Source organism: Nycticebus coucang, chromosome 6, assembly GCF_027406575.1.
Source record: "Nycticebus coucang isolate mNycCou1 chromosome 6, mNycCou1.pri, whole genome shotgun sequence".
NCBI classification, from domain to species: Eukaryota; Metazoa; Chordata; class Mammalia; order Primates; family Lorisidae; genus Nycticebus; species Nycticebus coucang.
The window spans coordinates 61,890,847-61,962,935 of NC_069785.1; the positions used below are offsets into that span (position 1 = coordinate 61,890,847).

General features: G+C 37.9%; 1 protein-coding gene and 1 pseudogene across 3 annotated transcripts; one reads left to right on the forward strand and one right to left on the reverse strand.

Annotated features, from left to right (window-relative positions):
• Nucleotides 1-2,532: 2,532 nt before the first annotated feature.
• BNIP2 (BCL2 interacting protein 2) lies at nucleotides 2,533-24,962 on the reverse strand. 3 transcript variants are annotated; one of them, XM_053593405.1, is made up of 11 exons: nucleotides 24,685-24,962; nucleotides 17,761-17,867; nucleotides 16,604-16,671; nucleotides 15,990-16,166; nucleotides 14,159-14,335; nucleotides 10,192-10,294; nucleotides 9,418-9,549; nucleotides 8,021-8,107; nucleotides 7,585-7,683; nucleotides 6,845-6,880; nucleotides 2,533-3,763 (listed from the first exon to the last, which is right to left on the reverse strand). In XM_053593405.1, exons 2-11 carry the CDS (start codon nucleotides 17,808-17,810, stop codon nucleotides 3,712-3,714), a joined length of 981 nt encoding a protein of 326 aa, XP_053449380.1. In that variant the 5' UTR covers nucleotides 17,811-17,867; nucleotides 24,685-24,962; the 3' UTR covers nucleotides 2,533-3,711. The 3 variants fall into 3 exon arrangements, with proteins under 3 accessions (XP_053449380.1, XP_053449381.1, XP_053449383.1); XM_053593406.1 differs by lacking the exon at nucleotides 6,845-6,880; XM_053593408.1 differs by lacking the exons at nucleotides 6,845-6,880; nucleotides 24,685-24,962 and adding an exon at nucleotides 24,287-24,306.
• Nucleotides 24,963-29,935: 4,973 nt separating this feature from the next.
• Nucleotides 29,936-48,971, forward strand: LOC128588697 (smad nuclear-interacting protein 1-like; annotated as a pseudogene).
• Nucleotides 48,972-72,089: the final 23,118 nt, after the last annotated feature.

Genomic DNA, 72,089 nt, shown 5'->3' on the forward strand with positions numbered 1-72,089 from the left:
GCTTGATTAAGTGCTTTATGTGAATTTTTTCATAGCATATTTTATTTCTCAAAACAGGAAATTAAGTAGAAGATCTATTATAAACAGTTGCAACTGTTTAATCCAAATTTTAGTGTCACTCGGACTGATCAAAATACTATACTGTATTTTCAATTACCATTTAGAACTTTTTTAAGAGAAAGTTACATTACTGGGTCTCACCATTGATCTGATTCTAAAGTCATCAGAATCTCAGAAGCAGGGGAGGGAGACTAAGAGCTTATAATGTAATTCTTTTGCATCAGAATATTAGATAGATAACAGCACACTTCCCTTACCAGTCAGCCTTTCCTCATAAGTCTAAGTTCTTTCTCCCAGCTAGTTCACTACACAATTCCTACTGCCTATGCAAGATCAACTAAGTACATTTATTCCTCTTTTACTCCATCTCTGTGATATTAATCTTTCATGCATTTCTCAAATATTGTTACAGGATAGGGGAAAAATGGGTACAAAGACAAAATAGAATGGTATATCAATCTATTTTCAGCCTATCTCTTTTTTCCACCTGATTGAGCAATGCTAACAATTTTCCTCATACAAAAGGTGAAAAGGATGAAGCTACTGTGGTCTTCTGTACAACCCTACTAACCTCATCAGGAAACTGGCCTGTTTTGCCTGATATATAATACTAACTTGTCAACTAATTGAAATCTAAAAAGCCACTTCTGTATTAAATCACTTTTCCAAATTCCCTGAGCATTCACATAAACAGCCAAATAGAAATGTCTAAATTCATTTCAAGTCTCTAAGAGCGGATCCCTTACCTTTTTAAATTCTGGAACTGCACTTGAAGAAATTCTACCATAAATATGTACTTGTCAATCAGCCGATTTCAGTGTTCAGTGGTTACTAAATAGAGTGATGACCATTTTGGAAGACTATATTAATGTTTACCAACTGTGAAATATGAAATAACCCAATCCTACACTTCAATCTAAGCAGTATTATTATTAATCCTCTCTGTTCAAACTTGCTTCTGTACGAAGAGACAAAGAAAGCAAAGTAGGAATATGTAACTATCAGCCGTTTCCCCTTTGATCCATGGTTGCCTTATTCATATTTTGTGTGTAGCCTGTGGAGTTCCCTCTTGGATCTGAGAAATGGTGCCACCAGCTGCCACATACAGTACTTCCCTTAAGAGGGACACATTCCTTGGTACTTACGTAACAATGAAGTCTTTATCCTTTTCAAAGGTTTTCTTTCTCTTCCTAGTTTTATCTTTCCAACTACCCTGTTGGAACTAGTACCCTACTTAGACTGATATTTCTTCATACCTATCCCTCTGAGTTAAAGACTATCAAGCTTAAAGTGTGTGGGATCAATATATGTCTTCCTTTTTCTTTGCTTAGAAATATGATCAAGCAGAATACAGAATCACATACTTTATATGAAAAACTCCGAGTAAAAAGGGGCACTCAGAGTCTATATGTAACAAAAAATAATGACAGAAGCATCAAATTAAACCAGTTTAGTCAGATCCATGACCCCAGCAGGAAGATAAAACAGTACAACTGTATGTAGCTTCACCTCAATCAGTAATGGAAAATTAAAGTTGAATAATATGGGAAAATGTTGCACAGCTACAAATTACAAATAAACCTAAGTGCTTTTCCTCTAACCTACTGGTTATGACCTTAACTGTCACAGTTACAAAACATTTATTGTTGGGCACATGCCCATACCACATTCCACTAAGCTGTAGGTTAAAGCAGATATGCTTTTAATCTAGATTCACAGCACATCCCAAGTGTTATCACCGTTCCTCTGAATTTTAATGTTTAAAAGAATACAGACTACTTCTATCTAAAAAAGATATTATAAAAATATCACTTTTGCAACAAGTTGTATTTATAATTAGGAACAATAACAAAACCAATAAACACACACAAAAAGCTGAAATTATTCTTTGTATTTTTCAAACTGAAGAACCAAGCATATGGTAGAAAACTACCTATTAAAAAAATCCTCATATAGTAAATTCAGAAAGAATGCCTAAATTGTTATCATTAGTTTGTTTCTTTGACACAAAGTGTTTCTAAGATGTGAATAAGCAATTATGGATTTGGCTTACTTCATACTAAAGACATTAGTGCAGGATCTGCCTAGAGTTGCTGGAATCCAGGTCAAGTTAGGAGGCTGCTGAGGAATGTCTCATTCTCAGAAACCTTCAGCATCTTCCATAATTGGAGTTAGCACACTGAGTTTATGAGCGAGGATAAAAGTCAAGGAAAATTCTCTTTTGCAACAGAAACCTACTAAAAAATGGCAATGGTAAAAGCCATGTGTGTTTTTAGCTTATGATAGGAAAAATTTTTATAAGGTTAGCTCGCATCTACTTTAATTTTGCTACTCTTTCGTAAAATGCCTTGCAGAAAGGATTGTAGTGTGACACTCAAATTTGAAGGGCATTAAGTTTAATAAATGTATAAAAATCTCTCACGTATGTAACGCGATATTACACCAATCTGTTGTTTTAGAATGATTTTGTGGGGACACACAAATATAATTTATTTAAATGTAAAGGTATCCAACAAATGAAACAAAGAGTTTATATGTTTATATCATGTGTCATCCAAAACGGCACAATATAATGATGTAAAGACTTACAAAATTAACCTAATTTGAAGTATTGTGAAACAGGATTCAATAGAAACCTGAAAACATACCATATCTGAATAGATCAAACAACTATTAAGTCAAAATAACAAACATGGAAGTATTTTGGTAAAGTGCCCATAGTGAGAACAGTTTATGAAGCAGCCCCTGTTTGCTACAAAGTTGTGACAGTAAAGAACTCATCACATTCTCTGCAATACTATATAGCACTTGCATTCAGAGGAGCAATACCCTGGACACACAGCTTATTTCACATTAGTGAACAAACTCAAGATTTTTATACAAGCTCTGACTTTGGGCCAGAAGATAAAATGTCCCATATATACATATATATAACCCCTAATTTCTACCCTCTTAAATTCTCTAGTTCTAAAAATGGCTTTTTGACTTATCTTTAAGTTTAAAAAGGAAAAAGCGTACAATGCAGTTCTGAGTTAATACATAAGTGAGAAAGAAGCTTGTGACAGAACTAATCTACTTAGATTATATACATGATCTTTGGGTATTTATGGGAATCAGTTTAACTGTCCCTCGCTTTACGAGCAACTTAATTTTCTAAGTTACCCAGGAAATGTATTTAACCATTTACAAAAACAAAAATTCTAAAACACATCTTTACAAAATCATGGTCTGATTTACCTGCACATTTTTCCACAGACAGGTACACATTAAAAAATATTGCTCAAAACCATAAAAATATATTATTTCTTCCCTTTCCCATTTATGTGTATAAATATTTTTACTGAAGATGATGCATCATTTAATAAACAAATGAAAAACTGCTTTATATAAAGTGTGGTTCTCTGCTATTTAGCAATATAAAATATAAAATGATACAATGTCGTTAGCTATTAAAGAACTAAATTCAAGATAACTTGCAAACCAATAATATAGCAGTGAACAGTCCCTTGTACAAAAGTCCATTAAGGAGAAGTTAAGTCAATTTTGTAACAGATTACATAAAAAATATGGGGCAATAAATGCATTATAAATGCAAAAAAAGCCTTGCTTCATCAGCACATTCTTCAGTCTGGTTTGGACTAGATGCCAAACTTACTGTTCACTTTTTGGTTCATCTTGTTTTCCATTAAGCTCTTGATCAACTCTGTTTAAAGAAAAATATACCATAATAAGACACAAGCAAATGAACAATTTTCTTTCTAAAAATAATGTCTACTTTTAGCACAGAATATTATTCTGTTAAAAACAAAGCTTTGCAAAGAAGCAGACATAGTAAAAAAGGTACCCAACATTATTTCCCCAACCAGAAAAGAGAATTTTAAAAGGCAAAAGATACGGGCAAGAAACAGTGGCTGTTGTTTCTTACTTTATATACAAATGCACGTAAACTTTCTTAGAAGTTCAAATTACAAAGGCATATTAAAGTGGTGACTTGTAGCTTGGCTGAGGCAAGGACACAACACCGGCAGGAAAAACAACTCCCTCAAAAATGATATTGCTAACTAAAACGGGAAAGTGACACTAATACCATCAATTGAACAGTATTTTAAAATTCACTGAAAAATGCATGTTTATAGAATCCACAATTATTCTGTGAATGCCTTTTATTTATTTTGATAGTAAAAAGCCATAGAAATTAGTATTTCAGAAATATCTAAAAGTAGATTTAAAATCTCATTCAATTGTGGAGTGCTGGACCAAGTTCATTTCAAAATTTAGGCATGTGGGGATTAGAATTACATTATTACCACAGAATAATTATAGATAACTCTTCAAAGATATTACATGACAGTCTATTACAGTATTATCTTTATAGTAGTTTGGATAACTGATGTTTTGATCTTTGAAACAGTCTGGTATGATACAGGAAGATACTTTTCACATTTGTTACCATTACACCTGAGCATTAATGAATCAGACCTAAAAGCCCTGGTTTGTGGTAAAGCCAGATTAACATTTTAAAATGTTTTTAATATTGGCATCAAAAATTTGAAAGGTACATATTCTTGACAAGGCAGGAAAGCAAAGCATAACCAATCTTTTCAACATTGGAAATATCCTTAAGCACATAGCTTCTGTTTTGTGACTATCCAAAAATGCAAAACAACAACAACAAATGGGAAAAAAAGGAAAGAAAGAAAAAAATAATAAAAGAAATAAAATATCCTTAAGAACTAACTTCAGAATTATTTTAAAATTCCATTGCAACATTTTAACAATCTTTATCTGCCTGGCTACACCTACACTGAGTTGTCTAAAAGACACATCTGAAACATTTAAAACTGCTATATTTTCCCTACAATTGTGAGGCTGGGTAGATCCTGACATAGCTTAAGATGTCAGATCTTACCTCCCTCAGCATTTCTCTGACACTCCTTCTCATCTGCCCCCCCCCCATTTGCTGTAATTCAACACTCATAGTTTTGTACTCTCCTCAGCAACACTATTTACCATGGAGATGACACCTTAGAAAGTTTCCTTGCATGTATCTTCCCCTAAGACTTGGTGTTTTCTCTTTTTTTGAGAGTCTCATTGTGTTGCCCGTGGAAGAGTGCCATAGTGTCATAGCTCACAGCAACCTCCAACTCTTGGCCACAGCAATCTTCTTGTCTCAGCCTCTCAAGTAGCTGGGATTACAGGCACTCATCACAACACATGGCTAATTTTTAGAGGTGGGGGTCTTGCTATTGCTCAGGCTAGTCCTGCGCTCAGGCAATACACCTCCCACAGTGCTAGGATTACAGGCATGAGCAACCACTTCCAGCCTAAGGTTTGGTTTTAAAAATATGCCTCTCTTGGCTTGGCACCTGTAGCTCAGTGTCTAGGGCACCAGCTACATATATATGCCAGAGCTGGCGGGTTTGAACCCAGCTTGGGCCTGCCAAACAACAATGACAGCTACAACCAAAAAATAGCTGGGTGTTGTGGTGGGCGCCTGCAGTCCCAGCTACTTGGGAGGCGGAGGCAAGAGAATCACTTAAGCCCAAGAGTTTGAGGTTGCTGTGAGCTGTGATGTCACAGCACTCTACCGAGAGGTGACATAATGAGACTCTGTCTCAAAAAGAAAAAAAAAAAAAAAAAGGTCTTCAAATCAACCTGATCTGTAAAGTCCCTTTTGCCCTATAATCTAATATTCAGAGAACAGGATGTGGCTATTTGGGTGGCCATTACTCAACTTAAAAAAAAAAAATAGAAAGAAAGAAGAAATGAGCATGATCTAAAGTCACTGTCTACCTCTCTATGTTAAAGTGTTGGTTAAACTGTAAAGCATTATACAGAAATACAAAGCTATGATTCTGTCACATGGCTTGCTGGATTCTCACTCATCAACAGAACCAAAATCTGCTCAAAGTTAAGAATGCTGTAGTACCAGCTAGTTATAGCTGGTTCCTTGGAATGGTGAAATGATAACTATATGTAAACCTCTTACCTTAATTCTTAAGAAAGATTGTACTAAACTATGCTTTGCTAACTTAATTATCAGTATTTAAAAAATTGAACAAATTCGATCCAAATTCTACATTTTTCTACATTACTCTATAAAACCACAGCTATTTTACCTAACCCTTGCCTTTCATCTTTTATGCCAAGATATTAATAGGTAATAGTTTGTTATGCTCAAAGCAAAAGTGTTCAAAATTAAATTTAAAATAGAAAGCAGAGTGCTTAACTGTTAAATGGTACATTGAACCTTTAGGTATTTTATCACATGTAGAATTTGACTGGTTAGAAAGCCATTTAATTTAAGCATAAAAGGAGATCAACGTTGGTTAGCCAAAGAATATATGCATTGTAAATATAGTCATCAACCCCAGGGAAATAAATTGATTCCTTTAAAAAGTCTGCCTAAGTATTTCAAAAACACGAGTTAGAGATTTAAACAAAATGGTGAAACAGATAAAGTCTTAAAAGGATGGATGATCCAAATAGCATTCTTTATAATAGCTTCACCATTACTATTCAGATTTTAGACCAAAAAGGGGTCTAAAGGGCCTGTGGGCTTTAGTTCCTAATTGGCATTATATATGTTATTAAAACAAAGTGAATCCAAGTCACATTCAGCATTAGAAACTCTGGTTTCACCCTACAGTTGGAAGTTGGGGCATATTTATATTTACAAATGCTATTATCTTTGCCTATAAGCTAACCAACCAATAAGGAAGAGTTAGTCTGTGCAACGCAAATGGACTAGTCTAGATGCAACCCATTCAAGGTGTGCATATACCTTTTTTGTTTCTTTTTTAACTTTTCTTCTTCATACCTTGGTAGGGAAGAGTTATTTCAGTAAATATACATGTTAGGAAGAGGAACACAAATTTGAAAAAAAAAAGGCACTAAAAACAAACTCATTTAAGTTTGCTGGCAAATCAAAAATATTTAATACATGATGTAGAAAGTAACAACTGACTTAATAAATCTGGCTTTGACACATTAAACAGATTAAAACCATAGGTTAACAGAACAAATAAACTTTTTACATGCATTGTAATGCTCAGGTATTTATGTTAACAGCCTTCTATCAAGTTCTTTCAGAAGTATGTGAATTTGATAAACAGAACAAATTCCAGTTACTAGAAAATATTAAGGTTATGCTGATTTAAGTAGTATTTATTTCCTTAGCAATCTGGTTATACAATGTCCTAAGTTACTTGAATTTCGAAAGTACCATGTTTAATTTTGGAGAATATTCCTTAGTATTGACCAATCAGAAAAATCATCTCAGATGTAAGCAGTAGTCTATGTAAATATAACATGAATCACAACTAGAAATCATTTCTTCTAGTTCTTCAATTTGATAGGCTGATGAAAATGGCGATTTAAGGAGATAAACGTGGGAAAGTAACTCCTTCCTCTTTTTGTTACCAAAAAAAGAAAGCGGTTACAAAATAAGCACTGAAAAGTATTACCTCTTGCATAACAAAATGTAAAGATCCAATACAATTAAAAAAATAAAACAAAACATACTGTTTTATGCATTCTGGTATGCCAACGTATTCCATGGGGACCAGTTCCGCTAGTTCTGCCAAGTTAAAGACGTATCTAATTTTTTGGCTGAATTTTGAGCTATGAAAGAAAATAAAAAAATAATTACCTCATTATTTCTGACCAATAGAACTGACAAATTTATAGAAGGAATTTTTTTTTAAAAAGTCAACAGCATTTTGAATGTTCGTAACACAAAGAGATGACAAAGTTTGAGGTGATAGATATGCTAATTACCCTGATTCCATCATTAACTTTATACTCACGCCAAAATACCACTCTATATCCCATAAATGCATAATTATTCTGTGCTTGACAACTGAAAACAAAGGGGGGCCAACAGAGAAGAATAAAGAAAAAATAAAAAACCCAGAAAAAAAAAAGAAAAAGAAAAAGTGAACAGCTCTTGAAAAATTACCTAATAAATGGTCTGGTAACAGCCAGAAGTGTTCTGATAAACCAAGAGGGATGTACAATGATTAGAGATTTTAGATTTTTTCGTAACCTGGAATTTAAAAAACAACAAAGAAAATTTTAAAATCTCCATAAATTCTAAGCCTGGACAACTTTGATAAGTATGTACAAGTTTACACTAAATAATGAAAAATCTCATCTAAGAATTCTCATTTAAGCATGATACTTCAGAAAACATGCTCTTGAATTCTGACAGTCTCTCCTATTGATACATGAACACCATTTCATTTGGCCAAAGCCTGTATAAAATGTCCCTTAGTACGAATTTGTTTGTCTTTAGGATTCTGTCAACCAGGGGTAAAAGGCCAATCAATACTGAATACAAACATAAACCATTTTCATTTTTCAAGACTGTAGAGAGATTGGTGCTAATTTGTTTAAAACCCTGAAAGGCACAGTGCAGGCAGAGAAGTAAGAATGGAGACGACCACAAGAATAAACACAGATTGTAACTAACGTCTGTTCTTAAAAATTAAGGTGTTTAAAATTTTGATTTAAAATTAAAGACATTATTCTAGACCTCTTCTTTTTAAAATAGCATAAAAACTGTTATCGTATAATGCATATTTCACACATAAAAGTGATCATTAAGGTGATACACATATGTATTTTTTTTAACAGCAGCAGCTAGCCAATGTAAAATATAGACATAAAGATAAATCTATTAATGGGTCTGATTTGATTAAACTAGTCTGAATTAGCTATGGCCAAATTGAATCAATCAGAAGGTCAAATCCCTTCCATTAAATATTGATGACTAAATTTCAAGAGAATACACTTCCACTTCTTGTTCCAAAGAAAGATGATAGCTAAACATAAAACATGCTAACCACTGTAAATTAGGCAAAACTCAGAATAAAATTACAATCAAAATTAATTTCCTTCATGACACTCTAAAATATTATCTTTAGAAAAGCAGAAACCTGTCTGAAATTAACAAATGTCATTTAAGTAAATACATGGCATCTTTAAGTGACAAGAGAAAATAAAATTTAGTCTAATAAAGCCATTATAAAAATTATTCAAACTAGCTCTCAACTTGTATTTATTTATTTATTTTTTGAGACAGAATTTCACTGTTTCCCTCGGTAGAGTGCAGTGGTGTCATAGCTCAGCAATCTCAAACTCTTAGGCTTAAGCGATTGTCTTGCCTCAGACTCCCAAGTAGCTGGGACAACAGGTACCCACCACAATGCCTGGCTATTTTGTTGTTGTTGTTGCAGTTGTCACTGTTTAGCAGCCCCCTGCCGGGTTCAAACTCTCCTGCCTCGGTGTATGTGACTGGTGCCCTAACCACTGAGTTAAAGTGATGAACCAGCTTTCAACTTGTACTTACATTACCTTCTATCAATTTGCTGATAACATTTCCTGAGCCATCCCAGACTGGGCATTTTTCTTCGAGTAGTTGCACCATTTAAATAAACTATCATGTAGTTTTCTGCCACTAGTAACTCCAAAGTGCCAATAACATATCTATAAAAACAAATTAAAGTTAAGCCTTAAATCACACTAAGCAGAAAAGAATTAGTTTCTCCAAATTATACAATTCCCCTTTCTCTTTAACAATGAGAATAAACGCAATTAAAATTTTAAGGCTGTATTAGTTGGTATTATAATTATTTTTAAAAAGAACACTGGAATAGTTTTAGAATAACATCATGTGTTGGATTTGCTTCAAAATTATACAATGAGGGAGAAGAGGGAATAAAGTATAAATTGTAAATTGTTAAAGTGACTGACTGATTGTTTGGAGCTTTCCACAATTAAGTTTTTTAAAGCTGCCCTAACTTCAAATGGAATGACTATGGAAATAAAACTGACTTAGCTAAGTTACACTGGGATTCTAGGGGTAAATGTAATTTAGCCATATAATTACAAAGTAAAAGTCACACTTAACACTTACTGTGTCCTCAAATGTAAAATTAAAAAGTTGGAATAATCTTTGATGTATCTTCCAGTTTTAAAATGACAATTTTTCTTTTGAGTTGGAAAACTACCTTTTCATAATGCCAAAGAATAAGTACTTACAAGAATCGGAATTGGGATATTTAGAACTTTTTACACAGCTAATTAGCCCAGAATTCTGTCCAAACATTTTTATTAAAATATACTTACTTAAAAAGATTGTCCATCAGGTATCTATAGTTAGGCTGACCACTTTCAGGCATAAAACAAACAGCAAATACAACAATGGCGTTCAGTCCATCCCCATAATATCCTGAAAAAGAAACCAAAGACTGTTATCACCAGCATGATTTTAATTGAACAGTTTTTAGAGGACATTTATATGACTGACAGATTGTAGTTCAATTTTCACAAGTTTCTGGATCAAAAATTATGTTTTTAAAACTTATACGGTTTTGAGCAGCACCTGTTGCTCAATGAGTAGGGCATTGACCCCATATACCGGGGGTGGCAGGTTAGAACCCGGCCCCGGACAAACTGCAACAAAAAAAAAAATAGCCGGGCGTTGTGGCAGGTGCCTGTAGTTCCAGCTACTCGGAAGGCTGAGGCAAGAGAATTGCCTAAGCCTAAGAGCTGGAGGTTGCTGTGAGCTGTGACGCCACAGCACTCTACTCAGGGGGACAAAGTGAGACTCTGTCTCTAAAAAAACAAACAAACAAAAAATTGATATGGTTTTATATGTATCTTTTAAATCTTCTTCCTAAAAACAATAATGAAATGTGAAGAGGAAAGGGTGGTCACAAAAAAAAAAAACAGAAAACCACTTAAACCAGCATAATTAAAAAGCCAACTCTGACATGATTGCAAGAGGAACTTTACCTAACAAATGCAATCAGTGTAACTTGGCTTATTGTACCCTCAATGAATCCCCAACAATTAAAAAAAAAAAAAAGCCAACTCTATTTTAGTAAGTAGACAAATACAATGACATAATACAAGGAGATACAACAAACATCTGAAATAAAGTATTCTCCATGCTTATGGTTAAAGTAGCTGCTTATTTTAATTATTTTATTTTATTTTTAGACAGAGTCTCACTTTGTCACCCATGGTAGAGTACCATGGCATCATAGCTCATAGCAACCTGAAACTTTTGGGCTCAAGCAATCTTCTTCCTTCAGCCTCTCAACTAGCTGGAACTATAGGCATGTGCCACCGTGATGCCCAGATAATTTTTCTATTTTTTGTAGAGATGGGGTCTCACTATTCTCGCTCAGATTGGCCTGAAGCCATCTTCCCTCCTCAGCCTTCCAAAGTGCTATGATTACAAGGCTTGAGCTACCATCCTGGGCCTCAATTGCAATCTTTAGATATTAAGCCTGGAACAAATATTTTTGCTTTAACCTTCATTTCTACTGTTTATAAACTTGCATGGAAAAGATTTGGACATTTCAAGAACACAAGACTCTTCACTACCTTTCTTAATCTTTCAAATACAAAACATTAAATGAGGTAAGATGACCCTCAGTATTTTCCCCGAAGAAAAAGTGCTATTTCTGAAAGATATTAAACTAAGGCAGTCACAATTTAATTCCTATGAACTAGCTGTATTTATGTTGTCTATGGACTTACTGATCCAGATTATTCTGTTTTCACCATCTCAATAAGATTAAATTAGGCAGAAGGATGTAACTACAAATATTCAAGTGATTTGCTTTCAGGTGAATGAAGACTGTAGAAATAAGCAGGGGAATGCATTTGACAGAGTAAATTAACTGGGAATGGCTCTCGGAAAAAAAAAAAAAATCTGCTTCACCATGTGTCCTGTGTTTGGAGGATTTAAGGAAGTATGATGGTGTTTTACAGAATGAGCTTTGTTCTGACTTACCATTAACATTCTAGCTCTATTTATACAGTGCCTAGGTAACTAGGTAAACTTCTCTATACAGTGCAGTCAGACTGAAAGGATCTGTAACATTATTTTCATAGCTTTTTCTATTTAACTTGTAAATTTCTTGTCAGAATAGATTTTCTTTTTTTTTGTAGAGACAGAGTCTCACTTTATGGCCCTCGGTAGAGTGCCGTGACCTCACACAGCTCACAGCAACCTCCAATTCCTGGGCTTAAGTGATTCTCTTGCCTCAGCCTCCCGAGTAGCTGGGACTACAGGCGCCCGCCATAACGCCCGGCTATTTTTTGGTCGCAGTTTGGCCGGGGCTGGGTTTGAACCCGTCACCCTCGGCATATGGGGCCGGCGCCTTACCGACTGAGCCACAAGCGCTGCCCTTAACTTGTAAATTTCTTAAGGGAAGGGACTAAATCCTGATTTTGTTATCTCATAAATATGCAAAGTTAAGTACTCCAATAAAAATGTTCAGTGAACTAATTTTCTATTAAAGCTGAATGATTTGTTCAGAGTATTAAGGCAAATTAAAGTTACAGTTAAAATAGTTCAAGTTTTGGCTGGGCACAGTGGCTCCTGCCTATAATTCTTAGCATTTTAGGAGGCCAATGTGGGAGAATTGCTTGAGGTTAGGAGTTTGAGATCAGCTTGAGCAACACAGTGAGACATCTCTACAAAAAATAGAAAAATTAGCTGAGTATAGCGGCATGCCTGTAATAAAAATCAACGTGGGAGGCTGAGGCAGGCAGGTCGCCTGACCCTAGGAGTACAAAGTTGCAGTGAGCTATGTATGGCAACACCACTACACTCCCGATTATGTGACAGTGTGAGATCCTGTCTCTCTCACACACACACTAGAGAAAAAAAAGTCCAAGTTTTACTTGTATCTGCAAAAAGACTAGTTTAAGAATGTTCAAAGCAGTTTATTCACAATAGTCCTAATGGAAACAACTCACATGCTTCTCAAAAGGAGAAAAGATTAGCAAATCATGGTTTATCCATGCAATGGACTACTATTCAGTAATCAGACACAACAAACTATGGATGCATACAACAACAGGGATAAATCTCAAAAAAACCCTATCTTATGTGAATACAAGTAGTAAACAGAGTGCATACTTCATGACTGCAGTTACTATACAAGAAATTCTAAAACCGGCAAAATTATGGAGGGTAGATTTTTTTTTTCTTTTTGAGACACGGTCTCACTTTGTCATTCTTGGTAGAGTGCTGTGGCTCATAGCTCACACCAACCTCCAATTCTTGGGCTCAAGCAATCCTCTTGCCTCAGCCTTCCGAGTAGCTGGGACTACAGGCGCCTGCCACAATGCCCAGCTATTTTTAGAGATGGGGTCGGGGTCTCGCTCTCGCTCAGGCTTGTCTTGAACTTGTGAGTTCAGGCAATCCGCCTGCCTCGGCCTCCCAAGTGCTGGGATTACAGGTGTGAGCCACCATGCCCAGCCAGAGGGTAGACATTTGAATAGGCCTACTCAAGAGAAGTATTAAAGATTTTTTCTGGGCCAGCGAAAATATTCTATATGTTTAGTGGTGTGCTTATGTATAAGGGTATATATGGCTACTCAATGAATTACAATATACACTTAAGATGGGAGTATTTTGCTCTACGTAAATCATTGGTTCTCAACCTTCCTAATGCAGCGATCCTTTAATACAGTTGCTCATGTTGTGGTGACCCCTAACTATAAATTTTTGTTGCTACTTCATAACTGCAATTTTGTTACTGTTATGAATCGTAATGTAAATATCTGATATGCAGGATATATTTAGGTGACCGCTGTGAAAGGGTCGTTCGACCCCCAAGTTGAGAACTGCTGACGTAAATAATTATAAATGAATACAAAAGGGGGAAAGTATAAAGTCTCCGTTTTGGGTTACCTAGGGATATGGTGGGAGGGAGAGAGTTTTCACTGTGTTTTACTGAACTTTCTTTTGTACTTTTTGAACTTATTTTACACATATATTAATACCTTTTAAATGTTTTATTCTTTAACTTCAAACCTACCATTTTCTAATACAGTGTGAAATGTTTATTATTCCTTCAAGATCATGTAATATTTCTAGGGAGATCTTCTAAAAGTATTTAATTTCTAGTGTTACATTAAAAAATCTGAATAATCGGGTGGCGCCTGTGGCTCAAGGAGTAGGGCGCCAGTCCCACATGCCGGAGGTGGCGGGTTCAAACCCAGCCCCGGCCAAAAAAAAAAAAAAACACACACAAAAAAAAAAATCTGAATAATCTTCAGTAACTCTTACCTCCATGGCTGATAACTTTTTTATAGGGTTCAATTGCCTTCATATCAACCCTGTGGTCCTGTTCTCCAATCCTGAACATACGCCAGCGTCGTCCATCTTCTTTTTCCTCTGCTGCTGTATATTCAGTAATTGAGCCTTTCCTAATTAACTCAGTGGTTTTGGGTTTTGGAAGATCATCTGTCAAAATAAAGGATTTTTAAATCACAAATTGTTATTTATACAATAAAAATCAAATCATATATTAACCACTTTACTATCTAGATTGTTTAGAGAATGTTTGCTATTATTATCTGCAGAATTTAAAATCTCGTCCATAATGGAGGAATGGCTTGCTCTTAATACAAGGCCATATGTGTCTTTGGAAATCATAGTTCTTTAACTTTTTTTTATTGCCAAATTCAGCAAGGCACCTAATCACAGTGGAATGTATATCCACAAGGTCAGCAAAGATAATAGATAATACAGCCATCAAAATCTTACTGCAATGGCCCTATAGTGCCTTTCCAGATTCAACTTGTGACAGTGCTGTCCTACTGTAAGTTACTTCAAAAAGCTATCTGGAGAAGACAGACAATTTTCTGTTGTTGTTCAACACATAAATTCCCAAACACTATAATACCAGATAGAAAGTGGTTAACTACTAAATGATCATTTTTTCATTTGATCACTTTTATAAAGCAGAAATATATTTATAATATTCTGAAATGTACATGCAAAAGTCTTATTTAAATTAACATTAGCCAAAGCATAAGCATCAATGATTAGATGTAATTTATGTTTCAAGATCGAAGTTTAGATGATTTTCATCGAAGTAATGATTTTCAAAATTTTAGTATGATAGTCCTTACCAAAAGCTGGGGGAGGGGGAAACCTACTGCATGTTAGTTGTTTGTTTCCAAGACATAGCTGTTAACGGAAAATATCCTTCCAGGAAATGACTACAGCAGCATTAAAGAAAGAAGAGACAAAACACATAGGCAGAAAACTATTTCAGTATCTTTACAAAATAATGCTTATTAATGGACTGCTTATTGAACCAGCAAAACATGGAAGAAAAAAACCCCAGAAGACATAGCACATCACTATTCACTGTACATAACCTAATGCTAAACTCTGCTTTGAAAAAAAAAATCTTAAAAGATGGAAAATATACATGTGAAAATTTCTAACAACTACAAAAAGATACTGCAGGCAGCAATTATTTAATTAAAAAAGCATGCAAAATAAAACACATGCCAATTCCTTTAAATTTCAAGTAATTAATAAGGAATATAAGTTTGAGGGCTAAGAGTGTACATTAATTCAAGCTGGTTGTTTCACAGAGTGGAGCATTATCAGGAAAACATATTTTAAAAAACCACCTCTCAAAACTTCCTTTCAGCACTCCCTTCCCACAAAGTATATTTTTAGCACATTCCGTAAATTGTCTCTTTAAAGGTTTTTTTCTAAGCTCATCGACTGAAAAAAAGCATGTCTTAATGGTCAAGCAGTATTTTTGGAACATGAGGGAAACCTAAGTTTACAGCACTGGGTTGGGAGAAAAAAAAAAGCCACTGGTGTGATCTACTACAGTTTTGAAAATCCTGAAAATATTCAAGTGTTATCAGAATTTCATCTCATAAAAACAAATACATGAAATACATGAACTTTAGAAAGAATTAACGTTTCAAACAAAATCCCTTAGTATACTGATTTTAGCTTTATGAACAGATTTTAAAAAGGTTTTCCAACTATCCTAACTTTCCTAATGAGAAGGGCATTATAAAAACATATTATATGTATCAAGATAAATATTCATTAATAACAATCAGATAAACAGTAAAACGTTTACCTTCCCACTCAAACTCATTACTGTTCTCTGAGGGTGTGTCTAAGCCATCTAAGTCAATCTCCCCACTTTCATCTAAATCATCTGACAAAACAGAGCCATCACTAGGATCCAGTGTCAGGCTGATGTCTGGAGCCATCAATTTCTTTCTCACTTTATGTTCATCAACCTCTAGTGAACCTGGAATGGGAGAACAAAGAAAAAGAAAAAAGTTTTAGCCACTTCATTCTTGAGAAAAAATAATATTAAACACAATTCTGAAGCACTAATTTACAAAATTTGGATTCTGAACACATTGCTTCTCTATCACTGGCAAGAGATGAATGAGGCAGCAATATCTTTTCAATTATATAGGCAGATCTTATAGTTACTTCTTACTACTGAAAAATGATTTCCTGCTACCAATTCACTGCAAAAATCCCCCCACAGCCAAGAATATGTTTTAAGAAAGTTAATTTTCTCAAGCATTCTAAAAATGGTTTTCTCAATGTTCAACTTATTCTTTGGGTCCCTATGATGGGATAAAAGCTCAGTGGGTTTTCTTTGGTACAAAGAAATATGTTCAAAAATAACACAAAGCCCATCATTGCACTAAAAGTAAAATGTCAATTTCTTACCAGGCCGGCTCTCTGGTCCAGTTATAGCTAGTGTATCTGCTTCAATACTATCATCTTCTGGTAAAGGTCTAGAAGACACAGACATGTATCTCAGACTGTCAGAGATGACTTACACATGTACATAAATAACACAAAAAGGTAGACATAAATCCCTTATGTAGTAATTCTTATACAACTATAAAACATACTCTAAAATTTTAAGTAAAATACAAAACAAATATAATTGAAATATATGACTATAATGTGATGTATGATGCCATGTACGCTAAAGCTCAATTTTTACTCAGGGAGAATTAGGTAATGATGGCTACAACTCTTTTGAGCTCAGCATTCCTGTATTACTATCATCATTATGTGCTACTATGACTCAGTTCTCCCACCAGCTGTCCATCTTCCAACTACTAAGGCACCTGGCTGTGCACTCGGATGACTTCTGAATCATCATTTAAATATAAGGTCTGCCTTTGCTCTTTTTTCATCAGTCCACCACCTGGTGTCAAAACAATTATAAATATAAATGCAAATATGCCAAAGGGGTTGGCCAGAAGATCTAGAAAATCCTCATTTATGTATTTAATAAGATTTTTCTTAGAAAAAACCCACCAAATCTAAAAATTCTTACAGACAACTAAGGGCTCCCTTTACTAAGGAAACTCAGACCTAAGTTTAAAACACCCTGTGTTAAAGTACTGTTTATAAAAGCAAACATTTTGAAACTGAAATGATCTAAACAAAAATATAAGATTAAGTGACATCTCAATTAAGAAATTGTCAGACAGGCGTGGTGGCTCACGCCTGTAGTCCCAGCACTGTGGGAGGCCGAGGCGGGTGGATTGCCTGAGCTCAGAGGTTCGAGACCAGTATGACCAGCAGTGAGCCAGAGTAAAACCCCATCTCTACTAACATCAAAAACAGCGGGACAGAGCATCGCCAGAGAAAGAAGAAAATGAACAAAAAAAAAGTACTTCAAACGAAGAAGAATGAACAAGCATGAATTTAAAATTTTTAAATTTTAAAAACAAGCATGAATTTTTATTTTTAATTTCATTCTTTCACAAGAAATGAAATTAACAAGAATGAAATTAAAAATAAAAAAAATAAAAATAAATTGTAAAGTTTTGTTCTAAGTTAGTCTTTTTTAAAAAAGTATTACTCACATTGGAAAGTCTTCGTCTTGCCATTCTTCTTTAAGTTCCACACCTTCCATCCTTAGCTTGGACTCAATGTCAACTACAAACTCCTGATAATCCAGAGAGCCAATGTCCTGTGAAGAAGACAGAAAAGTTTAAAACAACTTAATTTCCACTTTACTTTTTATTGTACTGAAAAGGTGCAAAAACCTCACACCTTAGTTCACACCTCCACTCTATCAACTACAGAGCTTTAGTTCGGGTTCTAGCCATGAAATCAACTTACTGGGTTGCAACTGTTTTTAAAGAATTAGAGCAGAAAATATTCTTATATTCTAGTACATGTAACACATATATTCTAGTAAAGTAGTATTGTTTGTGGTAAAAATATGGTTCAGTGAAAATATTTGTTTTCAGTTTTAAAATATATTTCATACTATGGATTATGTAAAAAATGTGGTGGGGTAAGAAATAAAAGTAAATAAGCATATTCTCTACTATAGATTCATATTAAAATTTCTATCCTATGAATAGAGGTTGATTATAGAAAGTGAACGCTAGTAAATAACAATTACACTCTTATGACTCAACAGAGCCAAGTGGTTTGCTATCATTTATATTTCCTATCCTATAGTTTTGATGCAGTAATTTGTCCAGTAAATGTTACCTTTTGCTTTGTTTCATGTCTACACCAGGCCTTTCTTTTACAGCTGGGCATAAGTTTTCAGACACTCAACTTGTTGAATGTCTTTGTTTATGCAACTACTTATTTTAATTTATGCCATGAACTGTAGTTTTAGTTTTTCCAAGAAGTGTGAGTACCAGTATCCTTACAAAGGGAGGAGTTTAATCCCTTCGGTTGATGGAATCAGTGATAGAAATTTAGGTAGGGTATTTAAGAAGTCAGAAGATCAACTGGTTAACAGTGCAACAAAATATAGAAAACTACAGACGGATAAATGAGTATTTAACTAATTTACATTAGATTAAGTCAATGGATGTCTAAAGTTATTCAAAGAGGGTGAGATGGGAAAAATGATTGATGCTTTTCATACTAAGTCCTTCTACGCTATTTTATTTTATTTTTATTTTTGAGATAGGGTCTTGCTCTGTTGTCAAGGCTGGAGCACAGCAGCATGAACACAGCTCACTGTACCCTCAAATTCCTGGGCTCAAGTGATTGTTCTGCCTAGGCCCCCAAAGTGCTGGGATTACCATGAGCCACTGTGTCTGGCTGATCTTTTTTTTTTTTAGAGACAGAGTTTCACTTTATTGCCCTCTGTAGAGTGCTGTAGCATCACAGCTTACAGAAACCTCCAGCTCTTGGACTTAGGCGATTCTCTTGCCTCAGCCTCCCAAGTAGCTGAGACTACAGGCTCCCACCACAACACCCAGCTATTTTTTTTGTTGCAGTTTTGCTGGAGCCGGGTTTCAATCTGTCACCCTCGGTATATGGGGCCAGTGTCCTACTCACTGAGCCACAGGCACTGCCCTGCCTGGCTGATTTTTAAAACAATGTATAACTTTGAAAAAATATTTAAATCATGCCAGCCATTCACACTCATATCAACTAGTCTTCTAAAACAAAAATGTGGTCATATTCTATGGTTTGCCTTATTGCTATATCATCACAACGCTGAAAAAATGCACAAAGTTATATAGAAATAGTGTTATATTCCAGAACAACAAAAATATTACCATAGAAATTTCCTAAAATGCTAGATTTCACCTGGTAAAGTAAATCCATATCTCCACTAAGACTGGAAGGTTCTCCTCTCAGTTTGAATTTTTACTTATGCTCAAGACAAGGTTTCAAACATTCCCAAAAGGTTTAAATTTTCAAAGATCTACTTGTTAGCATAGAAAAAGTGGACAAATGCTGACTTTTCCTAAAATATTTGATTAGACATGTTAGTTAATTTATAGCTATAATACATTTTTAATTCTCTGGGAAAACACTGAGTCAAATAATTTTGAGAGATGAGAAACACTTAAAAAATACAATAAACTGGCTCAGGGTTTGTAGCACAGTGGTCATGGCATCAGCCACATATACAAAGTGTGGTGGGTTTGAACCCAGCCTGGGCCAGCTAAGAACAATGACAACTGCAACAAAAAATAGCTGGGCATTGTGGGTGCCTGTAGTCCAGGCTACTTGGGAGGCAGAGTCAAGAGAATCACTTAAGCACAGAGTTTAAGGTTGCCATGAGCTGTGATGCCAGAGCACTCTACCCAGGGCAACAGCTTAAGACTCTTTTCTCGGAAAAAGAAAATACAATAAACTGGCTTGGTGCCTGTAACTCAATGGTGAGGGCGATGGCCACATACACTGGGGCTGGCGGGTTCAAACTCAGCCTGGGCCTACTAAACAACGACAACTACAACAACAACAACAAAAATAGCTGGGCATTGTGGCGGGCACCTGTAGTCCCAGCTACTTGGGAGGCTGAGGCAAAAGAATCACTTAAGCCCAAGAGTTTGAGGTTGCTGTGAGCTATAATGCTACAGTACTCTACCCAGGGCGAAAAAGTGAGACCCTGTCTCAAAAAAAAAAAAAAATAAATAAATAAATAAACAAAAGAAAGTACAATAACTTATTTCATAGTTTCTGATTCTAAATAAGTAACCTATACTTTAAAGCAATTAATCCATCTTCAATGAATACTTTATAGATTGTTTTCTGATACCAACTCTTCCTCTCTGTAGAGGAGAAAATAAAAAAGGGACATCTACCTTACCAAACAACTCCTGCTTAGAATACAGAACTAGTTAAAAAACAAACTAAAAACAACAGAATTTTAGCCAACAAGCCCAAATAGCTAATACTTACTACTTTAGAATCATGCTAAAATAGGACCAAAACTTTTTATCACTAAAGGCTAGAAACCTAGTCTCTTCCAGACTTTTAATTCACTATCCTTCTCAATGTCAAGTTTTCTCAATACTTTGGTATTCACTTTAAAGTGAATATATTTTCCTAAAATCAGTAATTAGAAAAACTTTTCATTATTTCAATTCACTTTTTTACTGGGCATTGAAAAAAACATCAGGATATCCTCTGGGTGTCTTTTTCAAATTATCTCAGATACTTAGAAAAATATTTACTATTTCAAAAACAAAAGTAGTGACTGGAAGTTGCAACCAATATATTCCTAACACAAACAGACCTGTAAAAATTAGTTAATAGACCTGTAAAAATTAATAAATATACAATTACTATAAAGTATGACACTGGATAGCAAGACTTTGCTCAATTTCTTAGGTTTATTTTCTTTATTAAGCTATTTAAATAGGATTTCTATTATGTTTTACCTCATAAAAATGTAATGAAAATACTCTGTGGGATCTTACATATATGTAGTATAAATTTCTATTGATAAAATTATTCTTTATTTGTAAGAGGAAAGAAGTATTTATCTTGGGACATTCTAGAAAATAAACCATGCATTTTAGCTGCTTTATCACTTGAAAATAGCTCTTCTACACAAGTCTTTCAACTTTCTTACTCTATTTACTCCATTTTTACTATAGTATCATATTGAATTATGTGATTTAATACACTTTAGCATATGGGCAGGATATTTAATTTGGAGATAATCAAGCTGGTTAAAAGAACATACTAGAAATAATGACCACTTCATTATAAATTTTAGGGGAAAAATACACTAGGTAGATAAAGACAACTTAAACAATTGAGAGAATACTTTTCTTTGAAGCACTTTTTCATCAAGCTGCTGTAAGAACAGGAAACAAAGAAATTAATATAAGCACAGCTACTTTGAAGGCAATCAGAACTTTGCTGACTCACAAGTTAACTGTAGTTGCTTCCCATTTTTTGATCATAGATTTTTTTTTTTTAATTAGAATGGGGAAACAACACTTTAAGGTGGTATTTGTTAAAATAACCTACTACAACAAGAATAACCTGACCTCTCAACAGACTGGTAGTAGTGGTGGCACATCCTTACATATTCCAGTTATCTATGGAGTTAATAAAGACGAATTCAAAACAGTCCTTGGCCTCTATAAGGTTAAAAATCAAGGAAGTAATGGATTTCCTCCTGACATAGCTTCAAAGGGAAGGTGTGGTGGTAAATCCAAGATGAAAAGGGGGATTCCTCTTGCAGTTTAGCAACATAAGCAAAAATTAAATATTATGATCCTATTTATAACTGTCTCAACTATAACACAATTTTACACGGCAATTCTACTATAATGTAGTTTAAACAGTGCAGCTAGAACAGATGCTAGTAATAGCCATTTATGTTGAAATCAAATATGGTTAGGAAAAGGAAATGTCCCAACAAGCCTTTTACTTTCCTACTTAAACAACAGAATTCAGTTTAAATACTTATGTTCACTTTTAAGTGAACAGGATATAGGTTTATGAAGATCATCAAAACATCCCTGAAAAAGTCCTACATGCTTGCTTGTCATTGGTCCCTTAAAGGTAGGTGGCAAATAGGCTTTTAAGAATGAAAGATGTGTGGCTCAGCACCTGTAGCTCAAGTGGCTAAGGCGCCAGGCACATACATCAGAGCTTGCAGGTTTGAATCCAGCCCGGGGCCTGCCAAACAACAATGACAACTATAACCAAAAAATAGCCAGGCATTGTGGCGGGTGCCTGTAGTCCCAGCTATTTGGGATGCTGAGGCAAGAGAATTGCTTAAGCCCAGGAGTTTGAGGTTGCTATGAGCTGTAATGCCACAGCACTCTACCCAGGGCGACAGCTTGAGAGGCTCTGTCTCAAAAAAAAAAAAAAAAAAAGAGAAAAGAAAGATGTGGCTTGGTGCCCATAGCTCAGTGAGTAGTGTGGCAACCACATACACTAAAGCTGGTGGGTTCAAGCCCAGCCCGGGCAAGCTAAACAACGATATTGCAACCAAAAAATAGCCAGGCATTGTGGCGGGCACCTGTAGTCCCAGCTACTTGGGAGGCTGAGGCAAGAGAATCACTTAAGCCCAAGAGTTTGAGGTTGCTGTGAGCTGTGACGCCATAGCACTCTACCAAGTGCAACAGAGACTCTGTCTCAAAAAAAAAAAAAAAGATGCTCTATCAGAAATGTTAACACAAAAGTTAGGTTAAAAACTAGAATAGTGTTGACTTCTTTCAAAATTGTGAAAATAAAGCAAAAGATAATCATGTCCCCTACAAAAGTTACATTTATTAAATTATCAGTATGCAGAACACTCTGGAAGTACTTTGAGTCCTTCAAAAAGATTAAAGTCTAGTAACTGATCTCTATCACTGTTGCAGAGTTATAGATTTTAGTTGTAATATAACATTGTAATTTTGGAATATTACCATCACCATATATTATTTCATTATTATTAATAGAATTTTGCTTTATCGGATGTAAGCTTAACAAGGCACCTTTTGATCTACTGTCAGCCCATGTTAATTTATTTGATTTAGTTATACTCATTCTTTTTCAGAAGGCCTCTTAACTTACCACTCCTTCTATTAACATCATTACTCCAGATAGAATGAAGAGAACCACATTCCCAAATAGTGCTTTTCATGTTTACTAATTACTCCTGTGTCCATCATCTCATATGTTCCAACCAACAACTTTGTGAGATACAGAACACTTGTGTCATTATCCCCATCTTCTTGAGTCAAGGACATCACAACACACCACCTCCTGGTCCTCAGATCTTATCCAGAACTGTTTCTAATACAGGCACACTGTCTTCAGTTCACTGGCAACTTTATACAGAGTAAGTTTGTAATGCCAGATTTGGTTACACTTAGCTTCAAAGGTTCTGTAAAGGTCTAAAGATCCTAACACCAACTTGCAACAACCCAGTTCAAGTTCTGTTTGCAGAAATGGATGTTATACTTCCCGTCTATGCCCAACATTATCAGGCTGCCCTAGAGACGATTAAGAGTAAGAACTGAGCTTACAGAAAACGTAAAATGAGAAGAACTAAGGAGAAGAAAATGTACAGATGATCAAAAAACTAGTCTGCAGGTTACCTCTCACAGGTGGTACCTTCAGTTTTAATTTTGAGGTAACTTATCCATTTATAAATTACAGAACTTTTTCTACAATTGCAGAGATTTCTATAACAGGTTAGAAACAATACATTTAATTAAAAATAAGCAATCAAGCATTAGGAGAAATAGAGATTCTATAAAAAAAAAAAGGTAAGAATGAAAAAAAGCAACACTAAATTAAATGCAATCACACCTACTTCATTCAACTAACTGGGAGCCACTACAGCTAGCTTGATGAACATGGCAAAAGGTGTGCCTTCAAAATGCTCCCAGGACAGACAAGGTTACATTTCAAAGAAACGTAATAAAGGCCTAAATAAAGTCCTAATTTAACTTTAGTTGATTCAGTAGCTCTCCGGAGGCCTCGGGTGCACCCAGAAAATCAAAACCATTTTGCCAGGTAATTAAACATTAAAGATAGTGCCTAAATTCACACAGGGACTCGGCTTATAATGTACACTCCGGTTTTGGTTTGGCTTGTTTGGTAAGGTCTACTAAAGCTATGATTATTTACACTGCTTCCGTGTCTGCTGTCCGAGGGTAGGAGGTACGCCCAAAGTCCAAGTTTCTTTGTTCTGCACCAGGACGGACGCGGGTTACAAATATGAACCCTGGAGAGACCCAGTCACCACACCCAGGCCGGGGTAGAGGTGGAAACGGAGAAATGGGGCGCTTTCATCCTAAGTATTACCACAAATGGAAAAGCGATGGATGGGGTAGGGGGCAAAGTTGGCAGACAGAAACAGAAGCCAGGCCAAGGGCGGGGACCGAAGCTGGGCGGGATCCAGGAAGCGCCTCCGGAGCAGATCCTACGGCTCCCCCTACAAGGGAAAACTCTGTCGGCTTCCACTCCCCGGGCGGTCGCCGGCACCTGTCGGTCAAACGTGCGCCCCCCGGCCGGTTCTCAGCCCAGAGCCGCCGTGCCGAAGCCTCTCAGGCCGCAGCACTCACCCCGGAGGAAGCCTTGGCCTCCTCGTCCTCTGTGTCCCTCCAGGCCGGCGACGTCGGGCTGACTGCCAGGTCGCAGAAGGCGGCGCCGAGTGGAGCCCGCTCCCCTCGGTCTGCCGTAAAGATGCCTGCCCGGTCCCCCAGCCGCAGCAGTAGCTCGGCGGCGGCAGCAGCAGCTAACCCGGACGCAGTGAACTGTCCACCGGAAGTGACAACGTCCTGACCTTCAGACAGCGGGTGGGGGCGGAGGCGCAGACGCAGGCGCGTCGGGAGTCTTCTGGGAATCTACAGCGCCTTCCGCCCTCTGCTGTTCCCGGCTAACGCCCGCGCATGCGCACGCTGGGCCGTTCGTCTTTCCCCTCCGGGTAACCCCGTAGCGTGGTCGCCTTGTTGGCTCCTTTTTTGAGGATGGAGACGCATCTTCTCCGGTTCTTGTTACCTGGGAGATGGCTCTGTTGTCTCAAAGAGTCATTTTTATTTTCTGTCTGCTTATCTTTATTGATCATTACAGTAGGTGTAGTGATCAATATATAGTATTGTATTAATATCAGTAATAATGTGTGATAAAATGGATGAAACAAAGGTAGGAAAAATATCCGAGGCCCCACTATTGGGAACTAGACCACAGAAGAATCCTTGGAGTTTGGTAAAATTCTCGAATTTTAACAGCTTTACTCTATAGCAGTGCTTCTCAAAACATCAGTGAAGAGTGTATGTTTATTTATTTATTTTTTCAATTAGTTGTGGACCATACTTTGATAAAATAGAAAATGAAATGAAAAAAGACATCAAAATCCAAGTCTAAACATTTCATGATTAATGTCAAAACAGGCATAAAATTATCTGTAAAATTGACATAAAAATTTCTAAAGGCTGAATCTCAATTTCTGTGCTTGTCTTGCTGGAAAGAATTTTCCAAAGGGTCCAGGTATGTGGACCATACTTAAGTATATAAATTTTGCTTTTAATTTCTTTTTGAGACCGAGTCTCACTCTGTTGCCTCTGGATAGAGTGCCATGGCAGCATAGCTCACAGCAACCTCAAACTCTTAAACTCAAATGATCCTCTTGCCTCAGCCTGCTGAGTAGCTGGGACAACAGACACCCACCACAACACATGGCTAGTTTTTCCATTTTTAGTAGAGACGGATCTCCCTCTTGCTGGGGCTGGTCTTGAACTCCTCAGCTCAAGCAATCCACCGCCCTGGCCTCCTATGTTTTAATTTTTTTTGAGAGACAGTGTCCTTCTCTGTTGCCAAGCTGTTCTGGAACTCTTGGCCTTCAGTGGTCCTCCTGCTGTGGCTTCTTAAATCGCTGCTGTTACGGGGCTGAGCCACAGGTCTAGCAATTGTGCTCTGCAGCATTGAGGAAATGAGATTTCTTTGGAGAACATCATAATCCCACTCAGAAATTTCATCTACTAAGTCCATACAAAGGCCTTGCAATCAACTATTTGGGTAATTCCATTAGGAAATGATTGGGCCTGAAGGATACAGAAGAGCTCAAAAATTTAATCATTGAACAAAAATGCATCACTCTGGAGCAGCTGCCTGCATTCACATTGCTTTGACAACATTTACTCACTGTTGATAGGTGGCTAAACTCATCCATAAACTGCAGAAAAAAAGGAAACCTACTTCACAGGGTTTTTGTGGATTAAGTCATATATTCTGGAAGTGTTAAAAAATATATACGTATTTAAGAAATCCTTGTGGAGAGCAGGCTGTGAGGTGGCAGAGCCCCCACAGCTTGGGGAACATTTAGAGAATGACTATCTAACTACTTTTCCTCCTTTCCAAAAACAATATTCTTTTCTTTATGCTTCCTCTGCCAGAAGTCACATAGCTCTTCCTTTGTCTAGTTAATCTTTAGAAACTGTGCAGAAATCCTTATGATCTTCCCTTTTTACCTTTTAACATACATTAACAAAATAAAGTAGAAACTATTAACAGGATAATTTGTTTTTGGTAAAGTTATTCATGTTTTCCAATCATATTGTAAGACCAAAAATATGTCTTTGGTCTATGCTACTTCCCCATGAACAACTCTGTTAAGAAACTATAAAATAAAGCTGATTTTCTGTTTTGGCGCTGGTTGCAGTCATCAGCTGCATCAGACCTCCTGACACCATCTTTTGTCTTTTGTGTCTTCTCTTCTGTTTTATTTCCTCAATCCCCACTGCTTCCACACTGGTTCATTCCCCTTCTCTTTGCAGGCTATTGAAAGGTGGCCCCCAAACAGGGACCAGAGTATAGGGAAGTAGGTGCGTGCAGGTGAGGAACTGCCCCATGAGAACAAAAAAGTGAAACTGTGTAGTTGGTAATTTTTTTCGGGGGTAATCATTGTCAGGAGAAGTAAATTATGGGACAGGCTCAAAGGAGTGAGAACTATTTATTCAAATTCTTAAATCTATGTTAAAAACCAGGAGTTATTGGCTCAGCGCCTGTAACTCAGCCGCTAGGGCGCCAGCCACATACATTGGAGCTGGTGGGTTTGAATCCAGCCCGGGCCTGCCAAACAATGACAACTACAACCCAAAAATAGCTGGGCGTTGTGACCGTCACTTATAGTCCCAGCTACTTGGGAGCCTGAGGCAAGAGAATTGCTTAAGCCCAAAAGTTTGAGGTTGCTGTTAACTATGACAGCACATCACTCTACTGAGGGCGACAAAGTGAGACTCTGTCTCAAAAAGAAACAAACAGGGCAGCACCTGTGGCTCAGTGGCACTGGGCATGTATACCTAGTGTGGTGGGGTCAAACCTGCCCCCGGCCAAACTGCAACAAAAAATAGCCGAGTGTTCTGATGGGCACCTGTAGTCCCAGCTACTCAGGAGGCTGAGGCAAGAGGATTGCCTAAGCCCAGGAGTTGGAGATTGTTGTGAGCTGTGACACCACAGCACTCTACTGAGGGTGATAAAGTGAGACTCTGTCTCAAAATAAAAACAAAAAAACAAACAAACAACAACAACAACAACAACAAAAAACCCAGGAGCTATTCTATTCATATTAATCAGTTAAAGCCCCCTTTCCAATCTCTACAAGGTTTATCCTCTTCAGCTCTGGCAGAAGAACCCCTCCCCCCTAAATCGCAACAAGAGTTACATGATGAAGAACACAAGTAGGAAAAGGAATGTTCCTCTTCCGCTTCAGAAGAAGATACACACCCTCCTGGGTTAGTAGCTATGGCTGGGCTTCAATTGCTATGCTACCTAAACCTGCTTTGCCTTGCCCTTCTTCATGCCCTCATCTGCCAGAGCTCAAAGAATTTGCTTCTGTGGCAGCTGTAGCTCCTGACTAGGAGGTCTATTGTTCTAGCACCATATCAGAAAACCATTCTTCATGCCTATAAACACTTTCAAAAACAAATTTCTTAATACGGATCAGTAATTGCCCTTGAGGATTGCAAACTAAAATACCCATTTCCTATTTAAAGTGCAAGTTAATTTACTCCACTATTCACTCTCAAAAGATTCAGTTCTCCAACTCAGTTAACTTTAGTTTAGAAGGTGACCCTGAGGGGGTCCCTAGACTGCTCCCATAAATGTTAATGTAAGTGCTGCCAAGGAAGTCCGGTGGTCGCCTGGACAGGCGGGGCTGGGGGTATATTTCTCCAACACTCCTAGGAGTGCTGCCAGGAGATTTCTCCTAGGAATCTTGGGGTTCTGCTCTCGTATACCCATGGTATCCAATCACTGTGGTCTACCTGCTTTATTTTGGTTGAATGCTGAAAACTTTAATTCTCATTAGTTCTAATTTTTTTTTTTTTTGAGAAATTCAGTGTTTCTATGTCTGCTGTGTATTACAAAAGCTCAGGCCTCAATCCCAAATAACAGCCCATTGGGGCATATTTGTCTGATTGGTCTCAGTATGGGTACCCACCTATAACTAAAAGACAATGTCAATTTTATTGTAACATGGCCAGGCCCATGTATCTATCATCTTGACTCTGGAGAAAAATGGCCTGTGAGTGGATCCTTGAAGAATGATAATGATAATGTATTGTTTAAAATAACAACTCTGTTGGGTGGTGCCTGTGGCTCAAAGGAGTAGGAGTAGGCTCAACCCGGCCCCATATCCTGGAGGTGGTGAGTTCAAACCCAGCCTTGGCCAAAAAAAAAAAAAAAAAAAAAACTACAAAAAAAATAATAAAAAATGAAAAAATAACAACTCTATACTTAAGTTTGTTTTTTCTTAATAGAATTTATGAGCCCAAAAGCAGTAATTAAAACTATATTTATATATCTAATTTATAGGGTATAAAATGGTTAACAAAAATAATTTAAAATGATAACTAGAACCTAGGTAAATTGCTAAAATACATAAATTAGGTAATTAAAAATTAATAGTCTGAATAAAAATATATGTTTCAAAGTATTTAAAAGCCAACAAATGTAAAGTTTGTCTGTCTGTATATGTCTTGTCCTATGATATTTCACTATCAAAATCTACAAAAGAGTTCTAACTAATTCTCTGGAATTTGAAAACCATTTGATTCATTAAAATTTGAAAACCATTTTCTTTTGGATTATAGTCCCTGAAAAAATACAAAAAGTGTTTCTCCTTTTTCTTATTTAGGTCAACTCTTTGAGGATAGACAAATTCATCCACAAAAACTTCAAATTCTCACTGATAAACTCACTACTTTAATTTTCAGCAATTACTAGGAGATATTAATTGGCTTCGTCCCTCATTAAAGCTTACAACTGGAGACTTAAAACCTCTTTTTGATATTTGTAAAGGTCTAGTTCATCCTTCTTCCCTTTCTTTGACTCTTGCAGCAATTGAAGCCCTTGCTAAAGTAGAGAGAGCTTTACAACGAGCACAACTTACCTATGTTAATCCCAATTTTCCAGTCTATTTACTAATTTTCCCTACTTTTCATAATCCCACTGCTTTATTGAGGCAATCTTTCAGCTCTTTAGAATGGATACCTTTGGACACAACACCAAAATGAGTTTTAACTCCCTATTATGAGATGATTGCGGCCTTTTTTTTTTTTTTCTTTCTTTCTTTCTTTTTTTTTTTTGAGGCAGAGTCTCACTTGTTCACCCTTGGTAGTGCTATGGTGTCTTAGCTCCCAGCAATCTCAAATTCTTGAGTTCAAGTGATCCTCTTGCCTCAGCCTCCCAAGTAGCGGGGACTATGGGTGCCTCCACAATGCCCAGCTATTTTTGGAGATGGGGTCTTGTTCTGGCTTCAGGCTGGTGCTGCTTTAATTCTTTAAGGTTGCCAATGACTTTGGCTACTCTTAGGACATGACCCTGTGTTTATCATTGTCTCTTATTCTACTGACCAACAACAGTGGCTCTAGGAAGTGTCATCTTGGTCAAGGGGACTGTCATTATGTTGTGCCCAGGAGTTCCACAAACATCACACACAAGTTAAATTTAAAGAGGAGTCCTTTTACTGAAGAGCCGCTGGTGACTGCCTCAGTGTCCCAACATGAGGTTTCTGAGAGTAGCCCCAAGTACTTAAGGGGTCAGGTTTTTAGTCTGCATCCTGGTTGGCACGCAGGCTGTCCAGGTGGATCCGGGTAGGTCGTCAGCAAGCATTGTACAAAAGCAGAATTTTGCAGTTGGTCAGCCATACGTCATACATTTTTGTTTTAATATTTTCCTCTATACATCTTAGTCTCAGTAGTTTCTCCACCTGTTACTGTTTAAAGGTCAGTCTGGGGACAGTTGGTGCCTCCTGGTTCATTTCCCAGGGAGTTAGTCAAGCAAGAAACTGGGAACTAGAAGCAAGAAATCAGTTAGTACTTTCTCATTTATCTTGGGGGTGAACCAGGCTTATTTCATTTCTTTTTCTTGAAAGCTTGCAGTCCGGAAATTTGCCAGGAGTTAACTGGTATTTTTCCATTATAGCCTAGGCCTACTAGGCCTAAGAATTACCCACCAGATAAAATTGTTCAGTTTGCTTCCGTCACTGTTATTTCTTTTCTTTTTCCTTTTACTATTGTTTCCCAACCAATCCTTCATGTTCCTACGGTTTTCAAGGATGGTTCTACTTCAGATATTGAAAGTATGGTTATTGACAATGAAGTTTTCACCGAAAAACTTCTTATTCTTCAGCTCAATGAGTGGAACTATATGCTGTTATTATGGATTTTACACACTTCTCTCAGACTTCTTTCAACCTTTACACTGACAGGCATTGTGGCCACTATTGCAACAACTCTCAAGGCCAAGGCATTGTTGAACGTGCTCATTGCACTCTTAAACTTGAATTGCTAAAGTTAGAAAAGGGAAGAAATATATCCTGGTACTCCACATAACCTCTCTCACTCTCTTTTCACTTAAAAAAAATTTTTGACAGAATCTCACTATGTCATGCTTGGTAGAGTGCAGTGGCATCATCACAGCTCACAGCAACCTTGAACTCTTAGGCTTAAGTGATTCTCTTGCCTCAGCCTCCCAAGTAGCTGGGACTACAGGTGCCTCCTACAATGCCCGGGTTTTTTTTTTTTGTTGTTGTTGTTGCAGTTGTCATTGTTGTTTAGCAGGCCCAGGCTGGGTTCCAACCCACCAGCCTTGGTGTATGTGGCCGGCACTATAACCACTGTGCTACGGGCGCTGAGCCTCACTTTAAAATTTTTAAATGTTAATACTTTAGGTCACACAGCAACAGAATGTTTTGGATTGCTCCATCCTCTAAAAACCCTGAGATCCTATGGAAGGACCCCCTTAACTGGTACCTGGCAAGGGCCTGATCCTGTGTTAATATGGGAAAGAAGACATGTTATGTTCTTCCTAGAACAGCTAACAGCCCTTGTTGGCTTCTAAATGGGGATTTACAGAATATGAAGTGACATCACCTTCTTCTCCATCCACTGAAATACCTCCCTGTACTGTCCCTTCTATAACTACGGGACTGTTCTAGAAGACTACCTGCCTCTCGTAACATTAATAATTATGTCACTGCCGGAGAATGGATTCCAAATATTTTAACAACAGAACCAGGAGTTATCCAGCAAGATCTCTGGCACCTTGTAGCAGCCCTTCAACCAGGAGAAGTTTTAAAACCCACAATTGACCCGATGCAAATGGCGTTCAAACTTTACATTAAGTTATAGCTTGTGTTCCACCTCTCAGACTTTTTATTAGTGGGTGACATATCTATAACCAAAATTTGCTATTGCTGTAATTGAACAGCAGTCTTTGTTATGTTACCTGTGAATTCTCAGCCATGGTATGATGAATCAGGTATGCAGACTTTAGTTGAGCTTAATAAGTATTTCCACCATGGTATAACTTGTAAGAAAAGAGTTATAGCCATGATCATAGCAGGCGTTACAGCGCTAGTTGTCATCATAGCCAGTGCTGTTACTTCGGCTATGGCTCTTACTCAGTCTATTCAAACAGCCCATTTTGTAAATACGTTAGCTCAAAGTACTTCTTTAGCATTATCTTTTCAAAAAGACATAGATGAAAGGATAGAAACTAAACGCGGTGCTTTAGAACAAGTAGTAACTTTAATAGGAGATGAAGTTCAAAGTTTAAAAGCACGATTGTCTTTATGTTGCCATGCATGATTTCAATAGATTTGTGGCACTCCTAAACCTTATAATGAATCTCAGTGGAACTGGGACAAAATAAAAAACCATTTACAAGGAATATGGTCCCGTCATGATAATAGCCTTGATATAGCAAACTTCTTCAAGAAATTCAAACTATGCATAAAGCTCAACTGAATGTTTATGGTCCTGTTCAACCTGCCAAAGATATTTTTGACAAAATATAGTCTTTTAATCCTGTAGAAAAAGTTGCACATCTAACAATAGCTATAATTATGTTAGGAAATTTAGTGTTGTTTTTATTTTGTACCCTCTCAGTCTTCTGTGGAGTCGGAGCAAAACAATCCCTCCAATTAAAAGCATCCATTCATGAATTGAAGCTAAGAAATAAAAAGGAGGAGTTGTGGAGAGTGGGCTGTCAGGCAGCAGGGCCCCCACAGCCTGGGGAACATTCAGAGAATGACTCCCCAACTACTTCTCCTCCTATCCCAAAACAACAATCTTCCTTTCTTCATGTTCTGTCTGCCAGAAGTTACTTAGCTCTTTCTTTGTCTAGGTAATCTTTAGAAACTGTGCAGAAATCCTTGTGATCTTTCCCTTTTTACCTTTTAACATATGTTAATGAAGTTAAGTAGTTGAAACCATTAATAGGAAGATTTATTTTTGATAAAGTTATTTATCATATTGTAAGACCCCGAATATGTCTTTTGTTTATGCTACTTCCCAGTAAACAACTCTGCCAAGATGCTATAAAATAAGATGATTTAGTGTTTTGGTGCTGGTTGCAGCATCAGCTGCATTAGAACTCCTGACCCATCCTTCATCTCTTGTGTCTTCTCTTCAGTTTTATTAGCTCAATCCCAACTGCTTCCACTCTGGTTCATTCCCCTTCTCCTCACAGGCTTGCGGAAGATCCTGTTCGAAGTAAAATCAATTATTCTCAAAACGGGTATGAATTGTAGGTAAAATGGGTAGCATGTCTAGGCACCCTTGACCAATAATGGTATCTTCAAACCAACTTTAGAAGTAATACATAGATAATGTCTCTTAAAATGTGTATGCATTTGAGGGGCAACCTCTGTATATTAGAAGAGTGCTTGGCATATTACAATCACATATAAGTGTTAGGCCAGGTGCAGTGGCTCACAGCTATAATCTTAGACTCTGGGAGGCCAAGGTGGGAGGATCCTTTGAGCTCAGGAGTTGGAGACTAACTCTCTGAACAAGAGACCCTTTCTTACTAAAAATACAAGAAAAAAAAAATAGCCAGGCATTTTGGCAGGCACCTATAGTCCCAGCTACTGGGAGGCTGAGACAGAGGATCTCTTGAACCCAGGAGTTTGAAGTTGTAGTGAGCTAGGCTGAGCCACAGCAACGTATCCCAGCCAACAGAGTGAGACTCTGACTCAAAAAAAAAAAAAAAAAATCACATGTAAGTTGGGATTTTTGTGTTTCTACTCTGGGTAGAGTGCCATGGTGTCATAGCTCACAACTTCAAACTCGTGAGTGCAAAGGATCCTCTTGACTCAGCCACCCTAGTAGCTAGGACTATAGCCATGTACCACAGCACCTGGCTAGTTTTTCTATTTTTAGTAGAGACGGGTCTTGATCTAGTTAAGGCTGATCTTGAACTTGTGAACTCAAGCAATCTACCTCTCTCGGCCTCTCAAAATGCTAGGATTACAGGTGTGAGCCACCATGCCTGGCCACATGTAAGTATTAAATATCATTTTTCTCTTACATTACCAATTCTATCCTAAATGGCTGGCAGAGAAAAAAAAACTGATCAGCAGTTTTAGCTAAACAACTTCTTGAGTTACACTCCTATAAGAAATTTCATCACAATAACAGATTTTTCATAGTTCCAAATTTTGGGTGGTGCCTATGGCTCAGCGAGTAGGGTGCCAGCCCCATATACTGAGGGTGGCGGGTTGGAACCTGGCCCCAGCCAAATTGCAACATAGTTCCAAATTTTGCTTATTTCAGTTCTGCAATGTGTGGAATTCCCCACAGGGTGGCAGAAAATCACTGGAAATGATAGACAGTTGGTGTCTACTTTTCATGTTAGCAACTTTATCATTTAATAAGCTTGATCAGTATAGGCTTTGGTTTTCAATAAGCCATTGTAAAATTTGTCTTTTCATCCCCATGTCGTGAATTATTCATACTTATTGGTGTAACATGACAAACTACAGATAAACCAAAAAAGATAATCATTATCATGGTGGCTCACACCTATTAATACATTTACATATATTCTTTCAGGTGTGTGTATAACTGCATAAATTACACATATATCTTTATAAAAATGAGATGATGTACTTAATAGTTTACATTTCTTTATTTTTAATTTAGATTTTATTTTTATTTTTTGAGACAGAGCCTCAAGCTGTCGCCCTGGGTAGAGTGCCGTAGCATCACAGCTCACAGCAACCTCCAACTCCTGGCCTCAAGTGATTCTCCTGCCTCCGCATCCCAAATAGCTGGGACTACAGGTGCTTGCCACAACGTCCGGCTGTTTTTCTTTTTTTTTTGGTTGCAGCCATCATTGTTGTTTGGCTGGTCCGGGCTGGATTCGAACCTGCCAGGTCTATGTGGCCGGCGCCTTAGCCGCTTGAGCCACAGGTGCCGATTTATTTTTAATTTAAAACTCTATCATGAACTCCTTTTCAGGTTAATTACATCCTTTTTTTTGTGGATAATTTATTTAGTAGCTATCCTTTATTGAACATTTAGGTTGCTCCTTTTTTTTATATTTAAAAACAACACTTCATAGAGTATCCAAAACATCAGAACATAGGACTAACTTGTTTTCAAACTATATATTAATTACATTTTAAAGGAATAGGCTCAGCATATTTTCCTTCAACTTTCGAGTACCTTCCTCTATGAAGTCTTGCTAAAGCAATGTATCCAATTGTTAATCAGAAGAAAAATATTAAAAATACACAATTTTCCCTGTGTTTCCAGACTTTGGGGACAACATTTAGTATATATTTTACAATAATTTATTGTTTCTATATGCCACATTGAATGGGCTGATGTTTAAATTCTTAAATATTGGAAAAAAATCCAGAGGGAAAGAAAGATCGACTTCCAGACTGTCTGTAGAAGGTATCACTGGGAAAGAGGATCCCTGTACTGTTACCTGCAAATCTAGGGCTTATATGCCACAGGGAAAGGGTAACTGCTTCAGAGGGGATGTGTTGGACCTTTGAAGTCGATTCAGGGAAAGGCAGGAATACCATAAGCTATATGTACATCATAGTCTGTAATTTGGTTAAAGGCAGGATTTATGGTAAGTACATGTTTATGATAACATCAAAGGTGTTTGACATAAGGGCAGGATTTGAAATAAATAAGTACTAACAGTAGATAGATAAAGTAGGAATCATGGGAGCATTCCCAGAACTGGGGTTAATCAGAAGTCAACATAACAGATTAGCATCCAAAATGGAGTTGCAATAGTCTCCACATGCCCTCTGCCACCTTCTTGAATGTCAGAAGGGCAACAGTGTCTCAGGGTGAGAGGTAAGTAAAGTGGCTTTTCTCTGGGAAGCCCTGTCTGTTATTAGGTATATGGTTTCCACCGGGAAGGACCGTTTGTAGCCTGGGGATTACTAATTACTCCTCCTAACCTCTCCCCCCAACTTCCTTTTTTTGTTTATTTTATTTTTTATTGGCAAGTTTTCCATATGGATGCTATGGTCTTGGTATACATTTTATGTCCTATTTCCTTTCTTCACCTGGCCCACTCTGCCATGAAAATGTGGAAGTCTTGTGCTAACTTCACTTCAGCACACAGATCTCGGATAGCTCTTTTCTGCTGCTGCGTGATTTGCTATTCCCATTGCTAATCCTTTGTTCCCTCATCAAACTAGTCACACAGCATCTCCCAACAGATGGAGAATTTTGGGTATGCTATTATTCTGTACTCACAGGGCATATTGTACTCCCTCAGACTGTTTTTGTAAATAAAAGAGCATCTCCTTACACAATTTTTTTTTCTTGAGACAGAGCCTCACTTTGTTGCCCTTGGTAGAGTACTGTGGCTTCATAACTCACAGCAACCTCAAACTCTTGGGCTTAAGTGGTTCTCTTGCTTCAGCCTACTAAGTAGCTGGGACTACAGGTGCCCATCACAATGCCTGGCTATTTTTAGAGACAAGTTCTCACTCTGGCTCAGGCTGGTCTCGAGCCTGTGAGCTCAGGCAATCCACTTGCCTTGGCCTCCCAGAGTGCTGGATTACAGGTGTGAGCCACCACACCCTGCCCTCCTTACACAGTGTTTGCCTGAATGTTTCTCACAATTCCCGCCTTGCCTATGGGGCAAACTCAAGGTATCTTTCATATTTTTTTTTGACACAGAGTCTCACTATGTCACCTTTGGTAGAGTGCTGTGGCATCACAGCTCGCAGCATCCTCAAACTCTTGGGCTTAAGCTGTTCTCTTGCCTCAGCCTCCCAAGTATCTGGGACTACTGGTACCTGCCACAGTGCCTGGCTATTTTTTGGTTGCAGTTGTTTAGCTGGCCAGGGCCGGGTTCAAACCCACCACCCTTGGTATATGTGGCTGGCAATGTAACCACTGTGCTATGGCGCTGAGCCGCAAGGTATCTTTTAAAATGAAAAAGTTCCTCACAGAGGTGCTGCTAGTCCTTGTGACAGTTTTCTGCAAATTAGCCTAGTGAATCCCCTCTGGCTGGATAAAGCTCCGTGGGGCAAGGTCGGTGAGCTGAACACTACCTTTTCTAATTATCGTATAGGTGCCTTTGTGCAAATTTTCAAAAGATACCTTTCCTGGGCAGATAAAATCTTCCTCTTGAACATGTGGCTTGATCCCTGGAATGCTTCCTTAGCTGAGTGCTCTATGCAGGACACCACCTGCTCACCTGTACAAATTGGCCCTAGTTACCCACCGAGATCTTGCAATAGAATCTAATTCTTTGATTTATGATAAGAAGAACCTCTCATTGTTCTGTTAAGGAATAATTTCTGGAGGACTGATTGTGAACATAATAATGCAATTTCTAGATATATTCACATATATACTACTTAACGATATTCACTAGCCCTGCTCTCCAACTCCCAGTTCAACCTTGGGCCAGAGGTAAGATGAGAGAAGATGAAGAATAAGACATTTGAGACGATGCCAGGAAAATGCTTCTGTAAGTTCAAATTTCAGAAGGCACAAGATATATTGAACCAAATTTGTGCATGCTGCTTCAGTCCACACTGTGCGATTTTATAGCCAGATTGTTATTCTTGCTTACAAGCATATAACTTCAGTGATACTTGGCAGCTCACTCATAATTTTCAAAAAAAAAAAAAAAACCTCATGAAGTATCCTTTTTACACGGACTGAAGATGTCTTTACTAGTTAGGCTTGAGGGTAAAAATGGATACAATTATATATTCATTTAATTATTCATAACATGAGTTGAAATGAATGTGTACATATTTTTCACTTGTTCACTTTATAAAATTCAAAACTAAACCCAGCAGCAGTTTTGTCTTTGGCATGGTGACAAGTTTCTTTTCTACAATGAACCACCAGTCAAAGAAATTGTTCCAGAGAGAATTTGTGCTTGCCTGTTTCAGAAAATCAAATTGGACGGTACACATAGATTACACATCACCCTGTGTGATGCTCCCACATCCCAGAAAGTACTAGAAGGAGGCAACAGCATACATTACTAATAAATTACTAATAAATGATTCCATATTCAGAGAAAGGTAGATTATAGCCATTTTAGGGAAAAATTAGGCTTATTTGGAAGAGGATTTCAGTGGACAGGACTTTAGGGATTCGATTCATTCAAGGAAATAGCTAGATTATGGTTCAAAGGGAGAGGAGAGTTAGAATTCAGATCTGGACTTCATTGTGTTTGCCAAGGTTGAGGGTGTGTGTGCTCTATCCACTAGAACTCAGGAAAGATCAAGTTACTCCTCAAAACCAATAGTGTGAGCAAATCTTGGACTCCATATCCCATTCTCTGTGAAGATGTTTCTATGATACCATTAAAAAAATAACAAATATGACTCAGCGCCCGTAGCACAGTGGTTACAGTGCCAGCCACATACATGGAGAGTGGTGGGTTTGAACCCGGCCTGGGCCAGCTCAACAACTGCAACAAAAAAATAGCCAGGGTCTTGTAGTCCCAGCTACTTGGGAGGCTGAAGCAAGAGAATTGCTTAGGCCCAAGAGTTTGAGGTTGCTGTGAGCTGTGACTCCACAGCACTCTACTAAAAGCGAAAAGTGAGACTCTGTCTCAAACAAACAAACAAAGGCAAATACAAGTTTAAAACTATCTGAGGGTACCCATTTTCTAATATAAAATAATAACATTTTGAAAAACCATAGCAACCATTTGGTTGCTCTCATGATCGCCACTTGGAAAGCTGATGGACAAAGATTCATGTATATTGAATCTTCGGCATTGAATAATATACAAGACCTTTCATCCTGAATAGTGGTCATTAAAAAAGGACACTCTGGGTGGCGCCTGTGGCCCAGTGGGTAGGGTGCTGGCACCATATGCCGACGGTGGCAGGTTCAAGCCTGGCCCTGGTCAAACTGCAACAAAAAAGGACACTCCACTTACTAATTAGTGCTCTTGCAAAAGTATCAAGACACAATATCATCATGCTTGGCTTATAATTAAAATAAAGATTAATCTTGAAGAGGGAAGATTTCACTCTTTTTTCTCTCCTCTAAGATATAAAATGTTAGCAGCATTATGACCACATATTTAGAAAAATATGAAAAAAATTTTTTTCAATTAGAAAAAAAGTTTAATTGATGATGATGATGATGATGATGATTTTACCAGTGATAGTGTTCTTTAGATTTCTTTTGGGCGGGTAAGTAACAAAGAGGATTGACCAACAGAAGCTTTCTGCAGTCAGTTTTAGTCTCCTCATCCAGATCAACACAAAGTCACATATATGGCTGTCATTCCCCAAAGCATTAACACTCATTCTGCATCTTTAGTGTCAAGCACAATCTTACTTGTTTTCTGAAAATAAGTACAAAATACAAAAGTAATTATTGGGTCAATGGGAAATTTTATATTTGACAAAATAACACATTAATATGGCTCTATGTAAGGCCAGTGCATTTTTATTTAATACAAATGTAAAAATTAAAAGGTGGTATCATCTAATTCATCATTGTAATGGATGACCTACAAAGGTTATTTCCAAAAATACTTTATATCCTAAAAGTAACTTGTTCAACTGAAAGAATCTAGGTGATTATTTGTATTTTAAGATATGGCAAGTCTATAAATAGATAAAATATATTAATTCAATTCTTTTAAATGAATTTCAGTACAATTGAGAAGAAATATTTGAATTGTAACATTATTCTTCATTTACATGGATTCCTTTATGATGAAGGAGAAATCCTTTCTCCTAACGTAATTGCTCACAAACCAAATTATGCTTACTAGGAAAAAGAAGAAAGCTTTCCAACTTCAGGTATACGGGGGCTATCCGGAAAGTATCTAGCCATGAATGTCTCTATTTTTCATATTACAAGGCTATATACTTTCCAGACAGCCCTTTTATATGTAATAGGGAGAGATGAATTAAATTATCATCTTTAAAAAATCCTTAATCTCTTGACTGGGTGCCCGTAGCACAGTGGTTATGGAGCCAGCCACATACACTGAGGGTGATGGGTTAGAATCCGGCCTGGGCCAGCTAAACAACTGCAACAAAAAAATAGCCAAGCATCGTGTCAGGTGCCTGTAGTCCCAGCTACTTGGGAGGCTGAGGCGAGAGAATTGCTTAAGCCCCAGAGTTTGAGGTTGCTGTGAACTGTGATGGCACAGCACTCTACAGAGGGCCATAAAGTGAGACTCTGTCTTAAAAAAAAAAAAAAATCCTTAATCTTTAAAATTCCAGATTTGGGTGGGGGGTATTAGCTCTTTATCAGGTCACCTATTAATATGAATTATTTTATATGTAAAATATATATATAACATATATATACACACATATCTATATAGCATAGATTCTGTATATATGAATGAGATGCTATTCTACTTAATAGTGACCTCACCCAGGCACTATTTGCAAAAATCATATCTAATAGGCCTTGTGCTTGAGATATGGGGGTGGAAAGGTGGGGATTTGAATCAATAAGATGATTAAAGCCTGAAATTATATTAATAGTCTTTCCTTAATTAGCTTATGAGACTGATCCATGTTAAGATTCAATTATTTTTCATAGAAAGGCTTAACACATAAAACTTATGCTATAATGACAGGAGTTCTGACTGTGCTGGGCTTTGGAGAAGCATTCTAGTCCTTATTTTGCTACAATCTCGGTGACCTTGGGCAAGTTACCTAACTTCTGACCTTCCGCTCCTTTTCCAATTTTTAAAGTACCTGAGACTCATTTTATCTAATTAGCATTTTCCTGAAGCTGGGATTATCACTTCCTTCATTTTTTTGAAATTCACTAGAATGTCATGTAAATGTTTAAGTACAAACATCTAAAAGTAGGGAAATACTTTATATATTTAATTTATTATTTCTTAAAGCTTTTTTTTTTTTTTTTAGAGACAGGATCTTGCTGTATTGCTCAGGCTGGTCTTAAACTCCTGGCCTCATCCTCTCAAACTATTGGGATAACAGGCCTGAGCCACGGCACCTGGCTTTTATTTATTTGTTTCTTCATGAATTTTTAGGAAAGATATTTTAAAATCTGAATATTTATAAAGGATATTTAGTTTGCAGATTTGTACAATGTAGTTGATAGGGCCCTGAACTCAGAATCCACAAATTTCCTTTAAAATTTCAATCTGATCTTTGAACTTGTAGATTCCTTTGCTCACCTCTTCACCCCTTCATTCCCATAAGCATTCTGTATGACCAGGAAACAGGCAGTATCAAATGAAGAAACCAGTGGCAGTCTCGGAGTGTCTCAAGCATTGCCTTGATTTGATGAATTGATAATTTTTATTTACGCCCCTTCTGAAAATGGAAATTCTTTCAAAATTTAATTTATAAGACTGCTTCTTCTTATGGGAGTTTTTGGGAGTTTCAGTTTATGGGAGTTTCAGTTCCTTATGGGAGTTTCAGTTCTTTACCTAACCTGGAGGTATATAGGAAACATGGTCAAAAGTAATCACTTGAAACTTATTCCTTTTCTCATTTTAATAATTTTTTTAAATGTTTTGACTATTTACAAAACCATTTAAAAAATATTTTAAAAGTACTAATAAAAATGCATGTGTTTGGAGGTTCTTTTAGCTAGGGTATAGTATTTCAGAGGCATCTTAGGGACTTCCTAAGTAAGAGATCTTACTTCAATTTATTTTAGGAAAAAATAGTCTCAGGTTGTGATCTTCGCTGCCTGTTTTCTCCCACACCGTTGTAAATGGGTTTGATATTTAAGTTTTGATCCAGAAAAGAATAATTCATTTTTATCTTCATTTAATTTTAATAGTCAAGGAATAGTCTATAAAGATTGAATAAATTTAATCCTCTGCAATTAGTGTCAAATTAATTCATTCTGGATGTGGGTAACTGAAGAAATACAGAGCCTCCTACACACTGACAGACGCCTTTATCAGGTTCAATGTTTTATGTGAATGATCCTACTTGAAAGGAAGTTACCTTGTTTCTACCGCCTCCCTTTCCATCCTTGTTAATTGTTTGTTTTTAAACCTAAACTTTCTCTCAGTGTTCTGTCAGGCCTATAGTACTATTCTTTGGATCAACTGTGTGATTCTACAAAGATACATTCTGCTGCTGATTTGGCTTCTTTGGGCAGGAAATTCGATTTTCTCCCTCTGATGGAAGTTCACAACCCTGTAACTTCTGTAAGTTGCTCTAGAGAGGAGAATGTGGTCAGACCTCCTGAGGATTAAAATGATCTGGCTATCTCTTGTGTGCAGCAAGCAGACAGGATTACTCTAAATGGCCATTTGCCTCAGACAACACGATGCATCTGGATCATCCCAGATTTGTTACCCAGAGATGATTTTTTCAGAGCAGGAATATGTTCCTTCCCTTGGAGGAGCCAAGACACTAAAAGCTACCATGCAATTCAGAACTCAAGACATTCAAAATACCCCTTTTTCTTTATTTCCTTTAAAATAAACACTCGGGTTATATAATTGATATCTGAAGGTTTTATAATTAACCATTTTAATACTAGAAGAATATAACAATCTAGTAGGCTCTTAATTTCTTTTTTTTTTTTTTTGTGATTTTTGGCCAGGGCTGGGTTTGAACCCGCCACCTACGGCATATGGGACCGGCGGCACCCTACTCCTTGAGCCACAGGTGCCACCCATTTTTTTTCTTTTTTCTTTTTTTGGCCAGGGCTGGGTTTGAACCCACCACCTCCAGCATATGGGGCCGGCGCCCTACCCCTTTGAGCCACAGGGGCCGTCCAGGCTCTTAATTTCTAGTACAGCTGCAAATGCATCCTGGCTGTCACTAAACATGACTCATCAAGATTTTTAAAAAGATAATTTAGTTATCTCTTGTCAAGTCACTATTTAATGTTATTTTCTATATTTGCTGTGATAAGCATTAAAGTCCGTTTATTGGTTGATAAATCATTGTTTAGGAGTGTCTAAAGGGTTCAGTAAATGGTATGAAATTGCCATAGTGTAATAAATGGTTATTTGATAATGAATGAAATTGTTTGAAAATACTGTTAAAATGTCAAGTTTAAACATATAGATCATTATTCAAAAGGAAGGCAAACACGGAAACCACAGTGACATCATAAATATACTGCAATAAACACATTTATTTATACCAGGCAAGTTGTAGGTACTTTGTACAAATGCATACAAATTGATATATGAAGTTAATTTCAATCTGTAAAAGTAATTGCACTGGTTTAACTTATTTAACTCTCCTTACAATAATATTTATTGCAGAAAAAGAAGGTAAAGAAATAAATGATGATAAATAGATAAAATACATAGGAAATGGGAATTGTTTTACAATTTAATTACACTGTCACATAAAATTATCACACAAATACACGAACCCGACAGCAGAAATACATTAAAACTCTATTATTCGATGCAGAGAATAGTTTTTTGTTGGCCTTTATTTCATTTGCACATTTAAAATAATTTTATTTTTTCTGCCAGCATAAAATGTGTAGGCACTGTCCAAAGCAAAAGAAGAGTAAGTTAGAAACAAACATTCTTTTCTTTTTTTTCCTTTTTCTTAAATTTAATTTGTCATATATAAGGTTTTTATATACAATCAGTGTGCATTGTAAACAAACAAATATTATTTTCTAAAAGAAACATTTTGCTTTGCTAAATGCTGTGAAGACTTGCCTGCAATCTAAGAAAAGGGCAACAAGCCCTGTTCCTCTATGGTTAGTCTATTGAAGAAATGTTGGGAACTCATGATAGAAAATGAAGTTAATTGATTTGTTACACTGTGCAGAGCTTATAAGGTGCACAAATAACTTAGCAGATGTACATCTTAAGTGATGTAACATTTCATTTTGGATAAATAAATCTATACTGCAAAGATTCAGTGCTTTTACAAAGTCAAGTAACATTTATTTCCTAATATTTATGAAGCATATTCTAGGTGCCCTGAGTGTTATTTAGGCTCTGTCCCAGTGAGGGTGATTATTTAGCAGGAAAGATGAGACATGTTCATAAGAAATAAGGCATTTATGTCTGGCGTGGTTACTTATTTGCTGGTCTGTTATATATTGGTTATTTTGACTAAGTTTTTAAATCATAAATTGGGACCAGAATATAGTGTCACACAACCTTCAAGCAAAAAGTTTAAAACTTGGAATCAATTTCTGTCTTTTGTCTTTATCATTTTATAACATATTTAATAATATTTATATTAATAACATGTTTAGGTTATCAGAGCAAGGATAATTGTATTCATTCTATAATGGAAAATAACAAAATTTAGTCTGGGAAAAGTGAACATAAGAGTTAAACTAGTCAAAGGGAAAAACTAATTGGAGGGATGGGTGAAAATTGAAAATTATTATGGGAGTGAAATCTGGAAGGTTTAATGAAACTAATATATTATCAAGTTATTCAAAAATACATCACATAATTTCTTTATGATGGTAAAATATTTAACCATAGACAATAAACTTATTTTTTAGATGATTTTTGGTCTTTATGAAGTAAAGCCTTATTTCTTTCTCATTTTTTTCAATATCCATTCAAATTAAAGGCAATGTGTGGGTCTTTTGTAGTGTGGAGGTCAAAGAAGACATTGTAATGTCTTAAATACCTGGATCCTAACAAATTGGATTTATTCTTCTGATTTGTTATAAAATGCCTCGTGGGAAAACATGAATGATAAATGAAAAATCAGAAGTAAGTTTTTGTGGATTTGGTTGATCAGAAAAGAGTTTATCTGAAATTAGTTAAGCTGTTCTCTAAAGAAATCTTTGATAATTTTCTCATCTCTCATACTTGAAGCATCTTTAATAATACTGATTTTATAGTCAAACCAATATATGTATATATTTTATATATTTATGTATAGGTTCTTTTACTTGTACATCCTTCTTTCAATGGGTAATTCATTTTTTTTCTTAAGTAAAACAAGGAGTAGGAATGATAAAAATACAACAGTATTCAACTTGTTTAAAAATAATAAGAATACAGTCAATTTTTATTATGTATTGATATTTCCATTTTTATTGCTGTTAAAAGATAATTTGTAATAAGTCCAATTTAATAACGAGGTAAATGTAAACATAATTCTTATCAGAGAGCGAGCTACATCTGATATTTTTGATTGCATGATACGCAATTAAACACACACATTTTTAATTGCATGACATGGAATACTGTGTTTTAAATATGAAGGGTTTGGAGCTCATTTTGATTTCAACTAGGGTACTCATTTATAACAGAAAGGAAGTAGACATTGAAATAGGTAAAATACAATAAGAAATGTAATTCAGACATGACAATGGAAAATGGAGATGCTTAAAAAGAAAATTTAGAGTATCAGATATTGATGAGAGTAGAATCATAAAATGTAATCCCTAGAACGGTTTTCATATTCCTATAAATTAAGTAAATTGACTCACTACTGAACGTTAGGGTCTCCAAAATGATATGTATACACTGAAAATATGATCTTTTTTATTGGCTATTGCTACAGAAAGGGTCATAAGTAATGCTAGCCATTATTAGAATTTAGAAGACATCATTTATTATACTTCTGAATGGCCTGAGATACAATTGTTATTTAAGAAAATATTGATCATGGGATGTAGTTAACTTTAAACATATTGAACATACTGTTGATTTAAAGGTAAAATTCCTCTATTCTCAAATGGAGTGGTACTTAACCATCCAAAAAATAAAATTTTGTACCCCTACCTTGAATTTAAAAGTAAAACTCAAGAAAGGCAATGGATACAGTAAAACTGAAATACCTACATCTTTCTGAACATACAAAATGTCATCATGCTAAAATAGAACCTTTGCCTTTAATTTCATCCTCTCAATCTTAATGCTTCCACTAATCCTGGTCCTACTGTTACCGTTCCTTTCTGCCCCATGGTGGCAACACCTTCTCATTCGACATGCTTTCCTAAACTGTGTCATGGGGTACCTGGAGAAGTTTCCTGTGCTCTGTATGACATTGTTAAGAGGAGGTCAAGCCCTCCTTCTTTTCCCTAAGATTAGAGGTGCATCTTTTAATGGTCTACTCTGTCTATATAGAAATTATGTTAAAGTCAGGTCAAACATAAATGGGATATTACTTACTGTGTCTACATTTTATGTGAAGAATGCCACCAGTTAGTGCCAAGAGCAAATTGTAAGCACTGGTACATATTTGCATTAACATGCTTTCTGAGCTTGGCCCGGCCTCCTTGCTTCAGACATCTTCATCACCCTGAACATGGCCTTTTGAAATATTTTCTCTTTCCCTTTGTTGTTGTTTTGTTAGATTTCTCTGTGTAAAAATATATTATTTTACCTATACATGTAGTAAATGAAGTACTCTCCTTGGCCATCTGGTGATAGTCATCAGTGAGGTATGTAACTTTTTTTAAAGGATGAGTTTACAAACTTAATTGCCTGACCTTGTAAGTATACATTTCTTGCAGAGGTTGGGAGGTGGGAGAAGGGAATATATCACATACGATGTTTTCACCCCAGCCTTGAAAAGCTGTACAGATCTGGATGGAGGCCTATTTCATTACACAGGTAATAAAGCTGCTATAGAATACTTGTTGATGCATTATATTTTTTAAGTTTTGTTAAGTCAGGCTTACCAGGTATAATTTACAGATGTTAAAATTCATCCCATTTAGTTCTTGGTTTACAGGAAAGGGAAGAAAAAAACAATTGTTTCTTTTGGTGGGGCTGAATCTAGGCAAATAAGGAACTTCAGCTTCCTCCTGTACTTTGAGAGAGCCAGTGTGTGTGTTGGGGGGGTTGGGGAGGGTGGGCAAGAGAGACCTTCAGGCTTTTTCAGGTGAGAATGCCAAGCCACCTTAATTTGGTTCCAGCAGTGGCAATAAACAACCTTGAGAGGTGGTGGGTTTTTTGTTTGGTTTTGGGATTTTTTTGCTGAAAAAATTATCTTTATTATAAGGAAAATACACAGAAAAACAGAGCTAGAAGGTGGTAGACAGATAGGGAAAATGTAATCACCAAGGAGGCTGCCCCAAACATCGCTTCTTACTATAGAGAATTATTTGGCCCTTACCTCATCTGCCATTCATGATTGAAAGAAACTTGCCCTAGCAGGACTGGAGTCCCCTTTTCCAATCTGTTCTCTTCCCGGCAGCTTGACAAAGGTTGTCTAGTTCTCAGGCTATCAAAATATAGAAAAAAGTATGGAGAAGGATGTTATAGCCCCTTATTCCAGTGCTTTCCTCATGCCTGTGGAACTATCCCCAGCCCCATCCCTCAATCTTTGTTGATAGCAAAGGCATGAACCACAGTGGAATTGAGGCAACTTAGGCAGTAGTACACTGAGCAATGAGACTGTGTTGATGAGGAAGTGAGCAGCATCATACTTGGTGTAAAGCTGTGTGGGGCACAATAGGAGAGATGCTGAAGAACTTGTGGGAAGAAGTAAACTAGAGCGTGCAGTCCATCTGCTCCCAGTGTGTCATAGCAGGGAGCTATGGGATCAGGGGGTCTCAAAAGGCGTCCCTTTTACCGTATGTAGGACTTACCATTGATTAGTTATGGATGCCGGTGGTCAGGGTACAGACAAGAGGAATGCTGAAGAAGGGGATGCTGAGTAGAGCCACATGCAGCAGTCCTACCAAGATGATGTAGGCCAGCCAGATGCCCCGACTAGTTATCCCTTGAGTTACTTCGTTGTGTGCCACCCACATTCATCCGAAAGCCAGCTTCAGAAGCCGGTCAGGCTAGGGGCGTGGAGCTCGCTTCTACCAAACCGCTTGCTTTCCCCCAGAAGTTTGCTTTTTGAAACTCAAAACTCCCGCCCCCTGCGCTGCTCACTGCGGCCCCGCCCATTATGAAGACGTCACGTATTTAATTTAATCCATTCCCGCAAGGATTTCTGGGAGAGCAAGCACACCGGAAGCCGAAGTCCAGGAGTCAAATCGTCATTTCCTTCCGAGATAGGAGCTCGACGGATGTCTTATCTCTTGCTCAGACATATCTCTGAATGGAGGCTGTGAAGAAGGAGCTGGGCAGCCTGCGAGGGCACCAGAACGAGGACGTGGCAGCAGAATGAGGACGTGGTGGCAGCGGTGGCGGTGGTGGTGAAGCAGGAGCGTCTCAGCCTGGAGGCCGGGCCACCAGCCCACGGAAGCGAAGCCCGAGGAGTTAGCCGGTCCCCAGCCAAAAAGAAAAACAAGTCCTCAGGGAGAAGAAACAAGTCTCCTCTCTGTAAGAGAAGCCGAAGTCCTCAGCTCTCAACGGTCAAAGTGAAGCAGGGACGTGCGGATCATCCCCAGAGAGGACGGGAGGATCGGCAGCGCCTGAAACCTTCAGAGCAGGACCCGAAGAGATTTCAGAACAGTGACCGAGACAGACACCAGAGCTATTCCCGCCAAAGTAGAACCTCTAACGAGAGACCTGGGAGTGGACAGGCTCAGGGATGGGATCTGGACATTCAGAAGCTTCAGGCTCAAGAAGAAGAGCGGGAACATTGCCAGAAGAATGAAGTTAGTGGCAGTGGCAATGAGTCTCAGGAGGCACCTTGGCCTGGTGGCAACAACAAAGAAAAAGAGGTGCCTGTTAAAGAAAAACCAAATTTTGAACTTTCTGGGGGCCCTTCTGGAAGACACTAACACCTTCCGAGGTGTAGTCATTAACTATAGTGAGCCCCCAGAAGCACGTATCCCCCCAAAACGGTGGCGTCTCTACCCATTTAAAAATAATGACGTGAAAAAAAAATGATGAAGTGCTTCCAGTCATGTACATACATCAACAAAGTGCGTACCACCTAGGTCGATACAGCCGACCTATTGATCATCCTTCTTGTTCAAAGCAGCATGTGGTCTTTCGGAATCGGCTTGTGGAATATACTCGTGCTGATGGCACAGTTAGTCGAATAGTGAAGCCTTATATCATTGACCTTGGCTCAGGCAATGGCACCTTCTTAAACAACAGACGTGTTGAGCCACAGAGATACTATGAACTTAAAGAAAAGGATGTACTCAAGTTTGGGTTCAGTAGCAGAGAATATGTCTTGCTCCATGAGTCATCAGACACTTCTGAAATAGGCAGGAAAGAAGATGTGGATGATGAAGAGGAGGAGGAAGTGTCTGACAGCAAACTAAGAACCCAGGTTATTTAGACACCTTTTCCTTCTTGAAAGGCTTTGATCCTGAGAGCTCTGTAGTGCTCTCTGTAATGCCTTTTAGTGCCTTAAGTCTTTTCCTCTGTCTCTGACCAGCTTATGTTACAATTTATGAACGCTGACATATGTTTTGTTGAACTTTTTTCTATGGCACATCAGCCACATGACTGGGGGCATTTGTTTTCAGAACAGTTTCACCAGTTGTACAACGCATCGTGTTTTAGTGGAAATGTGGTTTTAGTTGGTGCTTTCAGAACTGCTACCTAGGAAACTGTAAACCCTCCGTTAAGGGGGGAGTGTGGCTTGTTCTCTTTGTACAGTTACTTTATTTATATACATAGTTGTTAAGCTTTGTGACCAGGTGTTTTTGTTTTGGGGCAAACCCCTGGGCAGAGAATCTAACTGAGCTTTGGTTATTACCAAAATAGCCTCCAGTATATACCAAAGCTTTGACCTGGTTGGGCTCTTAAGTCACAGAAGTTGATTTTGCACTTAGTTTTTTGGGAGTGGGAATTTATTGCAGCCAGTAAACATAATTGACTGATTAACTTAACTGGATGCTTTATAGCACCTGCTTAAGCCTACAGACTGTACAGAAGGATCATGGCTACCACCAAGGGGTGCCAATTTAATGTCACAAGGGACTGAAATGGGTGTGGATCTGTTCTCCATGAGAGAATTCCAGATTTCTTCATGGAGCATGTACATAACAATTTTGATCATATTAACCGTTTTTCAGTTTTTCATTTTTCTTGGGATGCCATCTCCTTTCTTCTTTCTTTGAGAAATACACTGTCACTTATGTGGCAGGGTCCTTACGTTATTCTAACAACACGTGTGTATATCTAAAGGAAGTTGTTTTGTTTAAAAAAAACTCACCCCATTTAGGTGTACAATTCCATGAATTTTGACAAATGTGTATAGTCTTGCAAGCACCATGAAAATCAAGAAACAGAATATTTCTTTTGTACTGAGAAGTTCCCTTTTACCTGCCACCCTCAGTCCCTGGGAACCACTGATCTTTCCTTCGCCCTGATAATTTTGTCATTGTGATGGTATCATATAGGTGAAATTATACTCCATGTAGTCTTTTGAATTTAGCTTAGCATGAGGCTTTTTGCTATTATGGTTCTGTTTTATTGCTGAATAATATTCCATTATTCCACAATTCATCAATCAGTTGATGGATATTTGCATTGTTTTATTATTTATTTATTTATTTATTTGAGATAGAGTGTCACTCTGTTGCCCTGGCTGGAGTGCTGTGGTGTCAGCCTAGCTCATAGCAAACTCAAACTTCTGGGCTCAAGCCATCCTCTTGCTTTAGTTTCCGGAGTAAGTGGGACTATAGGCATGCACCACCACCACACCCAGCTAGGTTTTCTATTTTTAGTAAAGAAGGGGGGGTCTCACTCTTGCTAAGGCTGGTTTTAATCTCCTGAGCTCAATTAATCCACCTGCCTCAGGTTCCTAGAGTGTGAAGATTACAGGCATGAGCCAATGTTATCAGCCAGTTTTAAGTTTTTGATGATTATGAATAAAGCTGCTATAAACATTTAAGTATAAGGTTGTGTGTGTATGTGTGTGTGTGTTTGCTTTTCTTGGGTAAATATCTAGGAGTGGAATTTCTGAACTGTCTTGTATGTGTATGTTTATAAGAAACTGCCAAAATGTTTTCAAAAGTGGCTATACCATTTTTTAACTCCCCTTCAGATATATGACTTTGCCAGTTGCTCTGTATCCTTGTGAGCACTTGATATTGTCAGCTTGTTTTGATTTAGCCCGTCTAATAGGTATATAGTAGAATAGGTTATAATTTAATTGAATTATTTAACACCTATAGTATATGATTCCTTGGGAGAATTCAATGATATTTAAGCAATTCTTCTCAAAAGGACCTTGTTTTTTTAGGTGAGAACCTAATACAAATTCACCCCAAAATAGAACAAAATTATTTCAATAGTAGCTCAGGATGGTCGCAGGAATGATATCATGGTATCAGAAAAAAGTAAATGATTGATTTTTATTGAATTATTAGGTAAATTATTGCTAAATTAATCATTATTCCTGCATGCTTTTGTGGACACCAAGTCTAATAGATTCTTACTTCATAATCTGTTACTGTTTTTTTTGTTTTGTTTTGTTTTGTTTTATGAGACAGAGTCTCAGTATGTCGCCCTTGGTAGAGTGCCATTGCATCACAGCTCACAGCAACCTCAAACTCCTGGGCTTAAGTGATTCTCTTGCCTCAGCCTCCCAAGTAGCTGGTACTATAGCCACCCACCACAACACCCAGCTTTTTTTGTTGTTGCAGTTGTCATTGTTGTTTAGCAGACCCAGGCTGGATTCAAACCCGCCAGTCTCAGTGCATGTGGCTGGCACCGTAACCACTGTGCTATGGGCTTTGAGCCTACTTTTTTTTTTTTTTTTTTTTGAGACAGTCTCACTTTATCACCCGCAGTAGGGTGCCGTAGTGTCACAGTTCACAGCAACCTCCAGCTGTTCGGCTTAGGCGATTCTCTTGCCTCAGCCTCCTGAGTAGCTGGGACTACAGGTACCCACCACAAAGCCTGGCTGTTTTTTGTTGCAGTTTGGCTGGGGCTGGGTTCCAACCCGGTATATGGGGCTGGCGTCCTACCCACTGAGCCACATGTGCCGCCCTGTTTTTTTTTTTTTTTTTCTGCTGTTAGTACCTCAGTTCAAATCTTTTATCATCTCACCCTAAATTACTCAGCAATTTCTAACTGATTTTGTGTCTAGATCCTTTCTACTATAGCCATTAAATTAATCTCCCCAAACTAGGTTTCTGTCACAGCATAACAAAGTACCACGAATTTAGTGACTTAAAACAATACTCATTTATTTGTCCATAGTTCTGTAGGTCAGAAGTCTGGACATAGTGTGGCTACATTCTCTACTTAGGGTGTCACAAAGCTAAGGTTAAGATGTTAACTGGGCCTTGGGACCATCTTCCAGGTTCATATGGTTGTGGCAGAATATTGATTCCTTGTGGTGGTAGGACTGAAATTCCTGTTTCTTATTGGGTGACAACTGGGAGACGCTCTTAATTGCTGGAGGTCACCCTCATTACTTCACACATGGTCCCTTTCATCTTCAAAGGCAACAATGGAAAATCTCCTTCATGTAAAATCTCAGGCTTCAAAATCTCTCTGAGGAAGGTTCAGTCCCATTTAAGAGCTCATTGGGTTAGGTCATGCTCACCCAGGATAATCTCCCTTTCTTAGAATCAAGTATTTCATAAAATATAATCTAATCAGGGCTGTGATATTCAATCATAGTCACAGATTCCAAACACACTTAAGGGTGGGGATCAAATAAGGTGTATTCATCAGGGAGAGGAAACCTTGGGGGCTACCTTATCATTCTGCCTACTAACATATCAATAATTAAATAGCAACATTAAAAAAACTGATTTCAATGCTTCTCACTATTTATTGCAATTAACTTCTTCCCCTGGGTTCATTTTTCTCTTTGACAAGATACTATATTTGTCGAGGATCAGTAACTGTTAAACACTTCTAGTTATCAGAAAATATCTTTTCTTCATTCTCACTTTTAAATTGTAGTTCTTGGTAAGGTGGAATTCTAATCAACATTTACAGTTACTTCTCCATTGCCTTCTGGATTCTGAAGACTGAAATTATTAGTCTAATTGTATTTCTTTATAGGAAATGTTTTTTCCTCCTTGATATATCTTAAAAGTTTCTCTTTAACAGTGATAGTTTCCAGTTCACTAGGACAAGTCTAGGTATGGATTTATTTATTTTCTATGCTGTTGATTTCCAGAGTGTATTTTCAACTTAAGAAGTCTTGCCTTTCTTAAATTTTGCAATATTCTGTTTTTTTCTTTAAGTATTGCTTCCCTTTCATTTTTCTCCTTTCTTTTTTCCCCTGGAACTCTCAAGAGAACTATATTCGAAACAATTTCTATTCCATATATCTTAACTGTTCTTTAATATTTTTACTTCTTTGTATAAAGTGTTGCATGCCATGAGAACTCCCCAGTTCAATTTTCCAATTTAGTAATTTGCCCTTTACTCCTTTTATTGGGAGTTATTCCTTCTATTGACTTTTATAAATTTTCAATTCCAATTTCTTTTTATTTGAACATTTTCTAATTAGTATGTTTTTTAACTGTGTATTTTGTTTAATTTCTGTTTCATAGTTTGATTTTTATTTCAAATGAATGTTACTCTTGCATCTATTTCATTGTGGATTATAAACATATTTATTTAAAGACTTCATAAAATGTTTATTATTTTCTTTCATCTCAAGTAAATTTCTTTTTCCTTTTTTTTGAGACAGAGTCTCACTCTTTCACCCTGCGTAGAGTGCTGTAATGTCAGAGCTCACAGCAATCTCAAACTTTTGGGCTCAAGAGTTCCTCTTGCAGGCGGCACCTGTGGCTCAGTAGGTAAAGCGCCAGCCCCATATACCGAGGGTGGCGGGTTCAAACCCGGCCCCAGCCAAACTGCAACCAAAAAATAGCCGGGTGTTGTGGCGGACGCCTGTAGTCCCAGCTACTCGGGAGGCTGAGGCAAGAGAATTGCTTAAGCCCAGGAGTTGGAGGTTGCTGTGAGCTGTGTGAGGCCACGGCACTCTACCGAGGGCCATAAAGTGAGACTCTGTCTCTACAAAAAAAAAAAAGAGTTCCTCTTGCTTCAGCCTCCAAGGTAGCTGGGACTACAGGCTCCTGCCACAACCCCAGGCTAGTTTTTCTAATTTTAGTAGGAGATGGGGTCTCACTCTTGCTCAAGCTAATCTCAAACTCCTGAGCCCAAACAAAGTACCTGCCTTGGCCTCCCAGAGTGCTAGGGTTACAGGTGTGAGCCCCCTTACCCGGCTGTAAATTTCTTTTCCACCATAGTTTTTTTGGCTCATTTTTAGAATTAGTTTTCTTCCTAAAGTTTTCCAGACTCATCTAGGATGGGAGGTTTTTATTTTTCTCACTTTCTCTGTGCTTACATCCTGCTGTCTAGTGATGTTATAATTGTCTTTCCATGATCTCCAAAGGCAAGAATCTAGTTTGGTATCAGCTTTTCCTAGCTCCTGTTCTAGAGAATATTCATGATGTACAAGGTGATCTTGGATTGAGTCTAGGTCAAGAGACTGAGTCAGTGTCTTTTCATTTCCCTAGATGCTCTTTTTCTGGTAAATCATATCCCTGGACAAAGGCATCCTTCAGTTTAAACAGAGGAGTTCCATTCTACTGTTCAGTTTCAAACAGTTCAGTTTCAAACAGAGGTGCTGTAGTTTTCCACCTCTTCTTGGGCACGTTAGTCTCTGTTATCTCAGAGAACCTGACCTCCTTTATGAGCTTCCAGATCCAGGGTATATCCCACAGCGTCAACCCATTCTGTTGCAAAGTTTTGGGCAGAGGATCGACATAATACTGATGCACATTTAAAAAGAGTTATTCTGGCTACTGCATTGAGAGTAGGGTTTTGGATCAGGGTACGGCTGAGAGAGAAGAGTTGAGGTAAGGAGACCAGTGGGGAGACTGCTGTAATGATCCAAGGCAGAGATGATGATGGCCCAGACAAACATGAGGGAAAACAAGGAATCAAGGATGATCGCTGGAGTTCTGTGAGCAGCTGAGTGGATGGTGGTGCCATTCATTGAACTAGGGAAATTAAGCTGGATCTTTTCTCATGGTTGCCCAAACCATGGTGATTATGGGTTGTTGCAGGCCCCCAGACTCCAGGTGTAAAGCAAATATTTACAGGAAATTCAGTCTCCAACATTAGGGTTAGGGGTCTATTGGACCAAAGGATCAGAGGTCCCTAAAAGGATGGGCTCCTTTAAAATTGGAGTGGAGGCAGGCACAGTGTGGCCCATGCCTATAGTCCCGGCTACTCGAGAGGCTGTGGCAAGAGGATCCCTTGAACTCAGCCTGGGCAACACAGAAAGGCCCTGTCTCAACAAAAAACAAGCACCCCCAAACAAAACAAACAAAAAACAAAAGAAGGAAATCTTAAAGTCAATCAATCAATCAAATTGGAATAGATCACCCTGGCCTGGGGGTATTAAGAAAGCCCTTTGGGACTGACAGTTGATGACTTACTTTAGACCCAGTTTAAGCCTCAGTTTCTGCAAAGTCTTTGCCACCTGCTTGTCAGAATCAGCCGGTGTCCAGTCCTGCTAAGATGGGGCTATCTCCTTCCTGTATGATATCTCTATTACCTTGGTAGTTAGCCTTGGCATTCCTACTGACCATAAAGAAACCAAAGGATAATTCAGATTCATAACTGAAGTGTCATTTAGGGCATATGTCTTTGTAGAAAGTGAAATCAAATGTTGAGGCAATTATGAAAATTATTCTGGCAAAGACATTTCTTTCTTCCTCATATGGATATTTCATGAAAAATTTGGGGGGCCTGTCATTAACCAGCTCATTACTTTAATTAACCACTTCATTATGTAAGTGTAGCACAGCTTTAAAATTATTGCTACTGTTTCTTCCTGTGTGTAAATAATGGTGGAGTAAAAATATTAATTTATGAGTGTAATTGTGTAGGCGATCACTCTGAATTTACTCAGAACTAGCAATTAGTGCATGCAAATCAGCTATGACAAAAGTCTCTCTGATCCTTTTCAGAATACAGGAAGAGTTAATTTGCAAGAATTCCTGCTGCTGGCCCATTTGATTCTCAAAAGTCACGTTCTTGCTTCTGAAAAGCAGAAACCCACCGCATTTGTTGTGAGCTTTATGATCACTCTTAATGCCCTGGCAAACACAGGAAATACAATGCTAACAAATCATCAGCCATTACCTAATTATATTTATCTAGACAGATAAAGTTGGGGGGAAAGGAGTGGATTGTATTTTTCTTTTAAAGGCATTTCTTATTTGGCAAACAAAGATGAAATTTATAGCTTAATTATTCCTTATAGTGCCATCCAGAATCTTTTCTGTTAATCATATCCAGGTCCTAAGATTTTTTTTTCCCTCCAAGAGGTGTAAATGTGTATCAACTCCCAATTAAATCAGTACCCCCTCCAGTGGGAGTAGTGCTAATGGGATTTAAATGTTCATGAGGTTTCACTGGGCCCACAGTAGGGAAAAATTCTGACGTAGATGGAATGTCACTCCCTCAGCAACACAAATATCAGCTAACACAGAATAGTTCAACTACCTAGGACATCTTGGACTGTGGAAGTGATTAGAATTATTCATCTTCATTAAAAATCACGCTGTCATTCAATAGCAGCAGTTGAGTTGTCCTGATTGTTGGATAATATTTGGACATTTATTTCTGTGTTACTTATTTCAAAATATACCATTCTGAAGTTTGTAAGATGCATCTACAAGTCTCTGAAAGAGAGCTCCATCCCCTGACCACTGTGATCATGGGTGTTCTTTTTTTCTTTTTTTTGCTTGGAGGCAGGGTCTTACTCTTGCCATTCAGGCTGCCAGGTTAGCATATAGTGGCACAATTGTACTCAAATGATCCTCCTGCCTTGACCTCCCAAGTAGCTACAACTATCTACAGGTGTGTGCCACCCTATGCCCTGATAATTAAAAAAAATTTTTTTGTAGACATGTGTCGCGGACCGCCAGTCGAATGAGTCTCAGTCCGAGGGCTTTCAGGGCGAACGGCTCAGGTTGATTGGAAGGTCGACGCAGGGTGATTTGACAGACTACTACACACCACGGGTGATGAGGAAAGTAGCTGCCACTTTACTGAATTTTAAGAGTGTCTTTTATACATTTTGACAAAGCATTACAAATCACAAAAGACATTTTTATGACTTGCAGGTGGTCACAAGTTCTTATCTTGTCTTACAGATGTAAGCATTCAACCATCTATCTTACACAGTGTTTTGCCCGCAAGGGGGACAAAGGTAGCTGTGAGGTAGCTGATAAGCAGCAGTTACTTTTCAGCTTCCTTTATCTAAAGTTGAATGTGTTTTTTAACATACAACACTACTTTCTTTCATAGTTTTATTTTCATGATTATATATAGTTGTTATGATTAGAGGTGTATTGTGAATCATATAAGTGATTAGAGTGTGAAGGAAACATGAGAAATAAAAGGATATTGTATGAAAACTAAACTATATTGAAAGTGAGGTTAGGAAAGACAAGGTTAGAGATAGGGGGAAAGGGTGGGTGGATATCAGGTTGGAAACATCTTGTTTGTGGTATTTACATTCTTTTGATGCACTGTTTCAACTCACTGACTTTTATGGTGGGAACGTGTTCCCTTGGAGACATTAAGCCTCCTTTGGTAAAAAAAGATTATGAATTAGTAAGGCATTGTGTTTATTTTTAGTTCCAGTTCCTCAGAGCAAACAGGCAACAATCAGGCATTCAGCTCACCAAGCAGGTTTCAAACAAGTTTCAGGGTAAAGGTCCTTTAGGCTTTTATGCCGTACCTCATGAGTTTTTACGTTCACCAAAAGGCATGCTAGGCAACTTATGCGCTGCTGTCGCAAGCCAGGGGGACTGGGGGCAACGCTCCGGGGAGCACTCACCGCCTTACCACAGTTTTTACAACGCGGACAGAGCCATCCCGCCACGGCCAGATGCCGGGGGTGCGGCAGACATGGAGTCTAGCTCTGTTGCCCAGGCTGTTCTCAGACTCCTGACCTCAAGAGATCTTCCTGTGTGCTGGGATTATGGGCATATGCCACCATGCCTGTTGTGGTCTGCATATATTCTTTTAAAACAATATGGAATGCTTCACAAACGTGGGTGTCATCCTTGCACAGATCATTCCAATTTCAGTATGTGTGTTGCAGAAGTGACACCTGCATATACATATTTTTTTAGGCTTGAATGGTTTCTTTCTTTTTTTTTAGTCAGCTTTATTTATTTTTTATTTTTTTTTTGAGACAAAGCCTCAAGCTGTCGCCCTGTGTAGAGTGCTGTGACATCACAGCTTACAGCAACCTCCGACTCCTGGGCTGAAGCGATTCTCTTGCCTCAGCCTCCCAAGTAGCTGGGACCACAGGTGCCCGCCACAATGCCCCGCTATTTTTTGGTTGCAGCCGTCATTGTTGTTTGGCGGGCCGGGCTGGATTCGAACCAGCCAGCTCAGGTGTATGTGGCTGGTGCTTGAGCCACAGGCACCGAGCCACCTGCGTATATTCTTAACTCTTTGTGTGTCTTGGGTTTGGGGAGGATACTCAGGTGTTGGTGTCCCTAGAGTACTTTGAAAAGACACAGACTGGAGTGGTTAGAGAAGACGAAGGTAGGTATCAAGTATACGCCTCATTTCCTCACAAGTTCGATGGTTTGATTTTTATTGTTCCACTTTGTGGACCATCTTGACTTCTCCACCAAAGAGAGAGAGGTTAATGTTTGGAGAAAAAACAAGTAACTGTATATCACCACTCCCAGCCGTGACAGATACTTTATTAGAGGCTGATACCTAAGGGTCAGCCATATGCTAGGCATTTTTAGAATATTATTTCTTTACTTTTAACCTTTTAAATTATATTATTTATTTTTAATAGAAAATATATTACACATTTCAAATTTTTAAAAATACAAAAGTGTATACAGTGAAAATCCTCCCTGCTACACTGACCCTCAGCCTCTTGGTTACCCTTCCCGCCCACAACGAATGCGATCAGTCTCTTAATATGTATACGGTATGATATGTACACAGATCTTTCATTCCATAGGCACTTAATGTTATCAGTTTCTTTAGAGCTGATTTATACATACATGTGTATATGTAAATGCATACATTTTTTTCCTAGCCCTTTTAAGATAAATGTTAGTGTACTATATGCCCAGTTCTGCCTTTAATGATATATCTTGGAGATGGTTCCTTATCAATCCAACAAACATGTTTCTTAATCTTTTTTATGATATTGTTTGCATCTACTATAATTTATTCAGTCAGTTCTTTACTGGCGGACTTTAGGTTATTTTTAATCTTTTGCAATTACAAACAGTGCTGTAAATACATCATTTTTGAAGAATATAAATTCACCTGTAGGATAAACTCTGAGAACTGGAATACATGGGTCAAAGAGTGAACACACTTGTGAGACATTTATAACCACAGAACCTTCTCACACACAAGACAGGGAAGCCCCTCACTCATGGACACACGGTTATTAGACACTAAAGCCAGGATTCACACACAGTGGGTGTTTTTTCTAAATTTTCCTATTGTTCTTTTACTGGCTCATATGATTTTTCATCAATAATAAGATGAGTTGAGTACTTACTAGGTACACAGTAATGTCTTGTGGTATGTACTTTGGAGAATACAAAAGGGTGGAGACATAGCCACGCTCCTCAGGAAGGTTACAATTGAGTGTGGTTTTAGTAGAACATTTGAAGGAAGGAAGTGGGTGAGGCTACTGCATATATATGTATGTGTGTGTATGGGTGTGTGTGTACGTGTGTGTATACACAAATACCCCAACACATCCCTATTATCTATCCATATCTGTCTCCTGTGTATTTACACACACACACATACACATACACACATATGTAATTTAAAGTACATCCAAATAATGACTACGAGTATTTAAAAAGAAAAGAAACTAAGAGTGGATTATCTGCTTAATGAAAGAATATGCACATTATAAAAGCTTTTAAAAATATAAAAGTAATACAATGCTATTATAGGATAAGCATTGAGAAGAAAATAAACATCCTTCCTAATTCTGTCACCAGAGATAACTGCTGTTAACTTTTGGATACATATCCTTCCATCGTTTTTGTTTATAAAAATAGGATATTTAAAATATTGTTTCATGACTTACCTTTTTCTCTTAATGATATTGAATAACTATCTTTCAAGGTCATTAAATATTCTTCCTTAACATTGTTTTCACAGCCTCAGGTTTTCAGCTGTATGAACTGAACCAACTAAACTATCATTTATTTAACTAAATCACTTGTCAAATATGGTTATTCCCATTTTTTCCCCTTTAATTATGATGAACAATATCGTGATGAACATTTTTGGACTGGATTTTATTTTTCAGTCCATCTTTTATTCAGAGCTCCCCTCCTTCCTATTTAACATCTGGATCTCCCTTTCTGGGTAATTCAACATCGTTGCTCACCTCAATGAAAGGGCAATTCCCAGTGCCTCCCACCCCAACCTTCCTTGCCGTCTCTGGACTTAAAAGAAATTCAGAGAACCTGATTCTTACTCAACTCACTCCCTGGTATGGCCATGGTAGACTCAGCTGATCAGACACTTACTGCCAGGACTTTGGCTCCTGAAGAGGACCCGACACAGGGAAGGTTAGAGGTCAGGATAATTCTTACCAGAGTGGTCGTGAAGGGCCATTCTGTTCCTGTGGGTGGTGTCAGCACCATCCAGTATCTGGTTCCCTTGTGTCCTAGTTTTCCGACATGATTCTCCAGCCTCCTGTTTTGGTGATCCCTGAGATTCTTTCTATATATTATTCTCTCTTTGTTTATAATAGCCAGCATTTGGTCTTGATTGCCAAACATCTGAGAACTCTCATGGATATAAAAGCAATTTTAGGCGGAGTGCAGTGGCTCATACCTGTAATCCTAGCACTTGGAAAGGCCCAGGTAGGAGGGTCTACCTGGAGGTCAGGCGTTGAAGATCAGCCTGAGCACAGGGTGAAACCCCTCCATCCTTTGGCAACAATCCCATCTTTACAAAACAAAAAATTAACTAGGTGTGGTGGGCGCCTGTAGTCTCAGCCACTTGAGAGCTGAGGCAGGAGGATCACTTGAGTCCAGGAGTTGGAGATTGCAGTGAGCTATGATCAGGCCACTGCACTCCAGCCTGGGCATCAGAGTGAGTCCCTAGCTCAAAAACAAAACAAAACAAGACAAAAAGTCAACCCAAAACAAAAAACCAAAGCAATTTTAAACATGTTTCATGATTTTTTCCTTAGGCAAAAAATTCACATTTTGAAGGAAAGGAGGATTTCTTTTGTCCTTTTCCATTCCCGTTGTTTCACTTGACTAGCCAAAAACCAAAAAGCAAACACAAACACAAAAAATGAATACATTTTAAAGTTGTTTATTGACTATTTGTCAATGACGACTTGACTTCTCATTGTCATAAAAGCCCATCAGTTCTGTGAAGAGGTAATTACCTACATAAAAATTAGGTGTGTTCAGCTTTAAGCAAACTCAATATTGCGTGTACAAATTCATATCTATTATAAATAATGGAAGGAAGACAAACTCTTTAGAATAGTGAAATTAAAAAACCTAAAACTTGTGCCTGTCACTTTGCAGTAGTGTCACCTTGGGCAACTCACTTGAGTAGGCAAGACTTTTTTTTGTTTTTGAGATAGAGTCTTGCACAATAGCCCAGGCTGCAGTGCAGCGCCCTCATCATAGCTCACTGCAACCTTGAACTCGTAGGCTTAAGCTATCCTCCTCCCTCAGCCTCCTATGTGGCTGGGACTACAGGTGAGCACCACCGTGCCTGGAGAATTTTTCTGCTCTTTGTAGAGATGGGGCATCTTACTCAATATGGTCTTGAACTTCTGACCTCAAGTGATCCTTTCACCTTGGCCTCCCAAAATGCTAGGATTATAGGCCTGAGCCACCATGCCTGGCCAAGATTGTTTTTTGATTCATAAAATTGGAGTAATAGAAGTACCTACATCACAAGGTTGCTGTTTGTGGTTGAAACTTTGGGACACACGAGATATGTGTGAAGTATGTTATAATCTACACAATGGTAAACAACATTTAATTTTATTTTTGTTATTCTTTTTTTTTTGAGACAGAGTCTCGAGTTGTCACCCTGGGTAGAGTGCTGTGGTGTCACAACTCACAGCAACTCAAACTCTTGGGTTTAAGTGATTTTCTTGCCTCAGGCTCCTAAGTAGCTGAGACTATGGGTGCCCGCCACTATGCCCGGCTATTTATTTTTTTTGGTTGTAGTTGTCATTGTTGTTTGGCAGGCTTCAGATGGATTCAAACTCACTAGCTCTGGTGTATGTGGCTGATGCCCTAGCCACTGAGCTATAGGCACTGAGCCAACATTTATTTTTAAATTGCAGTAAATGAGAACTTCTGGACTTTTTAGAGCTTACTTATACCAAACACCCTTAGTGTATTCAAGGTGATTCCATTTATAAGAATTCAGCTTAGAATCCCTTAATTACTAAAGCCTTTCCCTTCCCCTCTCCTTTTCTCCCTCCCTTCCTTCCTTCGCTGTAGCAGAAGCATAAAAATAAAAACAAAGGCGATAGTTATTTATGATTTCTCAATTAAAACAACTGGACTCAATACATCTTGACTCAAGGCTTCTTGCCAAAGCCTCTACTAATAGTTGAAAATTGAAAAATTTAATTCATCCCACAACTACTGGGCTTCCAGTGTCCTGCTATTGTGTTATATGGTAGATTATCCTGGTACAGTATAAGCTCTCCAAGTCCATGACCTAGGGCTTTACTTTACAGGTTGCTTTAGGGACAAGCAATAAGGAAAGGATCTGTCAAGGAGTGTCCCTCAAAAAGGACCACCCCACAGAAGCAGATTGCCCACTGGAGAGAAGGGAGCATCTTTTGTCATCCCTTCTTCTCATCTCCAGGGCCAAGACCTTCATCTAAAAGAGTCTGAACCCTTTAACTGTCCCATATTTGTTTTTCCTGCTATCCTTGTGGCAATTTACAGTCTGACACTTAGACTCAAAAAGGGTTATGTATGTGTTTGGGGGACTAAGGCAGTTTTGTGGGGAACATGCCTCTGAAGGACAGAGTGGGACTCCCTAGAGAAGAGGAAAGTCTGCTAAAATCCTAGACCTGCTGTGCCAGAAAAGTGGAGAGAACAGGAACCAGCCTGAGCCTGGAAATGGCCATGATTCTCAGAATTTCTTGGTGTCCCAGGAACTGAAATGTTCACCTGTAATCAAAAAGTTCTGGCAAGACTCAAATTGTGCTTGAGACAGAGCACAGCCTCATTCTCTTGATGGCACACGGCCTTTCCTCTGCTAGAACATTCGTCTCCAATCAATTGGCGACTCTAACTCTCATCCATGAGTCCTCCAAACTCTTTTACGCCACTTCCTTTTGGAAATCTTTCTTCCCCTTCCCTTCTAATTTTTCCTTTCCTAGGTGGAAGTGGATCGGTTCCTCTAATGGCACATTAATTCACTAATTTGTTCCATCTCTTCTTATCCTTGGGTGAAGGGGCTCTGGCACCAAATAGCCTGATAAATGTTTGCTGAGTGAATTAAATATAATAATATCAAGAAACTAATTGAAATAGAATGCCAGGGTGGTTGATAAACTACTATATTAGAGAGAAAATCATAAAGTAAAAAGAAGCAGAAAGAATCACCAGTGATGTAATGACATATTGATTTTAATGCAATGAAGATGATTATAAAATAATTAAATTCCAATTGTCTAGCATCACAAGACTATACAAGTTTAAAAATTCTCAAGAAAATCTCAAAGAATACAGGAAAATGAAACTTAAATTTCAGAAAATGACAACTTACAAAAAATATCAATGATTTTAACAGTTAAATTTTGCTTTCCATAATTATCAAATGTTAAACAGAAGAAATCACATTTGACTGAATCGTATATCCTGGAGAGAGGAGACTCTAATAACCACCCCAATAGTTAAGCAAAATTTTCTTAATTCTTTATGTAAAAGAGCCAAAAAAATGCATCTTTTCTTTAAAAGAAGCACAGTCAAGTGAGAAAAATAGTAAATATTGGAGAACTCACTGGAAAAAAAAAATTCACTCTATTTCATAGGCTTGTGAATGAATGGATTAGAATTGTTACATTTTTGTATTCATGACTAAAATGTTGGGAAAAACTTAGGAGAAAACAGCATCCTATTTTCTGAGGTTTAATTGGTATATTTGGGATGAGATCTTTAATTGGCATATTTCTCATCCCAGATGGCTGTGTTTTAGGATTATACTTAAACCATCAGAAATGAAGATGAGTCTTGTTTTTGCCACAGGACTTTTGTACCTTACAGTAACATAAACACCTTGTAGGCTGGGGCAGGAAATTCATCTTTATATTTCTCCTGGATCTTTTAGATTATAACCATAGGCTGTTTGTGGATTGATCCTCCCACATCTCTCTGAAATGTCTCTTGAATAGATTTCTCTCCATTCTGTCCATGCCATTGATTGGATTTTTATTATGCCTTTCTCTGTTCTAACTCTGGTCTCCTAATTGGTTTTCCTGCTCCCATTCCAATTCAGCTTTCACCCAGCTACCATATACAGGGGATAGAATGTTAGTACGTTTCTAGTATAGCATACTTTTTTATTGACTATCTGCCCTCCCTCTTGGAATATAAGCAGGGACTTAGTTTTGTACGCTGCTGTATCTCTAAGACCTAGAACAGTGCTTGGCACATAGTAGGTGCTCAGCAATGAATGAAGGCCTCTGTGGGAGTGACTATTCCCTTTCTCACCATTTATTAAAATCCTACTTGTTTTTTAAGGCATAGCTTAATCATTTCACTTGAACTCTCTTCATTTTTATTCACATCGTAACTCTCAAAAAATTCTGCTTTGTATTAAATTATTTCTATACAAATCTGTTACCCCCACTAGATTATAGTTACCTTGAATGTAGACTTTGTTTACCTCTGTTTTTGCTATAATGTCTAACACCTTAAATATGGGAGTAATAAAGTAATGTCATACTAGGGAATAGTCTTAATTTCTTTACCAGGTAACTGTGATCATTGTAAATGATAAATTGCAGTGATCTAACCTAATTTTAAATGGGAGTAATTTCAATCAACACGTGCATTGAGCACTTGTATCATGGGGGTTACAGAACAAACATAAAGTATGTTGTTGGCCTTGAAGGGTTTAAGAGATGATCCCATTGATCACAGCATCAGAAACACTGTGGACTTGTCAGAAATTTCTGTGCCTGACCCAAGACCTTCTGAATCAAAATTTCTAAGGGAGATGGCTGAGAATCTACAATTAGAAAGCTTCTCTGGGCTTGGCGCCCATAGCACAGTGGTTATGGTGTCAGCCACATACACTGAGGCTGGCGGGTTGGAACCCAGCCCAGGCCAGCTAAACAACAATGACAACTGCAACAAAACATAGCTAGGTGTTGTGGTGGGCTGTTGTAGTCCCATCTACTTGGGAGGCTGAGGCAAGATAATCACTTAAGCCCAAGACTTGGAGGTTGCTGTGAGCTGTGATTCCACAGCACTCTACCCAGGGCGACGTAGTGAGACTCGTGTCAAAAAAAAAAAAAAGCTCCTCCGATAACTCTAATGTCAGTGAATTTTGAATTAACGAAAGCCCCAGTTAGCATCATTCCTCCTTCCACCCCAAGATGGTACATTTGATCCCTGACTATAGACCCAGTTATCTCCCAGCTCCTCGGAATTTCTGCTAGATCAACATGCAATGGCTATACAAATCTGACAGCTCACTCCTTGATTCATTCAGCAAGATTTACTGGAAACTTGTTGGATTTTTTTTCTTTTTATACCTTTGAGTCCAGTACCTTTAGTCGATTGGTCCTGATTTCCAAATCCTCATCTGTTAATCTTTTTTTTTTTTTGAGACAGAGTCTCACTATGTCACCCTTGGTAGAGTGCTATGGTGTCACAGCTCACAGCAACCTCAGACCCTTGGGCTTAAGTGATTCTCTTGCCTCAGCCTCCTAAGTAGCTGGGACTATAGGGGCCCAACACAACGCCTGGCTATTTTTTGTTGCAGTTGTCATTGTTGTTCAGCTGGCCCGGGCTTGTTTCGAACCTTCCGGCCCCGACATACATGGCTGGCTCTGTAACCATTGTGCTACAGTGCTGAGCCTGTTAATCTTCATATCAGAGATATTTCCCTTTTTCTCCTCATACCTTTGTTCTTCCTCCTCCTAGAGTGACGATTTTCCACTGGTGTGTCACTAAATTTTTTAAACATCATTAATTAATTTATTTTTGAAAGAAATTCAAAGCCCAGTAAATATATTCTCTTTTTTTTTACCCTTTTTTTTTCATCAACGTAATTTAAGTGTGCGGTGGAAGTTTAACTATAGGTTCAAGTATGCTGTGAGATAAAACAGGTTGACAAATACTATGCTAGAGAGAGCTCTGTCATGAGCTCTAAACTGTTGCTGGGGCCCAGCCGTGTGTTGGTAATGGTCCCAGCAGCCGAGTGCTTATGTCTGGTCTCTGACTTTCACCCGGCTCACTGCACGCCAGGTTTAGAGCTTCCTTATCTGTCCGTGCTGGCTCACTTTAAATAAATGGGTACAATCTTTACGTGGGTAGTAAGGCTCAAAAGATGTGTGAATAGGTAGCTTCTCTAATTATAAAATGCTGTGCAAATGCTAATTACATTATCATGAAAAGGTAGTGACCTGGGTATAATCAGGAGATGCTAACTGCACAGAGATACTAGAATCCATTGAAAACACAGGAGACCACTAACAAACACCCTCTTTGTGGTTGCAAAGTTAAATAGAAACAAGGTCTCATAAATATATCAAACACAAGATTTGCAGCTGATGGCCTTACTTAATGTTTACTTGGAACTATATAAAATACCCATTTAAAAAAAAGTAAATAAAAGAAAAAGCAAGGCTCTTTGACCAGAAAGCACATAGTTTCATAGTAACTGTTGGCTCCCTACCCAACAGCCAATCCATCTTCTTCTATTTCTTTCTTGCTGAAAGGATTAGTTCACATTTCAGAGGCTGAAATGTCAGAAAGACACTTTTCCAGCTTTCTTGCAGCTAAGGCATTGGCATGAGTCACGATAAGTCTTTGCCAGTGGTCCTGAGGAGAAGTCTCCTGGTAAAGTTTTCTCTGAAAAGTTTTCCTCCCTAAGAAAAGGGGAAACAAATTTTGACCTTTCTGCTTTGGGGCATACCTGTGTGATAACTTGATGTCTGGAGCAGCAGCAGCCACTTTGCTATGACAGACAACACACTGAACATCACTGAGCCTAGGAGGTCATTGAGTCTGCTATTCACCTGCTGAATTAACTTCCTTGTAGCCCTGCTGTAGCTGCAAACTTCAAGCCTCTTTTTATGTGAGACAGTAAATATTCTTTTGTTTGAGTCATTTTCAGTTAGGTTTTCTATATTCAAAGCTAAAATAATCAGGTCAGGTGTGGTGGCTCATGCCTGTAATCCTAGCCCTCTGGGAGGCTGAGGTGGGTGGATTGTTTGAGCTCAGGAGTTTAAGACCAGCCTGAGTGAGAGGAAGACTTGGTCTCTAAAAATTGGGCATTGTGGTGGGCAGCTGTAGTCCTAGCTACTCAGGAGGTTGAGGCAAGAGAATCGCTTGAACCCAAGAGTTTGAGATTGCTGTGAGCTATGATGCCACAGAACTCTACCGAGGATGAAAAAAAAAGCAAAATAAAAAAATAAAACAATCCTACATTTAAACATAATCTTTAAATTCAACTATCTTGATTTGCTATTGCCCTGGTATTTGTAAGACCACTTCACTCACTTACCATCTTTTTCTGATGGAGGCTTTGGCTTAAGGAGTAGCTACAGCATGGTAGCGGTATTATTACATTATGATCCTATGTATGTTACATAAACTTTATTTTTTACAAATCAAGCTCAACTGGTTCTTCTACCATACAAGGCAATATTGATTCTGTTTTATAGATCTGATAAGTGGAAGTGAATATTAAAACTCATTCTGCTGGTAAAATTTCTGACCTCATGATATAACAGTCTGACTTATATAGTCAAAATATCTACCCAAATATAATGACACAATTAAAGAATATCCTCTTTACTCAAAACATGCTGGGAATTCCTGTTTCAGTTAATTGCAGACATGTATATGCATTCAGGTTTGAATAGAATGCAAAGGCCCACTATTCATTTTCTTTTCAGCTAAATTCACCCCAAGGGACGTTTTTAAAAGTTTGCATGCAAAAAAGTGCACTTACTGTATATTTTCAATGCTGTATTATTAGACATTAGGGTTACAGTGACCATAATTGCCAATTTACTTGTTAGAATCTGATGAAGGATCTCAAATGATTTGTAAATATCATTTTCAATTTCCTTATTATGAAAACCCAGGTCAATATGTAAGTGCTGTGTCTTTGCAGAGGATAAGAATGTTGAACATATTTCATTTCAGTTAATACAATTTAACAAGAGTTTCAAATTCTTCTGGCAAGAGTTTTTCTAGACAAAATATATTGCATATACGGACAACACTACTAATTATTTTAGTCTTGTCAGTTTTTGTAATTATTCTTTAAGACAAAGTTTATAATCATAACATGGTCTTGAATGAATTAAGAAAAACAATAAAAAGATGTCAAAACCCACAATAGCAAAAGGCAATTATTTCAGCATTTTGTATATCTGGATAAAAAGAAATTAAAATAGCTAATCTATTTTAAAGGCTTTTTTGTACAGTTAGAAAGGAAATGATTCAATTAAAGTAGACTTTTTTTCCCCCCAGAAATATGATCAGTGAGCAACAGGTAATATAAAAAGCAGAAAAAGATAAATAGTTTTCCCCAAATATGGCTATTTTCCATATTTTAGAAATGGAAGGCCATCTTACAGTGATTCAGAAATGTATTCTATGTAGTATACAGTGGAAGTTAATTGAATTATAGATGAAATGAATAGATGCTTTGTGATAAACAGCAGCCCCCTAAAAGACCCAGGTTTGTCTCAGCCTGTTTCAGCCTTAGTCCCCCGCATGTTCCCCCGGTTAATTTCAAAGGCAAGGTTTCAGAATAGAACAGGGAAGTTCTCTAAGTTCCCCCAACTCCCTAGAGATGGCTAAACAATGGTGAAAAACTTGCCCCAACTCCAACCCCCTAGCAATGGGTAAACAATAATGGAAAATTACCCACACAGAATTCCCAGGCTACTGTACCTCCCAAGCTGTCTTCGCGCCAACTGTTACGATGTACACCACGCAGTTGCCACGCTGTAGTCCCCTAATTGTAACTCCACCTTTGAGCTAACCAGCCACATTCTGCTTTTGTTTCTGCTTGCTTGCATGGCAACAAAAATGGTATAAAAGTCTGCCTGACCCTTACTTCGGGGCTGTTGGCCCTTTGGGCAGCGGTCCCCTGTGCAGGTGTAATAAATCACTGTGGTCCCCTGCGCAGGTGTAATAAATCACCATCTAATTTATACCTGAAGTGGGGTCCAAGTCTTTCTTCCAGGTGGCAAATGTTTACAACAGCTTTATAAAATAATATTACTATATATATATATATATATGTATATACACACACATACATTTTTTCAGTTTCTGGCCGGGGCTGGGTTTGAACTCACCACCACTGGCATATGGGGCTGGTGTCCTACTCCTTTGAGCCACAGGCACCGCCCAATAATATTACTATTTTAAGGCTGAAAATTACTAACATGCATGAACATACATTAAAAAACAAAACTAATTTCTTTTGCATTGCAAAGTAAATATATATGTAATTTTAACAATTAAAAACACAGACAAACACAAATATAGATTAAAACAAAAAACGTAAATGAACATAGGCTCATTACTTGGAGGTAACCATATTTTGATGCATATTCTTGATTTTTCTTTATGTATCATATATATTGTGACATACAATTCTACAAAGAGGGATGATGGCTCACATACTGTTTCATATACTTACTTTTTTTAAATTTGAAATAATTTTAAAGTGTAGTACAAAGAAGTTTCTAAATCCATTGTCCAAAAATCCCTCCCCAGTTGCTCAATCTGCCTGTATGTAGCCAATCGCCCAATCCTTTACAAATTTAAAGAAGAGTTTTAAAAAGTCTACAGTTGAGACTTTGACCAATTCAGACCAGCCTGTCTCTTATATCTCATAGTGCATTTGTCTTGTCACAACACTTTATATTAATAGTACATTTTTATTGTTAAAAAACTGGTTTTAGAAAATAATTACTAATCAAGCTATTAAAAATTGATTTTTCAAATTCTAGGACACCCTAGCCACTGTTTTCTTGAAGGGCAGATAGGCTTAGTATAAATACATCATTTTAACCCAGATGTAGAAATTAGCCTACTTAAGGTGCATTAAACTTTTTTTAATATAAAAGTATAAGTTTATTTTTTTATGAAGGACTTTTATTTATTTATTTTTATTGTTCGGGAGTCATTGCGGGTACAAAGAATTGGGTTACATGATTGCATTTGTTAGGTAAAGTCCCTCTTATAATTGTGTCCCACCCCCAGGAGGTGTGCCATTCACCGTGACACCCCAACTCCCTCTCTCCTCCCCTCTGTCCGCTCCGTCCTTCCCCTACCCCCAACCTTGTATTAGATCATCTACTGCCTTCATATTAGAATTGAGTACATTGGATTCTTTTTTTTTTTTTAGAGACAGATTCTCACTTTATTGCCCTTGGTAGAGTGCCCTGGCGTTACAGCTCGCAGCAACCTTCAACTCCTGGGCTTAGGCGATTCTTTGGCCGGGGCTGGGCTTGTACCCGCCACCTCCAGAATATGGGGCTGGTGCCCTACCCCTTTGAGCCACAGGCGCCGCCCTAGGCGATTCTCTTGCCTCAGCCTCCCAAGTAGCTGGGACTACAGGCCCCTGCCACAAGGCTGGCTATTTTTTTTGTTGCAGTTTGGCAGGGGCCAGGTTCGAGCCGACAGGTGCTGCCCAGTACATTGAATTCTTGCTTCTCCATTCTTGTCATGCTTTAAAAGGTGCATTAAATGTAAGCATTCAGACAGGAGTCTTATTCAGCCCTTCTTTGTGAAGAAGGGATTGCTGGATAATGCATTCACCCGTTTTACTGGGCTAGGTGTCCACTCTCCCTGAGGCACTAAGCCAGGCTCTGAGGACATCAAGACACAGGAGAATAGCTCTGCCTTCAAGAAGTGGAAAACAAGAAGATGAACAAGTTAAAAAACAAAGATTACTTTCACTGAATTAAGAAAATAAGAATTTAGGGATTTTTGTTGTTGTTGTTTTTTAAATCTCCAAGCAAGCTCTAAGTCACAACGCCTTAGAAATCTAGTTGAGAACTCAGGGCTCTCTAGTCTGATAAACAAAGCAGCGGGCTAGGGAGATGAGCCAAGTCCATATTCTGCAGCAGATTTTAAAAAGCCTAAAGTCATTGGCGAATGGCTTGATTTCTGTATGTACATCTGCCATAACATAAGCATGAAGTCACTTTGAAGTTAGCATTCTCCTAATACTACCTCTTTCCCTTATCCCCCTTCAAACTTTCTAAGTTTCTAATGATGATTGGCTCTGAGGGGCTCTTATAGGCACACTGATTTCAGATTCATGAGTCGTGCTGACTGTTGGCCTGGGGATAAGAGGATCCAATCCTTTGAAAAAGTCTTCTCATTTCTCCAGTGAATAGCACACTGTCCTGTTTCTGCTGGGCCTCATTTATCATTCCTAGGAAAAATCTCTCGCAGACAGACAGATTGTCTTTGAGAGACCATATCATAGTCTCTGTTTTTCCACAAGCTCTAAAATCAGAGATACCCTCTCATTGCCTTTCTGGAAACTTTTAGAGGATGCACTCTATTTCCTTTGAATGTCTGAAGGCAGATATCCAGATTTTAAGGACTTAGTGAGATGGTGGCAAGTTCTTTTTATTCTGAGTGCCTGGAGCACTGGATTGAGATTCCGAGCTTCATCTGGGCTCACTGGGAAAAGGGCAATGGGGCTAATGGCTGGCGTTTGACAGATGCTTGGCTGGCAGCTGATGGCTGCCCTTGAACTACATATTTTCCATTGATGACTTAGGGACTTCTTAATGGTGCTTCCAAACCTTTTTTTGGACTAAGGATGAGGCATAAATAATTCAATGCAATTTAATGGTCAGTAGTTTCTTAATTCTACATCTGATTCCTGTGGCACCCTGCAGCAGAGCTGCTCTGTGGTATGTTCATTTCCCTGGAGAGCTCTGTCAACCAAACTCAGTCTTTAAAGTTCAATCTCAGTGAAACTCTAAGACTGTACCTGGTGTCCCATTTCTGCATGTGGACCTCACTCAGGGGAAGCTGTGAAGTGGGGAGGAGAGGATATCTACTTTTATATGACCTGCACAGGACATTAACAGAGGAAAAAAGTCCCATCGCTGTCAATGGAATGAATATTCTATCAAAATGGCTCTCTCATTCTCCAGTATTGAGATTAACTTTACCTGCTGAACATGGTAAAATTTATTTCGATGGCCTATGACCAC

Bases quoted from the DNA above. Each gene is read 5' to 3' on its own strand.
- BNIP2 (XM_053593405.1), bottom strand. From the start codon at position 17,810: ATGGAAGGTGTGGAACTTAAAGAAGAATGGCAAGACGAAGACTTTCCA. The intron at 16,167-16,603 runs GTAAGAAATTGA...CTCCCATTCCAG, and splicing joins TGGACCAGAGAGCCGGCCTG to GTTCACTAGAGGTTGATGAA. The intron at 7,684-8,020 runs GTAATTTTTCAA...TTTCTTTCATAG, and splicing joins GTTACCAGACCATTTATTAG to CTCAAAATTCAGCCAAAAAA.